Raw genomic sequence first — 72,089 nt, 5'->3', positions numbered from 1 at the left:
AAAGAAATGGGCGGTGGGGATTGGTTTTATATTCAGCCTGACTAGCTGCTCATTCCAAGTCAAGGAACACAGTTGGGCAAGTTTTCTCTTGCCACAAATTCGCACAAGAACATTGAGGTTCTGACCTGTATGATTTTTTCTTGTTTTTGTAAAAAACAGCACACTCCAAGTAATAGGTCACAGAATTACCCCTTCCTTTGTCCCAACAGTAAGTTGAGGATTTGGACATTTACAACTTTCTATACGACTGATTTTTCTTACCCATGTCAAATGGAGATGAAAGTTTCACCACTATGGCTTTGGATGCACTTCTTTATGTGTCTTCTAGGTCTTTGAAATTGGGAATCAATCTAGGTAGAATCTACCAGCTGCCAGATCTCAAATAGTTTGCATTGATCAAATGATCCCAAAATTAAGATGTCAGGCTTGAAACTTTAGTAGGATCATGGATATGCAAGAGGAAATTGTGAATAATGAATTTTATCTCTCCCTTTTGAGGAGTCCGAGCAGTTACTGAAGAATGAGTTTCTTCCTTCCGAGGAGTCCGATCTGCTACTATAGAAAGAATCTCTTCATTTCGAGGAGTGTGAGTAGTTATTGGAGAACAAAAAAGCTGACATCTAACAAGTCGGTGACAACAAAAACAGTAGAAAAAATAGAAGTAGAAGAATTGTAGAAAAGAATGGAGAAAGCTCGAATTATGCTATAAGGCCTCTAGGATCAGAACAAAGGTAAAGAGGTCACCGTTGATTTTGATAAGCAGATGCAATATAAAGAACGGGCATTGAAAAGATTTCTCGTGTGCAGGACGGAATACTAAATTACATGCTGAAATGATGGATATCTATAAATATCAAGGGTTAGTCTACTAAATCATCCCTGAAAAATGTAAGCCAGTGGGTGGGTCATCGGATAACCTACGAAAATGCCATTCTCTTCAAACTCTTAGCGATTTCCACTAGACTGTTCCGATCAAACTTCAACTTTTCCTTCCCCCATGGTCATAGATTATCCCATGCCCACCCACTGGCTTACCTTTTATGAGGATGTTTCAATGGAGTAATTCTTGAGCGTTTTAGATATCCATCATTTTCAGCATGTATTTTAGTATTCCGTCCTGCGCTAGGCACATTTCTTTAGGTGCGTATGTTCTTGAGATTGCTTCGGCTTAGCTGAATCGATGGTGACCTCCTTCCCTTTGCTCTGATCCTTGAGGCATTGTAGCAGAAATCGATCTTTTTATATTCTCTTCCCCAATTCTTGTACTTCTAATTCCTCTTCACTGCTTTCACTGTCTTCGACTTGTGAGATGTTGGCTAGTAACATATAAGCTTGCTTCTTGGGTAACTGCTCAAACTCGTCGGAAGGAAGAGAAAGAAAATCAATACTGACATCTAACAATTGGGCGACACCAAAAACAGTAGAACAAATAGAAGTAGAAGAATTGTAGAAGACAATGGAGAAAGCTCGAATTATGCTACAAGGCCTCTATGATCAGAACAAAGGTAGAGTGGTCACCGTTGATTCTGCTAAGCAGATGCAATATAAAGAAGGGGTGCTGAAAAGATTTCACGGGCGCAGGAAGAAATACTAAATTACATGCAGAAAATGATGGATATCTACAAAGCTCAAGGGTTAGTCTAGTAAATCATCCCTGAAAAATGTAAGCCAGTGGGTGGGTCATCGGATAACCTACGAAAATGCCATTCTGCTCAAACTCTTAGCAATTGCCACTAGACTCTTCCGATCAAACTTCACCTTTTCATTCCACCATGGTCGTAGATTATCCTATGCCCACCCAATGGCTTACCTTTTATGAGGTTGTTTCAGGAGAGTAATTCTCGAGCTTTATAGATATCCATCATTTTCAGCATGTATTTTAGTATTCCGTCCTGCGCTGGCTACATTTCTTTCGGTGTGCTTGTACTTGAGATTGCTTCTACTAAGCTGAATCGATGGTCACCTCCTTCCCTTTGCTTTGATGCTTGAGGCATTGCAGTAGAAATCGATCTTTCTATATTCTCTTCTCCAATTCTTCTATTTCTAATTTCTCTACACTGCTTTCGCTGTCTTCGACTTCTGAGATGTGGCTAGTAACATATGAGCTTGCTTCTCGGGTAAGTGCTCAAACTCCTCGGAAGGAAGAGACAAAAAATCAATATTCACGTTATTCACAATTTCTTCATGGATTTTAATGATCTTACAAAAGTTTCATGCCCAAGTTCTCACTTTTGGGTTCTTCGATCTGGTAATCCTTTCTAGCCCCCCCTGCAACACAAGAAGAATTGACTCGGATAAAATGTACGATCAATCAAATGAAATTGAGATATCTTTCATAAATAAATTCAGCAACTAAGAAGTTCATATCCCCAAGAGAAATCCATAAATGTATTAAAAAGTTTAGAAATAAATCTCATTCCAGCTCTTTTGCATGTATCCAACAAATAAGAATCCATATATAGTAAATGAAGAAATCATCACAGAAGGATGCATACTGCGCAGCTAGGAAAGAAAGAACCAATTTGGTTAAGAAATTTAATAGTACAAATAGCTTGCATATTAATAGCACAAACATCATGCATATAATAAAGGTGAACATTTTCGTAACACATAGATGCATTAAAAATGGATATACATAAAATAAGCCAAGATAGCAAATCGAACATGCAAATAGATCTCATGAAAAAAGTCTCGACAGAGATAACCAAATCTTGTTGCAATAACAAATCTTCCGCATGGCCAAAGATTATTACTCCCACAAAGATCGCTGGTGTTCCATAATGTTTGTACCAGCATACTATATAGATTCCGATATCGATTCGATGAAAATGTGCTGTAAAACTGGGTCCAAGAAAAAAGATCACCTTAAAGGAAACATCCCCACATAAAATTGAAAGCTTCAGAATCTAAGGTCCGCAATACAAAAAAGCATCCAAATATTATACTAAGTAAAAAAATAAAAATGAAATCTAGCAGTAGATATTTAAAAGAGGAAAGGACAAATGACGTAGAAAAGCATAAAAAAACACACACACACACACACACATTTACATATAAAAATCATAAAATAAAATCTAATTAATTAAATCAAGACTTGATGACTTTTCATCGGACAAAACCAACAACTAGAAAAAGGACAAAGAATGAGAAAAAAGAGACAAAGCCGAAATAGCTTGGAAAATGGGGAAATTAAAATTGACATGAGCAGACAAAGATATGCATATAAGGGCTTCGTAGATCTTTCAGAAGAACAAATAAGATAAATGATGAAAAATTTGTCAGAAAATAAAAAAAAGTTAAAAAAAGAGCTTGGAAGCCACAAAAGATTTATATGCGAACTTGTCTAGGCCACAGTTTCCTCCACTAAATCTTTCTCTCCTAGCTCAGCTGATTTATGTTCATTCAAGCTTTCATTCCAAGCTCAGCTCTAAACACTAGAGGTAAAAGAGCAGAAGAGCTTCTAAGGAGAGAGAAAAATAAGAGGAACATGAGCTTCCCGGAAGGTTATTTAACTATAGAAAGGGGAATGATAGTTGAAATTACCAAAATACCCTCCACCCTCAGTGGTGCTCGGATGTAGAGCACAATGTAAGTTGTCGTCCGTAAGATCTCAGTAGTCTATTGGCTCGTTGGCCTAATTATGACCGTCCTGTTTGTCTTCGACTAACGATTGTGATTAGAATTTTGAAGCTAGTGTTTATCTTACCACGTAATGAACTTACCATGTATAAAACAAAAGTCTAACATGCGCTTTGGAGCATGTAAGCCGTCCAAGCGCAATATGATGGATGGGATCTTTCCTTGTTCATTAAATAATACTGTTTGCTTATCTGGCTATTCTACCAAATATAGACCGTCTTTAGTTAATGAGGACTGCCAATTAATATCCTCATCTTTTGATATTTCATGTAAATTTTATTGGGGATTTTGTCGCCCATATTTAGGAAACAAGATATACAAGAATCTGCTCTCACACTCAACTAGCCAGCTTAGCTACTAGTAATTAAAAAAAGAGACACATGGCAAGTAACAATCATCACTACAAGAAAACTGGGTTTTACGAGTGATCTTGACTGTCGATAAAATTCTCGAAAATCGCCGGGGTAGGTTGTACTCCTGTTTAATAAACCACAGGTATCACCGGCATTTTTCTTTTCTTTAAAAAAAAAAAGAAGTTTGCCAGCGGTCCAAATGGACACTATTCAATTTATTTTTGACGGTATATCTTTTTTTTCAATAGAATTTTGAAAAAGAATTTTTTACCGGTAGTAATGACCATCGGTAAAGGTAATTTTTTAAAAGAAATAGTTTTTTTTTTAAATTAATTTTTCTAAGAAAACAAAGCCGTTTTGTTTCTCAAGTTATATCATTTAAAAGGGGATTAAAAAATCTACAAAATTGAGCCAAAACTGGTTTAAAACCTTCCCAAAGCTTAAGTGTGAATCACACCAAAAATGGGAGGAGTTTCAAATGAAAAACAACAAGTTCCGGGAACCAGATCTTGGACTGGACCTCTGGTCCATCATCTGGCAGACAACTTAGGTTCTGGTCACAACCAGATGATGGACGAAACGTCTGGTCTTCCATTTGGTCTACATTTTGTCACGACCAGACGTTTGGTGCGGCAAAAGAAACTAGTCGTTGGGAGTAGGACTAGTAGTATTTTTACTTTTCTCGCTCAAAAAAGACCATTTTACCCCCTAACGGTTATATTCTTGTTTGGCCTATATATGTGATTAACAACACTATTTAAACAGTTTCATAACTTAGGAAAATATATTTACAAGTAATTAAAGAATTTCCAAGGCTTTTGCAAAAGTTCCTCTTCTTCCTTGCTTTTAAACCTTGCAATCTCTTTAAAGAAGATCTCCATAAGCTTACTTGCAATCTATTCTATGAAGAACCATTCTAGCTTACTTGCCATCAACAATCTTGAAGATCTCCCAAGCTTACTTGCAACTTCACCATTGGAGAAGTTCTCACCAAGCTTATTTGTAAAACCATTTGGAGGAGAACTCATTGTATTGAAGAGGTTTATATGCCTTAGTAGAAGGCAATAACACATTGTATTTTGAAGAAGATAAAAAGTGGTGGAAGGGCACTGTTCTTAAATCCTTTGAAGTGTAAAAGCTTGTAAGAAGGGCCCGCATTCGGCCGTCTCAAGGAGGATAACAATAGTGGATTTCGTCAAGGATATTAACTTGAGAAGAGTGAAGCAGGTGTTGGAGTTTTAAGACTGGACAACTATAAATCCTTGTGTGGTATCTCTTCAATTACTCTTTCCTTTCTTCTCATTTACTTTGTGGTTGTTGCTTCTTTTGTTTTTATTTATCTAACCACTATTAATCAAAGATTAATTAATAAGTGTTAGCAAACTTGTAAAAAGTTGTAAAAGAGACGGTATTCAGTTAATGAGGACTGCCTACATCTTTTTTGCTATTTTATGTAAATTTTGCTGCCCATATCTAGAAAATAACATTTACAAGAATCTGCTCTAACAGTCCACTAGCTAGGTTAGCTACTAGCAAATAAAAAAAATAGACGTGGCAAGTAGCAATCATCACTACAACAAATCAAGTTTTACTGGCATTCTTGACCGCTAGTAAAGTCTAAAACCCACCAAGATAGGTTTTACAGGCATTCATTAAACTGCCAATAATGGCTCTGTCCCTAGAAATATATCTATAGCTCCATAATTATAAATCCCACAATAATTATTCCAGGACAATCACCTTAATAAAATAACAAAAGTTTCTAAATTGGAATAATGAAATAAAGAAGGAAATCTCCTAGGCTCCAATCCAAGTGCCTGATCTCAGCAAGTCTACTGCCGCTCCTCTGTATCTGAAAATTGTTAAACCACATAATGAGCTAACAGTCGAGCCGGTTTTCCAAATCCAAGCCAGCTAATAGGAAAACGAAAAGAATGCTGGTGCGGAAAAGAAGTAACATGCCATAAAATTTTATCTATGCAGAAATTGATAAGAAGCAAGAAAATCATTTCTACATAAGCTACATAAGAAAAATACATGTTTTTACAAAAACGGTTCCAACCACTCGGTTGTGCAGTTTTCCACTTTGAAAACAATGACAAAGAATATATATTATCAAACACTTGGTTTTGCATTTTTCCACTTGGAAATCAAATACTTAACAGTCTTCTCTGTGGCCATTTTCCAACCTTATTGGCAAATAGCGTAACCCAAGGCGAACACTCATTCGCAGGACTCACAGGTCCTAAAGTCCGCAATGTAATATTATCAATAGCCAGAGGACTCCCTAGTGGCCGCCCGAGATCAACCTTATGGGCAAATAAACTCGACCGGTCTACGCGATCACGTCCAGTGTACTCAACCTTACTGGCGGAATCCATTCCATACCAAGACTGTATACAAATATAGAGAGAAGCAATTTAATGTTTGCAATACCGTGCCATAAATTTTGTAGACGTTTCAAACCATGGGGGGCTCCCCCATTCAAATCCATTGAAACCATGTCATAAATAGATTGCTTTTCAATAGTGTTTCATGAATTTGAGTTTCCAAAATCATGTTACTCACAAAGCTTCTTTTTTTTTTGTATAAATAAGAAAGCATGTTAAGACTAAAGCATTTCATGGATAATGACAATTCAACCATTTAGTATGACATGCTAAAAGAAAATAATTAAGAAACCTTTCCAAAACAAGTTCCATATAATGGACTGTAATAAAAGCTTGCAACAAATCTAAGTATATGAAATATACGTAATACACTGACATAGGGTAGGATCACCTACCTTATGCACTATCTCCAGAAATTTCCTTTGCAAGGTCAAGTCCCACGAAGATCTTCCTAGAGCGTAGAGAGATGTGATGTAAAGTAAGAGGCTGAAAGGAAATAAAAACCTAGAGTTATATAGGACTGTTGAGGTGGGAAAAATACACTCATAAATGTTAGTTAAAAGAACTGTTTGCAATAGTTTCGCTTTCTGAACTTGTGGCTATGAAAGCAAGGCACATGACCATTAATGGGTTTTCGAAACAAAGGGTAGTTGGTGATGGAGAGAACTTCCAAGAACTGGTTTACTAATGCTAATGACAGCCTCAATGGGCATCAACCTAACGACTAGTAGTAGGCTTTGGAGATTAAAACAAATAAAACAAGGGCTGCTGTCAACTAAGAATGTGTTGTTGGCTGATCAAGAAATGAGCAGCCAGTTAGCTTGTGTTAAAGGACATCAAGGTAATGAGATTGGTTGATACAACTAAGAAAATATAGTGGGGCTGCGAGGTTGGTATCAAGGCAAAGAAAAACATAAAACATGATGTAGGATTTTCACTTTTGTAGCAGTGTACTAACCTGGATTGCAATGCGAGAAGAGATAGTAGATGTTGCCGTCACTTTGTCCTATTGAAGCATGAAGAGATGATGAAATTGTTAAAGGAAAGACTCTAATGGCTGGCGACGATTCAGCAATATACTTGTTGAAGTTTTGACTAAAAGCGGCTACTTTTGCAAGTGCTACGAGTTCTAAAAATTCTAAACTTTTGCAAGATGTTTGGTCATTAAAGACAAGGACAACAAGATGGTGGAAAGTGGTTTATTTACCGGGCAGTAATAGCAGTTTGCAGAGGTTCTAGGACTGGTTTGCCATGGTTTCCAGGGCTGATTATAGACTTCGAAAGTGCTGTAGAACTTGGTCTTGTAGGAGAGTTTCAATCATCCCGATGGCCTCAAACACCACCTATATTCCTTCTTTCTAAAGCCCACAAACATCCAACTTCCATGCAATGAAAGGAGGAGAGTGGAGAGAAAAGGTAGTAGCCTAGGAAAGTTCCAAATTCCCATACGTTTTGAGTAGAGTAATAGTCTCAAAATCATTCTTGGTGCTGATATGTAAAGTAAGAGTAGTAACCTACCAACTTTAAGCCAAGTAAAAGAAGGAATATGCTAATGGACTAAGTAACTTACCACTCTAGAAGAATGTATAAAAGAAAATTGGTTAAGCCAAAATACACTTGCATCCTAATTGAGGCAAGGAAAAAGGAACTTACAAACAAACAAAAAGCTCATACCATTCTCTCTCCATGAATCACCACAGACTACACATGCATTTTAAAACAAGAAAATCTCAGCCGTGTAGGCACTCCTATATATAGAAGGGATGAATTCTAATCTTCTGTCTTTACTAAAATAAGGATTTCTACTGCATAAAAAAATCCATAAAAATATACTCATATGGAACGTTCACACATAAATAGAGGTGCTTCCCTTTTTGGTTTGCAAGGTGCCAACTCAATTCAATGCATTAGGTTGGTATAATTCCTAATTAGGCTTAATAATTTAAGAGGCATGGATCCTTTACTTGGCCTCTTACATTCTCAAAATGGTTTGAATTTCTAATGTGGCAAAATTCTGTAGGGTTTCTTTCCTAATTTACCCACCTAGTAACTGATAATGACACCCCATTATATGCAAATACCCATATGCTCAACTATGATAATGACACCCGTTCCAAACAAATAGTTGTAAGCTAAAAATTGATAACGACACCCATTAGAAAACAAATAGCTAATTTGATAAGGACAACTATATATAAAAAAAATTATTACTTGGAACCGGGTATTGCAAACCATCTGTAAAATGTGGACAAAAATACTAGCAAGAAGGACGCAAGAACAAACTTCCTATTTTCAACTCTATCTATGAAGAACGTTGTTGTATATCACATGGTCTAAGCAATCAAGTTCCACATGCAACTTACTCCAGATCAGCATAGTCACAAAATATGTGTTGCTACTATAGAATGTAGGTGAATTAGCTCCTCAGTCATGTTTTAACATTTCAAGATATTCAACTTTTAATACATGCTTAAAAGGGAGCTTAGTTACGTATTTGGCTACTAACTAACATGATTTTGTGCGACCCAAATGAGGTTGTTTAAACTTGACACTTTTAAGGGCTCAATTTCAGGATGTTTGAATAGCTTTATGCTTTCACCATTTCAAATTCCAAATAGGCTACAATCTTGAAGTAAACTTAATTTACAAGTCACCAAAAAGATTTTAAACAATGCATATCCAATGATGTAGGGTAGGTGCGTACTCGATGCTTTAGTGTTGTAAGGGAATTGGTTCCCGGTTGTGAGTGTAAATCACGACATTGTCGTAGACTGTGGTAACTGAATTCTTCCTTGTAAGCCCAATGGTTTTTACCTTGGCATTCCCATCTTGTTTTGATGATTCCAATACACAAGTGATCATTTATCACTAATGTGTTTGTTTGTCTAAGTTGTAGATCTTGATAAAGTAAGATCAAGGATGCTTGGATTGAAGGCCAAGAAGCCCACATTGGACCACTAATTGGAAGGCCAAAGTCATCAAGCAAGAAGTCATGAAGACTTGAAGACATGAAGAAATTAATATTGAAGACCATTTTTTATGTAATTGATCCAAACCTAGATTAGGTTTTTAGAGGCATAATTAAGGTAATCTCACACACCCTAAATAAACAAGTGATTGTATTTGTGGAGTTCCAACACCTTGGAACCCTCATAGCAATCCCATCTTGGTTGAGAACTGGAAGCCCAAAAAACAGAATTGAAAATCTGCTCTGCATAGGCTTCTCGGAACTCCGAGAGGTTTTCTCGGAACTCCGAGAGGTTTTCTCGGAACTCCGAGAATTCTCGGAACTCCGAGAATTATTCTCGGAACTCCGAGAAATGGTCCAGTAGACTTTTTCCAATTTCTGTGTGGCTTCTCGGAACTCCGAGATTTTTTCTCGGAACTCCGAGAAGTCTCGGAACTCCGAGAATTATTCTCGGAACTCCGAGAACACTCCAACGGTCTGAAAAAGAGCCGTTTGGAATTTTGCTGGAATTACCGTAATGCCACTGAACGGTCATATTTTGTTTTTCCTATAAATATGGGTGTTCTAAACATACAAACCATCAATCCTAACACTCTTAAACTTCATTTGAATACCCAAGAGTGAATCAAGCTTCAATTGTGCCTCTCATCACCAACTCTAGGATTTGGATCATAGGCTCTCAATTGTACATCTTTTGTAACCCTTGTGAAGGGATTTTTTAGTTCTTTCTTTCATCTTTCAAGATTTGTATTCGGGCGAGTATTCGGAGAAGCGGAGCCCTTTTTTCTCCGTGGTGAGGATTGCCACCAAGGTTAAAGCAATTGTAATTGGCACCGATCTTCGCCAAGGTTAAGAAGATCAAATAGTGAAGCCATCAACGGGTTTGGTTGGTGGAGTGGAGTAGGCCTCGGGTTTGAGGACCGAACCACTTTAAATCTCGGGTGCACTCTTTCTATCTCTTTGCTCTTTCATTTGCATTGCACCATTAGATTTAACTTGTATGCTTAAAATATTGTTTTTGATCTCTTAATCGGTTTAAGTTTTTCAAATTGGTAAATTCTAGTTTTCTTAAACAACCGTATTCTCCCTCCTCATAGTTGCCATTTCTATTATAACTTGGGACCCCCTATATCGTATTTTCATTCCTCAATATGAGTGCCGAAACTCGCCCAAAGCCTTGGAGTCATGCTTCAATTAACTGCTTCCTAGGTACTTTAATCCCAAATTCAATATCAGGTCATTCAAAGAAATGGACGGTGGGGAATGGTTTTATATTCAACCTGACTAGCTGCTCATTCCAAGTCAAGGAACACAGTTGGGCAAGTTTTCTCTTGCAACAAATTCACACAAGAACATTGAGCTTCTGACTTGTATGATTTTTTCTTGTTTTTGTAAAAAACAGCACATTCCAAGTAATAGGTCACAAAATTTCCCCTTCCTTTGTACCAACAGTAAGTTGAGGATTTGGACATGTACAACTTTCTATACGACTGATTTTTCCTACCCATGTCAAATGGAGATGAATGTTTCACCACTATGGCTCTTGGATGCACTTCTTTATGTGTCTTCTAGGTTTTTGAAATTGGGAATCAATCTAGGCAGAATCTATCTGCTGCCAGATCTCAAATAGCTTGCATTGATCGAATGATCCCAAAACTAAGGAGTCAGGCTTGAAACTTTTGTAGGATTATGGATATGCATGAGGAAATTGTGAATAATGATTTTTATCTCTCCCTTTTGAGGAGTCCGAGCAGTTACCAAAGAATGAGTCTCTTCCTTCTGAGGAGTCCGATCTGCTACTAGAGAAAGAATCTCTTCATTTCGAGGAGTGTGAGTAGTTAGCGGAGAACAAAAAAGCTGTCATCTGACAAGTCGGTGACAACAAAAGCAGTAGAAAAATAGAAGTATAAGAATTGTAGAAAAGAATGGAGAAAGCTCGAATTATGCTACAAGGCCTCTAGGATCAGAACAAAGGTAAAGAGGTCACCATTGATTCTGATAAGCAGATGCAATATAAAGAACGGGCGTTGAAAAGATTTCCCGTGCGCAAGAAGGAATACAAAATTACATGCTGAAATGATGGATATCTACAAATCTCAAGGGTTAGTCTACTAATTCATCTCTGAAAAATGTAAGCCAGTGGGTGGGTCATCGGATAACCTACGAAAATGCCATTCTATTCGAACTCTTAGCGATTGCCACTAGACTGTTCCGATCAAACTTCAAATTTCCTTCCACCATGGTCATAGATTATCCCATGCCCACCCACTGGCTTACCTTTTATGAGGATGTTTCAGTAGAGTAATTCTTTAGCGTTTTAGATATCCATCATTTTCAGCATGTATTTTAGTATACCGTCCTGCGCTAGGCACATTTCTTAAGGTGCGCATGTTCTTGACATTGCTTCTGCTTACCTGAATCGATGGTGACCTCCTTCCCTTTGCTCTGATCCTTGAGGCATTGTAGCAGAAATCGATCTTTTTATATTCTCTTCTCCAATTCTTCTACTTCTAATTCCTCTTCACAGCTTTCACTGTCTTCGACTTGTGAGATGTTGGCTCGTAACATATTAGCTTGCTTCTCGGGTAACTGCTGAAACTCATCGGAAGGAAGAGACAGAAAATCAATACTGACATCTAACAATTCGGCGACTCCAAGAATAGTAGAACAAATAGAAGTAGAAGAATTGTAGAAGACAATGGAGAAAGCTCGAATTATGCTACATGGCCGCTAGGATCAGAACAAAGGTAAAGAGGTCACCGTTGATTCTGCTAAGCAGATGCAATATAAGTAAGGGGCGCTGAAAAGATTTCACGGGCGCAGGAAGGCATACTAAATTACATGCTGAAAATGATGGATATCTACAAAGCTCAAGGGTGAGTCTACTAAATCATCCCTGAAAAATGTAAGCCAGTGGGTGGGTCATCGGATAACCTACGAAAATGCCATTCTGTTCAAACTCTTAGCAATTGCCTTTAGACTGTTCCGATCAAACTTCACCTTTTCATTCCACCATGGTCGTAGATTATCCTATGCCCACCCAATGGCTTACCTTTTATGAGGATGTTTCAATAGATTAATTCTTGAGCTTTGTAGATATTCATCATTTTCAGCAAGTATTTTAGTATTTTGTCCTGCGCTGGGGACATTTCTTTCGGTGTGCATGTACTTGAGATTGCTTCTACTAAGCTGAATCGATTGCCACCTCCTTCCCTTTGCTTTGATGCTTGAGGCATTGCAGCAGAAATTGATCTTTCTATATTCTCTTCTCCAATTCTTCTACTTCTAATTCCTCTTCAGTGCTTTCGCTGTCTTCGACTTGTGAGATGTTGGCTAGTAACCACATTAGCTTGCTTCTCGGGTAAGTGCTCAAACTCCTCGGAAGGAAGAGACAGAAAATCAATATTCACGTTATTCACAATTTCTTCATGGATTTTAATGATCTTACAAAAGTTTCATGCCCAAGTTCTCACTTTTGCGTTCTTCGATCTGGTAATCCTTTCTAGCCCCCTCCTGCAAAACAAGAAGAAATTGACTCGGATAAAAAATGATCAATCGAATGAAATTGAGATATCTTTCGTAAATAAATTCAGCAACTAAGAAGTTCGTATCCCCTAGAGAAATCCATAAATGTATTAAAAAGTTTAGAAATAAATCTCATTCCAGCACTTTTGCATGTCTCCAATAAATATGAATCCATATATAGTATATGAAGAAATCATCAGTGAAGGATGCATACCATGCAGCTAGGAAAAAAAGAACCAATTTGGTTATGAAATTTAATACTACAAATAGCTTGCATATTAATAGCACAAACATCATGCATATAATAAAGGTGAACATTTTCGTAACACATAGATACATTAAAAATGGGAATACATAAAATAAGCCAAGATAGCAAATCGAACATGCAAATAGATCTCACGAAAAAAATCTCGACAGAGATAACCAAATCTTGTTGCAATAACAAATCTTCCGCATGGCCAAACATTATTACTCCCACGAAGAACGCTGGTGTCCCATAATGTTTGTACCAGACTACTATACAGATTCCGATATCGATTCGATGAAAATGTGCCGTAAAACTGGGTCCAAGAAAAAAGATCAATTTAAAGGAAACATCCTCACACAAAATTGAAAGCTTCAGAATCTCCGATCTGCAAAACAAAAAAGCATCCAAATATTATACTAAGTAAAAAAACAAAAATGCAATCTAGCAGTACATATTTAAAAGACGAAATGACAAATGACGTAGAAAAGCATAAAAACACACACACACACACACACACACACACACACCCACACCCACACACACACATATACATATAAAAATCATAAAATAAAATCCAATTAATTAAATCAAGACTTGATGACATTTCATCTGACAGAAACAATACCCAGAAAAAGGACAAAGAAAGAGAAAAAAGAGACAAAAGCGAAATAGTTGGGAAAATGGGGAAATTAAAATTGACATGAGCAGACAAAGATATGGATATAAGGGCTTCATAGATCTTTCAGAAGAACACATAAGATAAATGATGAAAGAATTGTCAGAAAATAAAAAAAGTTAAAAAAAGAGCTTGGAAACCAGAGAGGATTTATATGCAACCATGTCTAGGGCACGGTTTCCTCCAATAAATCTTTCTCTCCCAGCTCAGCTGATTTATGTTCATTCAAGCTTTCATTCCAAGCTCAGCTCTAAACACTAGAGGTCATGACCACCTATAAAAGACATTTTTTTTTCAAAAACAAAAAATTTTAATTAGTTTCCTAGCATAATTTGTAGTAGCTTTATTTTTTATATTGACACCATTTTACATTTTGCAATGCACTAGTAGCTTCTAACCAATTGTAGAATCGTTAATGACATAATAATTGTGATTGTTAGCCCAAGGGTTCCCATTAGTGGCCCTAATCATAGTTTTGATGATAACAAACCCAGATTGATCAAAATAGGTTTTTACTAATGATTTGAGGTTGTTAAGATTGTCCAGACTGTGAGTGGCACAAAGAATGACAATTCAAATTAAAATAAAACCAAAGAAAATCAAAGTCAGGTCCACAACTAACAACCCTGAAAGATGAACCTAGTTGAAGATCAAGCAAGACAAGCCAAGATTCAAGACCATAGAACATGAACCAAGTTGAAGCTCAATCATATTCAAGATGAACAAGAGAAGTGTCAATATAGGAAGATCAATTTCTATAGATGGAGTTCTTGCAAATCAACCCAAAGAGATAGACCGAAAGGACAAGCATGAACAAGGAAGACCAAGCAAGCTCATTCAATCACCAGACCCAAGCGATCATCAATCTTAGGTTGAATGGAGATAAACATCAAGTGGGGTTTGCAACGGGTTTTCAGATACTACTTTTAAAGTGCACTTTTACAAAGAAATTTCAAAAGCGCAACTTAAGCCGTTTTGTTTCTCAAGTTATATCATTTAAAAAGGGACTAAAAAATCTACAAAAATGAGCCAAAACTGGTTTAAAACTTTCCCAAAGCTTAAGTGTGAATCACACAAAAAATGGAAGGAGTTTCAAATGAAAGACAACAAGTTTTGAGAACCAGATCTTAGACTAGACCTCTGGTCCATCATCAGGCAGACAACTTAGGTTCTGGTCGCAACTAGATGATGGACCAAACGTCTGGTCTTCCATTTGGTCTACATTATGTCACGACCAGACGTTTGGTGGGGCAAAAGAAACTAGTCGTTGGGAGTAAGGACTAGTAGTATTTTTTTAATTTTCTTGCTTTAAAATGACCATTTTACCCCCCAACGGTTATATTCTTGTCTGGCCTATATATGTGATGAACAACACCATTTAAACACTTTCATAACTTAGTAAAATATATTTACGTGTAATTTAAGAATTTTCAAGGCTTTTGCAAAAGTTCCTCTTCTTCCTTGCTTTCAAACCTTGCAATCTCTTTAAAGAAGATCTCCATAAGCTTACTTGCAATGTATTCTACGAAGAACCACTAAAGCTTACTTGCCATCAACAATCTTGAAGATCTCCCAAGCTTACTTGCAACTTCACCATTGGAGAAGTTCTCACCAAGCTTATTTGTAAACCCATTTGGAGAAGAACTCATTGTATTGAAGATGTTTATATGCCTTAGTAGAAGGTAATAACACAATGTATTTTGAAAAAGATAAAAAGTGGTGGAAGGGCACCGTTCTTAAATCCTTTGAAGTATACAAGCTTGTAATAAGGGCCCGGACAACTATAAATCCTTGTGTGGTATCTCTTCTATTACTCTTTCCTTTCTTCTCATTTACTTTGTGGTTGTTGCTTCTTTTGTTTTTATTTATCTAACCAATATTAATCAAAGATTAGTTAATAAGTGTTAGCAAACTTATAAAAAGTTGTAAAAGAGACGGTATTTAGTTAATGAGGACTGCCCACATCTTTTTGCTATTTTAGGTAAATTTTGTTGCCCATATCTAGAAAATAACATTTACAAGAATCTGCTCTCACAGTCCACTAGCTAGTTTAGCTACTAGCAAATATAAAAAAAAGACATGGCAAGTAACAATCATCACTACAACAAATCTAGTTTTACTGGCGTTCTTCACTGTTGGTAAAGTGTAAAACCCACCAAGATAGGTTTTATAGGCATTCATTAAACCGCCAGTAATGGCTCTGTCCCTAGAAGTCTCAAACTGCGACTATTCTATTTATTTCCATCGGTATATATCCAATTTTATTTTTCTTAAATAAAAAAATTATCTGTTTATTTTTAAAACGAAATAATTTTATCGGCAGTCATTACTCCTGATAAATGTCAACTTTTTTTAGAATAAATCTTTTTTAAAATATATTTAAAAAAAAGAAGGTGCCCTTTATTGCTAGTCAATGGTCATCACCTCGTAAAAAGACATTTTTTTGAAATAAAAAACTATTTTTAACTAATTTCCTAGCTTTCTGAGCCTATTCTGAGGCACCAAACCAGACATGGAATATGAAACCTAAACCCGAGGGATGGTTGATTGAATCATTTATGGGGTGCGCATTCGTCAATATTTAAGATATACAATAGGTCAGACTAACAGACCTCGTCAATTGACGTATTGAACCAAGCCTTCCTTCAAATAAGGACTTGGTCCTGCCTGCTTGGCTGAGTCTTGGATTTGGTAGTGAGCAATCTAACGCCGGTGAAGAGAGATCGCCGCTATGAGAAACCCTCGCAAATTCTGTTATGTCCAAGCCCTTCCCTCCGCAATCCTCGGTTTATAGAGATGCCTACTCAATTCTAATAGTAAAAGGGGCAGATGCCGGAACATGCTTAGCTTACATGTCGGTCCAGAAGCCGATGGTTGGGTTAACCCACCTCAACCACAACATGCTAATCGCCAATTTCCAAATAATGCCCCTCCATATGATAGAAACCCGCAATGAGTGGAGGGCAATCTCGCATAGAAGTAGGTTCTGTTCACCACTGCACCCCTATAGAATCACGATTCAAAGTATATGAAAAGACCGACATACACTGGGTAGAGGGACTGAAAGCAGATATGGATGGTTTTGCTTTGTCCTGGTATGGATTTGGCAGTCTGCTACTGCGGCCGCTGCCTTCCCTCAAAGTCCATCTCGATTCCAAACCCCTCCTCAAGCATTCCAACCACCTCAAGCAGTCCTAATTCAGCCTACTTTCATCGCAACAACCCCAACCTTCCTTTAATCCAGCGACGCCCTCAAGCAGCCCGAATTGGCCTACTGCCCTACTAGATAAGGCGACAGACAAGGCCAGTAGGGCCAATTCCCTTTCGAACTATCTTTATTGATCCCAAATTGTTTATTTACCGAGAAGAGTGGAATTGAAAGATCTTCGTAGCTTGAGTAGCTAAAGGAAGTGAGAACTAACTCGACCATAGGGAGAGGGGTTGCTTTCTTCAATCTTCAATAAGTAATCAAGGATCTTAGGCATCCGGGGACCGGCTTCGCTAGACCATAACAAAGCCCCTGTGCTCCTAATGTAGAGTTAGAACTATTGCTACCGTGGAATCCGCGATCACACATGAGTACCTCGCCTTCCAAAAAAAGCGGCTGCTAATTGGCACTAATGCTAATGGGGACCATCGATCAAGAAGGACTTTGGAGACTTCGATACAAGAGATATGGAAGTTCCTCGAAGTTATATTCATCTTCCCTACTGACATTTAGTGGAAGCCCCAGAAATGCTTCATTTTGCTACCTAAGAAAGAGGAATGGTGATAAGAACTCTGGGAAGACTTCATCCACTAGAGGATCCAGTGCCACCGATAAATAGAAATCAAAGAACACGGCAGGGGGGCTCCCACTTTCAGAGGACCAGGAATTGGTCATAGTCTGCCAAGAGGGCTTAAAAGCGCCTAAGGATTTTCTGTCATAGTCCTTCATTAAGTTACATAGTTGTTTTAACACCAGGAGTCTCTTTAGGCAGTCCCGTGAAACAAGTTCCCCCTCAAGGTGTCCTAAGCTTCAGAAACCTTACCAATTTTTCCACCTGGTCGAGTCTACGAAGCTTTGCTTCTTGTAGTCGGCCCGTAATGCCCTCAACAGAAGCAAAGCAATTCTTGAGATTGTTATTATATATTCCTCCGTAATCCGCTTCCTTTCCTATTCCTAGCTATTGCGTGTTTTTCTAGTCAGAATATGACCTCTCGCTAGCGTGTTATTATGCTAAAGAAGGCTAGCTTACCGCACCCCAGACGGACGCGAGGTAGCGTTCGTGGTGGTGCTTCAGGGATCTTCTTTGCGTATGTGCTTGCTCCTGTTTTGTTTTTTATCTTATTTGTCAGCCGTTCATCATAAAAAGATGTCCATAACCCTGACTAAAGGCAAGGTTATGGACGAAATAACCTTGCCTTTAGTCATTAGCGTGAGTAGCTAAAGCTCCCCGGTTGGGGCATCCATGAGTTATGGCTGAACCCAAATCCGTGGTAGGTCATGGAAACATCTTTCTCGGGCGATCCGACCATCCATCGGCTGGGTCATCAGGAAAGGACCTCCGTACGTTTCACTTATACGAAGAAGATCAAGAGGGGCCCGAAGAGGAGTAGTCACTAAGGTTTCAGCTGGTCGAGTGACAATATAGCCCCCTCAACGTAGTAGTAGTGTACTACGTAATAGCCTATGGCCTTCCGTAAACAAGCTAACCATCAGTGGAAATGAGACGAACTTTCTTTAAATTGGATGTAATTACCCGCGAGAGTCTTCTAAAACTCTCTACCATCGAATCAGCGCAATCTCCAATAGTCGGGTGAATAGTTGCTGCATGGTGAGCTTAGTAAAGCTTCCAATTCCTGGTATGCCCGTCATACGCACGGATAAGGATACTGCTTCAATAATAAGAACTAGTAATTTTTTTGAATGATATGTAACCATTGTATATTTTGTTTAAGTTATGTGATTGTTGAAGTAAAAGACCTTAGGGCTTCAATCAACAATATCCATTGATAATAAAAGAACAAAACATCCACAATCTACAATGTGAATTAATCTACAAATAAACCATCTGTAAAATGTGGACAAAAATACTAGCAAAAAGGAAGCGAGAACAAACTGACTATCTTCAACTCTTTGTATGAAGAACATTGTTGTATATCTCAAGGTCTAAGCAATCAAGTTCCACATGCAACTTACTCCAGATCAGCATAGTCACAAAATATGTGCTGCTACTATAGACTATAGGTGAATTAGCTCCTACCTCAGTCATGTTTTAACATTTAAAGATATTCAACTTTTAATACATGCTTAAAAGGGACCTTAGTTACGTATTTGGCAACTAAGTAACATGATTTTGTGCGACCCAAATGAGGTTGTTTAAACTTGACACTTTTAAGGGCTCAATTTCATCTTGTTTGATTCGCTTTATGCTTTCACAATTTCAAATTACAAATAGGCTACAATCTTGAAGTAAACTTAATTTACAAGTCACCAAAAAGATTTTAAACAATGCATATCTAATGATGTATGGTAGGTGCGTAATCGACGCTTTCGTGTTGTAAGGGAATTGGTTCCCAGTTGTGAGTGTAAATCCCGACATTGTCATAGACTGTGGTAACTGAATTCTTCCTCCATATGAGTGCCGAAACTTGCCTAAAGCCTTGGAGTCATGCATTCAAAATTAAGTCATGCTTCAATTAACTGCTTCATAGGTACTTTAATCCCAAATTCAATATCAGGTCATTCAAAGAAATGGGCGGTGTGGAATGGTTTTATATTCAGACTGTGGTAACTGAATTCTTCCTCAATATGAGTGCCGAATATTTAAGTCATGCTTCAATATTCACGTTATTCACAATTTCTTCATGGATTTTACTGATCTTACAAAAGTTTCATGCCCAAGTTCTCACTTTTGGGTTCTTCGATCTGGTAATCCTTTCTAGCCCCCTCCTGCAAAACAAGAAGAAATTGACTCGGATAAAATACGATCAATTGAATGAAATTGAGATATCTTTCGTAAATAAATTCAGCAACCAAGAAGTTTGTATCCCCTAGAGAAATCCATAAATGTATTAAAAAGTTTAGAAATAAATCTCATTCCAGCACTTTTGCATGTGTCCAATAAATAAGAATCCATATATAGTATATGAAGAAATCATCACAGAAGGATGCATACCATGGAGCTAGGAAAAAAAGAACCAATTTGGTTAAGAAATTTAATAGTACAAATAGCTTGCTTATTAATAGCACAAACATCATGCATATAATAAAGGTGAACATTTTCGTAACACATAGATGCGTTAAAAAATGGGAATACATAAAATAAGCCAAGATAGCAAATCGAATATGCAAATAGATCTCATGAAAAAAATCTCGACAGAGATAACCAAATCTTGTTGCAATAACAAATCTTCCGCATGGCCAAACATTATTACTCCCACGAAGAACGCTGGTGTTCCGTAATGTTTGTACCAGCACTCGCCCATGTCGGGATTCGGTGAAGACTAAACGGATCAATCCACTTGACCTAACATTTTGAGCCTCCAGTTCTTTTGGATTGCTAGCGTGATCGGATAAGGCAGCGAAGATTCATTCAACTACTTCGCTCTCAGAGGCGGGCTCGTAGGGTAATTCAAAATAAAGCCGCGTGTGAATCCATCCCAACTACTAGAGTTCTTCCTTCAGCTTGACCAACTACTGGCCTGTTGTTGAGCGTTACTCCTCCATGTGAAATATGAATCTTCATTGGAGCTTTTTGGTAGTAGTCGTGACCAACAGCCGTCAGTAGTCGGCTCATTGGTTAGGCGAGAGCTTCAAGCCCGATTTCTGGTGGCACACCCCCCACACAGGCACCACCCGACGAAGGGGGGACGGGGAAAGCTCCAGGCCCAAAACCTTCGACCCTTCTTTCTAAATGGGGGTGCCTGGGGCACCTCATCTTGTCATTTCGTCGTTGCTCATTCCCATTAGGCCGTCGCGATCCCCCGAGGGTGAACTAACTCCAAAAACCCGTCCTCAGTTCGGATTGCAGGCTGCAACTCGCCTTCATGAAGCCGGAATCGCTAGTAATCGCCGGTCAGCCATATAACGGTGAATTCGTTCCCAGGCTACTTGACTCTGGCTTTATTAAAGGACTGGAAATTGAAAGACCTTGCTTTTAGCTATACTTGGTAAAAGGTCAAAGGTGAAACCGCTAACCGTAATCAAAGTTGTGATCTCAACAGCTACCCGGAAGAAAGCAACAAGACGACCGCTCAGTGATAAAGGAGGTAGGGGTGCAGAGACAGCCAGGAGGTTTGCCTAGAAGCAGCCACCCTTGAAAGAGTGCGTAATAGCTCACCGATTGAGGGCTCTTGCGCCAAAGATGAATGGGGCTAAGTGATCTGCCGAAGCTGTGGGATGTAAAAATGCATCGGGGTAGGGGAGCGTTCCGCTTAGATGGAAGCTCCCGCGTGAGCAGGTGTGGACGAAGCGGAAGCGAGAATGTCGGCTTGAGTAACACAAACATTGGTGAGAATCCAATGCCCCGAAAACCTAAGGATTCCTCCGCAAGGTTCGTCCATGGAGGGTGAGTCAGGGCCTAAGATCAAGCCGAAAGGTGTAGTTGATGGACAACAGGTGAATATTCCTGTACTACCCCTTGTTGGTCCCGAGGGACGGAGGAGGCTAGGTGAATCTCTAGTTTATTCAATAGAGGTACAATAAACAAGATTGACCCCTTGTTTGTTGGTGGAGTCCCAACAAAAACAATCCGATTGATGGTAATCCCATACCATCATTTTCTAGATCCGATTATTTCATCTATTCACTCGAGATTTTTTTTTCTATCTGTCTCTTATCAATAAAAAAAGATTTTTTTCGTTATCGTTATCTGATATGGGATTATAGAGGAGCAATAGTGAATAGGTATGAATAGAGTAAGAAAAATCGGAGTGGTGGAGAAAGAATTACACAAAGCTCGATAAGATACTGGGCACCCCCCTTTTTTGTTTATTTCATTTCGTTTGATTAATTCGAAGTTCCTTAAAGACCTCTGCCTTCTTTGAAATATCATGAACAGTTCCTGTAGTTTGAGCGCCTTCTTCAAGGAAATATAGAATAGCAGGAACATTTGAATAAGTTAAATTCTTTATCAGATCGTAAAAACCCACTTTACGAAGATCTCTTCCTTCTCTTTGGGATCGAACATCAATCGCAATGATTCGATAGATGACTCATTGGGATAGATATAGATGAACAATGCCCCCCTAGAAACGTATAGGAGGTTTTCTCCTCATACGGCTCGAGAAAGAATGATTCGAGTTTAAATTTATGCTATGCATATCATATAGTGACAAATGTATCCATAAAATCATCAATTAGACTATAAGTTGAGTCGTTTTTTTTGTTCTTCCTTCCTTTCCTTTACTGAAAACCGCGGCTGTTGGCACAGAGTTAGCCGATGCTTATTCCCCAGATACCGTCATTGCTTCTTCTCCGGGAAAAGAAGTTCACGACCCGTGGGCCTTCTACCTCCACGCGGCATTGCTCCATCAGGCTTTCGCCCATTGCGGACTCCATAATCGCGCTAACGCGCAACGGCAACACTTTGTAGTTGCCCCCCCATTAGTCAGTTCGCTTGTTGCTTGCAGCTTTCTCCCTTCTCGACCAGACGAAGGAGATATGAATTCAATTCAGGCACAAATTCGATGTTATGAAGCCCAGAACTCTTTGAAGGGACAAGAGCTTGCGGGGCAGACGGTTTGATGAGTCAGAATTTTGGGAGTGAGGCGCGGTTAAAAGATCCCTCCCTCTTACAAGCCTAAAAGAAGAAAACCTCTCCCTAACTCTAGTTTGCAATGCTTTTCTCGAGTGAAGTGAGGGCCCTCTGGAGAGAGGGACCGAAACTGAACGACTAAACCGAGAGGGCGAAGGAAGTCGGAAACAAACCTCTCCCTGCTAGAGTGCTTCCGTCCAGAGCAGTGAAGTGACATCTGAAGACGATGGCATTCGGCGATCAACAGACCGCAAAGCAAACATAGATTGAAAGAGTCCCCTCCCACCACCTGTGAACTACTATGCGGACCGAGAGCTAAGTCTAGATGGATGACGGAACTAGGAGAATGGACCCTGCCTTGGAAATGGGCCTAGAAATGGAGCTTTCTCAACTCAAAGCGTATGGGGGGATTCCAAACTCGTGATCAACCAAGCTCATGCAATCACCAGACCCAAGCGATCATCAATCTTAGGTTGAATAGAGATAAACTTCAAGTGTGGTTTGCAAAGGGTTTTCAAATACTACTTTTAAAGTGCACTTTTACAAAGAAATTTCAAAACCACAACGTAAGCCCTTCTGTTTGTCAAGTTATATCCTTTAAAAGGGGATTAAAAAATCTACAAAAATGAGCCCAAACTGGTTTAAAACCTTCCCAAAGCTTAAGTGCGAATCACACAAAAAATGGGAAGAGTTTCATATGAAAAACAACAAGTTCTGAGAACCAGATCTTAGACCAGACCTCTGGTCCATCATCTGGCAGACAACTTAGGTTCTGGTCGCAACTAGATGATGGACCAAACGTCTGGTCTTCCATTTGGTCTACATTCTGTCACGACCAGACTTTTGGTGCGGCAAAAGGAACTAGTCGTTGGGAGTAAGGACTAGTAGTATTTTTTACTTTTCTCGCTTAAAAAAGACCATTTTACCCCCCAACGGTTATATTCTTGTTTGGCCTATATATTTGATTAACAACACCATTTAAAGAGTTTCATAACTTAGGAAAATATATTTACATGTAATTTAAGAATTTCCAAGGCTTTTGCAAAAGTTCCTCTTCTTCCTTGCTTTTAAACCTTGCAATCTCTTTAAAGAAGATCTCCATAAGCGTACTTGCAATCTATTCTATGAAGAATCATTCAAGCTTACTTGCCATCAACAATCTTGAAGATCTCCCAAGCTTACTTGCAACTTCACCATTGGAGAAGTTCTCACCAAGCTTATTTGTAAACCCATTTGGAGAAGAACTCATTGTATTGAAGAGATTTATATGCCTTAGTAGAAGGCAATAACACATTATATTTTGAAGAAGATAAAAAGTCGTGGAAGGGCACCGTTCTTAAATCCTTTGAAGTGTAAAAGCTTGTAAGAAGGGCCCCCGCATTTAGCCGTCTCAAGGAGGATAACAATAGTGGATTTCCTCAAGGATATTAACTTGAGAAGAGTTGAAAATCCAAGGGTGGGCCCAATTGACAACCTAAAAAGAGATTAGGTTGATACAAATAATATTTACCTTTTGAAATTTTAACCTAAAATATTTGAACTCTCCAATGAAGGATTAAGAGATCAAGGAATAAAACAATTTAAGCAAGTGAGTTAATTCTAAAGTGCAATGCAAATATAAAGCAAGAGACAAGAAAGAGTGCACCCGAGATTTTAAAGTGGTTCGGTCCTCAAACACACAAGGCCTACTCCACTCCACCAACCAAACCCGTTGATGGCTTCACTATTTGATCTTCTTAACCACGACGAAGATCGGTGCCGATTACAATCGCTTTAACCTTGGTGGCAATCCTCACCACGGAGAGAGGGCTTCGGTTCTCCGTACACTCACCCAAATACAATGAAGGAACAATAGAAAAATACAACTTCTCTCTTCTAGGGTAGATAGCTCTCAAGCTCACACAAAATCCACTCTTTGAAATGATGTACAAATTCAAGCCTAGGTCTAATCCCTTTAGATATCTCAAATTGAGGCACAAGGGTGATTACCACTCTCTAATGTGTTTAGAACATGTTTAGGAATGAGAGAGATGTGTTCAAAGGCATAGAAAACACATATATATAGAGAAAACCCAAATATGACCGTTACAGGGGCATAGTCGTAATTCTGTGAATTTGCCCAACGGCTATAATTTTGTTCCCGAACAAGTGGTCTCGGAGTTCCGAGAATTTCTCTCGGAGTTCCGGGAATACAAACAGAATTTGGAAAAATGTTACTGGACCAAATCTCGGAACTCCGAGAATATTCTCGGAGTTCCGAGAAGCCTAAATCAGCAGATTTTTAAGATTTTTTATGCTGATAATTTTTGGGCTTCAAGGGCTTCCAAATTATACATAGATGGGATTGTTATTCCAATTAGGGTCAGTTGTTAGGTGACTCTATTATGCCTCAAGGTGGGGTACCTAATAGGGATTGGATGTACAATCTAACACAAAACTTAAGCCTTCAAATCTTCTACTTTTGAAGCACATCTTCAAGTCTTGAACTCTTGCATGGATCACCTCCATTTCTTTGGCTCTTCAAGATCTCTCCTTGAATGCTCCAAGCCTTCATCATCCTTTGGCTTCAAATGGTGTTCAAGGATGTACAAGCCTCGATCCATGCCGTTTTCCTTGATCTAAGTGTTTGAAATGCTTGAATCTTCAATACATGCACTTAACCATCAAACACGTTAGAAATACAACACATTTCAACTTGTGTTTGGAATCATCAAAATATTGAAGATTGCCAAGGTGAGAACCATTGGGCTTACAAGAGTGAAGTAGGTCTTGGAGTTTTAAGACCGGACAACTATAAATCCTTGTGTGGTATCTCTTCTATTACTGTTTCCTTTCTTCTCATTTACTTTGTGGCTGTTGCTTCTTTATTGTTTTTATTTATCTAACCACTATTAATCAAAGATTAATTAATAAGTGTTAGCAAACTTATAAACAGTAGTACAAGAGTAAAGTTTTTAGTATCCAACCAATTCACCCCCCTCTTGGTTGCCCATACTTGGGGTTCAATTGGTATCAGAGCTTTGTCTCTGGTAATAGCCTTAACTTGTCTAGAGTAAAGATCCTAACAAATGCTAACCTTTTCCCAAAATCTAAAAGGCCAATCCACTATTAGACCTCCATACTTTAACAGAACTAACTATGGGTATTGGAAAGCTAAAATGAAAATCATTTTAGCGTAAGACTATCAAATTTTGAGAGCAATTCAAAATGGTTATATACTACCTTCCACTAATCTAGATGATTGGAGTGAACAAGAAGAACAAGCTTCAAATTATAATGCCAAAGCCATGAACTCCCTAATATGTGCCTTGTCACCGAAAGAATTCAATGGAGTAGCAAACTTAACCATAGCCAAAGAAATTTGAGATCTTTTAGAAGTAACACATGAAGGAAATAGTCAAGTAAAAGAATCCAAGATGAACCATTTATTTAGAGAATATGAATTGTTTGAAATACTACCTAATGAAACCATAGCTGATATGTATACTAGATTTTCAAGTACAATCAATGGACTAAAAGGTCTAGAAAAACAATTTTCAAACGAAGACCTTGTATAAAAAATCCTTAGATCTCTACCAAAGAAAACATGGGAATTAGAAACAACGGCAATAATGGAAGCTAAAGACTTAGCTAAAATGTGCATAGAAGAACTTGAAGGATCACTCACAACTCATGAAATAATAGTTAAAACAAATAAAACTCAAATTTAAAATAAGCCGTTCAAGAAAATGAGCCGTTGGGGCTTCCGGGGCTTGACTTTTTCAACCCAGTTTTTTACGGTTTTACCCACAAACGGTCATAATTCTTCATGGGCTATTTATACCCTATCCTAGACCAACTAAATAACCTTTTGCAAGATTATTTCATATCTTTTAGAGCTTAAACTTGAAAATCCAAGGTTGTTTAAAAAATTCTCATCTATGCTTTGATTTGTGTTTTTACATTCAACAAGAGGCACTCCTTAAGGCTTTTATTTGTTATCATTTAGAGTGATTAGTGAGCTATTCATTGTATTATTTGCCTATTTAGAGGCTTGAGAGAGCTTAAACTTCTTTCATTATTCATTGTACTCGCGAAGAGTAGCTTTTCCCTTTGATGCGGTTTGTGAAGAGGGATCACTACCTTGAAGGCGTTTTGTGAAGAGGGATCACTACCTTGGAGGCGGTTTACGAAGATGAGTGATTTTCCTTTGAGGCGGTTTGCTAAGAGGAGTGATTTCCTTGGAGGCGGTTTTGCGAAGAGGGATTGTTCCTTGGAGGCGGTTTTTATAAAAAGGGGTTTGTCTCTTGAAAGAGTTGATTGTAAAGCTCGGAGATTCGGCGTGCGGAATCTCAAATAGTGAAAGAAAATCCCAAGAAAATACCAAGTACTGGTAGTGGAGTAGGTCCATTTGTGACCCAAACACTATACATGATAACGTCGTCTCCTATCTTCTTCATCCTTCTTCTTGTGGTGATTGGTAATATCTAACCTTTTTTTATGTTTACAATTGTTTAAACAAGGGTTAGATTTAAATTTGTGTTGATTTCAAAATCGTAATTGAACTTGTAATTGCTAATTGTTAAAATTTGTTTTAATATTACACTTAATTAGGGCAAAATTTTTAATAACCCAATTCACCCCTCTCTTGTGTTGCCTATTGGGATTTCAATCTCTCTATAATCCTCACTCGTGCCTTGATCTTGAGTAAACCCTTTTGAGATTGGATTAGGCTATACATGTAATCTTTATTAAGAGAGTTATTTGTGCTACAACTTGTAATCAAGCCTACAAAGAGAATCAACCTTATTTGTTCTTCTTCTTCTATTAATAATTATAAAGCGGAAGGGCACTGTAATTACGGAAGGGCACTGTAATTAAATCCCTCGAGTGATTTTAAGTAGCCTTGGATCCGAGCGTTGTGTGCGCTTCTGTGGACCCCGATCCTGAGGACGGTGAGGGAACGAGTCCCTACATCCTCTAGATCTCCACAACGTGAAGGAGAGCTCTACCAAGGAACTTTCGAAACTATTGCCACCCTCACACTATAGCATGAGTGGTGATATAAAAAGAAAGAGATACATCCTGATCAGGAGCCAGGGCTCGAAACTAAGATATATCTAGAAATAACTCAGAGTCGCCATCCATGGATACACCATGGAACCAAAACAAATGCTCTGTCTGCAAGAGATAACCAGAGATACAAAAGGTCCGTGCCTGATTACGAATGGGGAAGGTCCGAAGAGCACCCCCAATTCGTCCGAGTGTAAGCACTTGGTCTCTTATGCCATTTATTATTAACCTCGAAGAGTTTCGGGCGAAAATCATATGAAATGGGAACAATCCTCAGGAGTCGTCTACCTAAACATGCATTTCCTGAGGATAAAGTAATAAGCATGCACAAAACAAAATGAAAGATGCCACCTAAGCATAGCTAGGTTATGAGCGACATACCTAACTGGTGTCTAAGTTCTGATAGACAAACACATACAAGCTACAGCTAAAGGTATATGATCAGTACAAGAAAGTAAGAGAACATAACAAAACACACAACATAACAAATCCTAAGACTCTAAACGATTTAGCCCGAGTCCTCGGATGGTCTGGTATTCATCCAAAGAAGCCTACGTATCCCCACCTCCACGACAATCAAGGCAACGTAGTTCTTCGCGCCTATTCTAAGCTATGATGCCTAAGACACCTAGACCTCTATCTTAGACTCGATCTAAAAGACCGGACTAGTTATTAAAGCTTCTTGAACGATTATTTAAATTCCAGTGAATCGTAGATTTTAGGACACCCTATATGCCCTAACTAAATACAGGTTTAGCTCTAAGCTAATGCAGGTGGTTCCTACAACCTATGTGTAACTAGGCTGCGTTTCCTAAGGAAAACAATGGGATCACTAACACATCTTATTCTAGTCATCAATCGGCGATGTGGATTGCCAACTGACTGGACGGAGACGCTCCTATAACTCTAGGACAAACCCATAACTCTAAAACAAACACAAACAAGCACACAACAAATCAAAGACAAACCCCCTAACTCTAAAAGAAACTCTCTATCTATGAGAAGCTCCTAACTCTAAAGGAAGAGCTTTTTGAAAACACGATTTTAAAGAAAAAGGGTTGAAGTATATTTATTTACAAAGTTTGGCTGGACTTGGGACATGGATCCCGAGCTGCGCTACGTACCTCGTGGAAGAGGATCAAGCCAACGTAGTTCAAAACGAACTCTCCTAACTACCACTAAAAGCAAATAATCCAAATGATTTAATGGTTTTAATGTTTTTCAAATATTTTTGATATTTTTAAAGTTTTCAAAAGTTTTTTTGAAGTAGAGAGTTTTCACCCTTTTGGTCAAAGACCTAAGGGAATATACAAAGCAAAACCCTAGGGCCAAACTCTAGGGCTAACGAGGGAAACCCCTAAACCAGGTAAGCTAACTATCAAGGACAACAAAATGATCTAACATCTCAAAAGGCAAAGCTCTAATGAGACTGGGCTAGTCTCCAAAGAAGAAGAAACGACAACAAGACTAAGGAGAAACTCCTTACTAACAGTACTAAAGAATGAGCCAAAGACTCCCTAATATTGCTAGCAAAGGATGAATGAGTCAAAGACTCTCAAATAACGCCATCGGAAGAACCAACGAGTCAAAGACTCTCTAATGATACTGCTAAAAGGATGAACGAGTGTAGACACCCCCATTTTGCTACGCTTTAAAAAGCGAAAGATTCGGTAGTATCATCGAGTCTTGAGTCCGTATTCAGCATTAGATTAGGCATCTATGCATTTTAGGGTAGATTTCACTTCATTATGGGAGTTTTGAAGTTGATTCGTGATCCTGAAGGTCTCTAGCGGGTTCCTTTGGCCTCTGGAAGATGAAAGTTTAAGTTTCCAAACAAATGAAAAAATCTGCTATTTTTAGAATTTTTAGGGTTTCCCTCATTTTTGCCTATTTTGCACTGCAAGGATATTTTGGTCATTCCCGATGTGTCTCGTTTGACCCCCGAGTTATATTTGAGAAATCTTGAGTGATTTTAGAAATTTTGAAAAAGCTGCTATTTTTAGAAACTCATGAGGCTTCCACATTTTCATCATCTTATGGATATTTCAATCATTTCTCATATGTCCAAAACCATCTCGAGGGTACGGCTGATGGATTAGGAGTAATTTCGTAAGATTTGGGAAATCTGCTAAATTTAGATCTCTCAAGATTTTCTCTTAGTCTTGCACTTCGGAGGTATTTTAGACATTTCCAAACATATCATATTTAGTCCCTAAGTTGTGTCTAAGAAATCTTGAGTCCGTTCATAAATTTTCGAAAATCTGTTATTTTTAGAATTTCTCAAGGTTTTCCCTAGCCCGCCAAATTCTAGCACCTCGGTGTAATTTGGTCTTTTCCTGTGTAAATCTTTTGATCCCCGAAATATGTCTGAGAGATTATGAATGATTTTCTGAATTTTGAAAAAACCTGCTAAATTGAATTTCTCAGGAGTTTGGCTTAATTTGGAAATTCTAAGTGTTGATGGCATTTTGGGTATTTTCAGGGGATACCAAATGATCATGTTTAATATTGCTCACCGAAAGGACCCAATTTTAAAAGTTTCTATTTTTTAAGTTTGACCACAAAGACTTTCCATTTTTAATTTTTCCCTTTAGGGGTGAACCAATCTGAGGGTATTTTGGTCGCATTTGGATGTCTAACAGTCAAATAGGGGCATTTTGGTCCGAAAAGTTGTTTTCAAAAAAAAATGGTCCGATCATGTGTGAGGGATGCACCATAAATGTCAAATGGGTTGGGTCCATATATAGAATGTTGAATTTAGAAAGATTTTACTGATTTTTTACGGAAAAACCTAAAACCCGTGTGAAATGGCCCATTGGGCTAAAGCCCGCAAAGATGGAGCTCATGTGGGTTCACCCATATGGGTCAACCACCATGGTGGGCGGCCCATATGGTTGACCCACATGAGTTGAGCACCCAACCTTGATGATGTCACAATGGTGACATCATATTTATTAAAAGAAAAATAAAAAGAATAAAAAATGAAAAGAAGGAAAGAAGGAAAAGAGGAATGATTGCTTAAAAAGGTTTTCCTCCAAAGAAGCAATGTGGAATGAGAATAGCATGTCTTGATTGACAAGAAATTAAGATTGGAATCAAAGCCAATTTGGAAACAAGAAAGAAAGAAAGCAAGAGGGGAAAATTGGAAACAAGCCAAAAAGGGAGCTCTCACATTGAAAATTACTATTTCTCTCTTAACCCTAGCTTTTTTTTTGTATAAAAATCAAAGCAAACAATCCTAGAAAGATGGGAAAAAATCCAAATTCGTCCTTTTTCTCTCTCCTCCCAAAAATTTTTTTTCTCTTTAAGTGTGATCTCTCTCTCTCTCTCAAGTGTTCTTCACAAAAGGAATTCTTAAATTCCTTCTTCTTCTCCAAGGCATCACACAATCAAGAATTATTGGAGTGTTCTTTCTACCTTTTTTTAGCGTATAAAAGGGTTGGACAAAGCGTATATCTTGGATCACCAACCCTAGAGACAAGGATCGCGATCAACAGTAAGGATTCCTCATTTTTTTGAAGTAGAAAAAGCTTGCTATGGTTTTAATTTTGATGGATCAAATCAACGAGTTTTTCTTTGAAATTCCAGTATGTTATAATATAGATTATGAGTTTTCAAAATCCAAAATTTGATCCAAAAATTAATTTTTCTCCATTTAAAAATGGTTTTCTTTTGTTTTTATTCAATATGGATTTAAATTAGATTATCAAAGCAAGTGTTTGAAAACATGGTTCTTTTTAAAAGATGATATTTTCTGGGTTTTATATAAAATACGAAACTATTGAAAACTTAATTTCCAACTGCGGTTTAGCCGTTTTATTTTTCATTCTATTTTTCAAAGAATAACCTCGAAAAGGGTTATTTCTTGATGAATGGAGCCAAACGTATATCAAATCATGTCCAAATTTAGTGAAAGTTTGTTTCCATTAGTTTTACAAGTTTTTTAGATCACCTAAAAATTTTCATATTTTTTGGAGTTTATTTAATAGGATTATTTATTATTTTAAATTTCGGCTATTTTTAATAAATACCAAATCATTTTAAAAATTGATGAAACTTTTCATAATTAAAGCCTAATAATAAATGGAAGTTTCCATTGAAAAATATTTTTAAAAAAATATGTTTTTAACTCATTTCTAATCGCTTCCCCGTTTTACGTGCCATAATTCTTTTTCTTATTAAATTAATATATTTTCAAAAAATTTCTTTACAAACCAGTAACTTTGGTTACTGGAATGTTAGAGAAATATTTTCAATTAATTTTGCAAAGATTTGATAAGGTTTTATAATTTATTTTAATAAACGTGTTTTAACGCCTAGGAAACAAATTGATCTCTTATATTTAAAAACCAATTTTATGGAGGATTTTTAAGTTTTTAGTTTTAAAATTTTGGTAATAAATTTATAATCTATTATATATCTACTGGAAGTTGTTATTTGATTTTAGGATACCATTAGGTTTGCTTTTTAAGTAATTCTTTGGTTTTATCTTATTTTTGTGTGAATTTAAATGGGCATCAAATCGTAATAAAAATCTATGAAAGTCATACATTAGTCTAATCTCATGATTAAATTTAGACTGTAAGAGTTTAAGTTGATTTGAAATTGATATGCTATAGGTTGCTGTGTTAATCTATAATCTGATTTGAATTTTGAAAAATCCGAAATTGATATCTAATCTTAATGCTAATTCATGCAAATTTTTCAGTAAGCCACAATCATCTATGTCTTGTTACTGGAAAATTTTCAACTGATTTGGGGTTCGATTGCTTAGGGTTACTGTGTATTCCTAGCAATCTGGTCTTAATGATATTAAATCACAATTTAATAGCAAATCAATACAAAAGTTAGTAAAAATCTCCAAAAAACCTTAAATTTTCATCATAAATTCAATCCTTAACTTGTTTGAAACAGAAACCTTAGGGTTCATAGATTGCCTTTGTAAATTGGTTATGCTGTGCCAATTTAACTGCCGTGATCGCAACGTAATCGTATACTAATTGCGATTAATCCTACATAATTGGAGTGCGTAAATTATAGTATGATATTGGCTCCGAGGTCCACTGTCCACGAAAATCTTGAGAAATATGCCAGGCAATAAGATACTATAATTTACGTGCTAAAATTATACAAGGGTTGAGAACATGATTCCCTTCCATGGTTGCGATTCGAGGTCGAAACTTGCGAACCATAGAGCCTTTGGTATTCCTTAGATGTTTAGGAATCGAAAATCCTTGAAATAAAAAATCATCAACTTCAACAAATTGAACTAACTCACTCCATGTCTTTGGAACAGTTGGATTACAGCTTCCTATCGTAGGAACCTTTAGGGCCCCCTTAGGAACACTTACGTCATCTCATGTCCTAGGTTTTAGGGTGTCCTAGAGTTAGGGAGTTCAGCCTCATCACGGGCGTTTGCTACGGATAGCAATCGTGCCATAGATCTAGTTACACTAGTCACCTCACTTTTCCCCTAGGACAAACCTAGTTACCTAGGATGTAGGTTAATCTGCATTAGTCTAAGGGATAACTTGCACTTAGATATGATCATATAGCATCTTAGATGAAGTCCTAGGATAATAAAATCTTCAACTTGAATTAAATAACTTCTCTTAAAATTGTTGAAACATTCAATCCAGTCTAGATCGGTGTCTTAGATGAGTTAGGCATAAGTAGCTTAGCTTAGGTGCGTCGACTCTGATCCCAGTGAGGCTTGGGTACGTAGGCAGCTTGGATGCTTGATGGCATACCAATCACGAGTCGGCCCCTCACATAAGTGGTGGGGTTTTGTATATTAGTTTTCTTATAAATTCTTAATTAAAATATGTAGGATTTCCCTCAAATTAGAATTTTAGGAGAACTTTCACTTAGATTGAATTCAAACAAATTAAGAAAATCAAGATACACATTTAGAAATTACATTGAAATTAGATCTTAGGATGCATGTCACATAGTTCGCACATTAATATAGAGTTAAATGAGCCATTTAAAAGAAATTCAAAAGAGTTAACTTTTGGAATTGAAGACCGAGTATCGGGCAGGAATGGTGCATGTGATGGTAACTCCCCATACCTTCCATTCTCGTAACCAGGTAATGAGTCTAGATTTCTGATCAATTATGGGTCCTAGATCCCTCATCTAGGTGGCGACTCTGTCACTCTCTTTTGCGTGGAATTCGGATTGCCTTAGTGATCCCAAGTTCACGGAAAAGATGAATTAAATCACACCTTGCTAGGCTCGGAGGCTTACCCCTGCCCTTATGGGTACTGGGTTGCATGTTTGTTTGCACCCTATGGCTTGGTTGCTGCCTGCTTGGTTGGGTAATTAAAATCAATAATAAAAAGCACACGCCATTCGCGTGGGTACGAGAGACCAAAAGAGATGCGTCGCGCTTCGCGCGCTCGCAACCCTCTCGTGGGATCGGGTCCCACAACGAGTCAAAGACTTGCCCCAAAAGAAGGGGGACCTTTAACATGAGGCTGAATAAGCCTCCTAAAAGAGAAACTCACTATCGAGACAAAGCCTGTCCCCCTAAGAAGGTACGACTTTCCAGCGAGACAGAGCTTGTCTCCTCAAAGATGCAACTAAATTCTAATGAGACAGTGTGTGTCTCCTATGGGTTAATTTTCTATAAAACTAAAAAAGAGCTCCCTAAGGGATAGATTCTAAACTGACAAGGCATGTCTCCGAAGGAGAATTACCTTAATGAGACCAAGGGTGTCTCCTAATGGGGGGCCAGATAATTCTCTCATTGCCCTTGCAATGAGGAAGAGATGAACTACCATCTAATGGTGTCTAAACGACTAAGTATGTCTACTAAACTAAGAGGGGATAGCTACTCGGACTAAGCTAGTCCCCCAAGGATGGGCTAGGGCTAACGCCTTCATCGCTATGAATTTTGATACTCACGCTCACATTAACAAGAGCACAACTTAACTTAGAAGCTACACCGGACCTGACTCATTATGCAATGCCTTACAATAACATGCCGCAATAGCTCCAAATAATGATTAACGAGCAGAGAGACCAAAGCAGTAATCATGCGAATCAATTGGTTAAATTCTGCACCATTCAGCGCATTGGTTTGATGTTACTTCCTGCATAATTCTCTCTCTATATATCAACACACATCCAATTATCATTGCAAAAGTTACTTCTCTCCAGATAATATTTATGTATATATGGGCAGACAATCACTATTCAAATGTTGGATATTAATCGAAAATCATTGAATTAGAACAAGATAAAACATCATATGATAACCATTTAGCATGAGAGAGCAGTCATGTAACCCAAACAACCATGAAAACACTATTGCCACGGCCAAGTAAAACTACCTCAGTACACTGATTACGCATGCCTAATGAAATCTTCGAACACCCCCTTTTTTTAACACTAATTTCCCATCTAATATAAGCTCGAACTACAAAATACAGGAGCTCGCAATAATGGTTGCCACACAACATGCATCAACCCGAAACCTTCTGGGATCAACATAATAAAGCCTTGAAAAGGTAATACTGAAATTTGATTTTGAATAACACATATATCATATTGAAATAAAGGCATTTGGATGTTAAGAGACAAAATGATAGGATCATAGTGTACCTCGTGCAATGATTTATATTCTCAAATTGAAAGGGCTGGGAAGGTACAGAGTATTAACACATCTAAGCTATATACTCCTTCCAAGGTACCACATTTATAAAACTATCATGATGATGCTAAGAGTCCCAAATAACTCTTGCAAACCAATTGAAACCATAGAATTATTCGAACATCATGGGGCTGATATCATGTGCTTAATCTGTGCAAAACAGGAGCCGACTTATGGGGTAAGAACATGGCTGCTATGGGGTAAAACAGGGCTAAATTGCTGGTCAAACTGCACCCAAAACAGGGAGTGAATTATTGTGCAGAAAATGAGTAAAATTTGTATCAAAACTGGGCAGATTTGAGCGTTAAATCTGTACAGAAAATGAGTGAGACTTGCACAAAAATCGGGCAGAGTTGAGGACTAAATTGCAATAAGCACAAATGAACTGACAAGATCAACCGAAGGTTTTAACATTGTTTCCTTAAGAATTCTTATCATAAAAGAAAACAAGAGTTCTAACTCCTCCACTCTATAATCCAAACATCTGTAAGCTGCGTCAGCATCATAGAAAACCGAGCAAGGCATTCAAGGAAAATTTATCCATCTATGACGGTTGTGCTTCTCATAAACATTTTTCCGGGTAGATCAGTGACACGAAAAATCAATACCAAAAATAATATTTGATGAGATCAACTATCTTGACATGATTCAAAGACCACCACCATTAAAAAAAAATGAGATCGAAAACCATATCCATGAACTAAGCATCATCCAATCAGAGAGAGAGAACTAGAACCGAAAACAATCCCCCATAGCTTAAAATATGATAGGGAGAGCTGGGGAGCTTACCTGGTATTGATGTCTTTCTCCTGTCTTTCCTTGGCTATAGACCATGAAAACCCTAAAACTAATCTCTAACTTCTCTGTCTTCTTCTCAGAACACTAAATGAAAGCCTCTTTCCATGCCTAAATCAATGCTCTCTTTACCTCTTCTCTACTTCCAAATCTCAAATCCAACCCTTGTTTCAATTTTCAAAGAAGTAATGGAGTTGGAAATGATAGAGAGCGATGATCTCGCGGGATTCCGACGGGTTTGATAAAAATGGAAGAGGTACGGTTTTGCAGGTTCAATGGCTGCACAAGGGAGATGAAGTGGGTTGTGAGGATGGGGTTGAAACAGAGGTGAGGGTCGGTGGTTGTGATGGAGATGGGTAACCGATGGGGTGGGTTTTAATGGGAAAACGAAATGGGTTTTGGGAAAACGAAATGGGTTTTGGGACCGATTGAAATTTTATTTTTTATTTTTTTTTGAAATGGGTTGAAGATGGTGGTGGAAGGAGAAGAAGAGGTTGTGGGATTTAAATGGAGGTTGGCTGGCCGGAGTTGGGTGAGATGCCCGGAGAAAATGGCTGTGAAGGTGGAGAAAGTGGTTGGTGGTGGTGGAAATGGGTTTTGGGGTGAAGAAATGGTCGGTGGTGTTGGTAGAGGTTGGAGTTGCAGAGGAGATGGAAGAAGGTCGGCCGGAGCTCCGGTGATGGAAAAGTTGCAGAAATGGGTTGCAGAGGGGGAGGAGGATGGTGGATATGAAATGGGTTTTTTGGGGTTTCGAATTTTGCAGAGGAGAAAAGGGAAAAAACGAAAGGAGAAGGTGGAGATGGATTGATGGTGGTAATCAGATTCCGGCAAGCTCGCCGGAATCAATGGAGATGGGTTTTAAGGGTTAAAAAAAAATTAAAAATGATGATGGGAGGTTGTGGATGGAAGAAGAAGAAGAAGAAGAAGATGAGGAGGAGGAGGGAGATGGCCGGCCGGAGATGATGGCTGAGAAGATGGTCGGCGGATATGGGAGCTTTTCTCTCTTCTCTGCTTCGAACCATAGAAAAAAAGAAAATCCCCCCTCAAACCCTAATTCGCTAGGTGCCTATATAGGGCATTGATAAACTCGACCACTTTTCTCCCGGGACAGCCCCCCTCTATGCATATTTATGACTACTCTTCACTCAACAGGGGGGGGCCAGGAAAGAAATGGTCTAAAAAAAAATGATATATCCTGCCTCCTTCCTCTCCTTTGGACAGCCCCTATCTATGCGTTTTGTACATTTCCTAACCTACAGGGGGGGCCAAGCAGAAAACAGGGGGAAATATTTTTGAGAAAAAATCTTCTCCTCCCTTTTGATCCTAGCCCTTCAAATCAGCTCTTTGTTTAAGGGCTGGGATCAAAGGAAGCCTAACCACCTAGGAAGCTTCCAAAGATTCTCCTCTAACTAATTTTGTTACACACTAATCAGTACCCCCTATATCTCCCTGGACAGCCCATTACGAAAAATTTGAACTGGTTTTTCAGGTTCCAGTGCACCCCTACTTCTGGCTAAGTCACCACCCTTATTCCTAGATTACACTACTCTACAAACGTCGTCCGTTTGCTAGGCAAACTGCGACGAATTCTGACGAAATTTTACGGGAACTTTAGTGGGATCCTAACCTAGCTTGGGAACAAATTTGGGACACTAAAACACTAGTTTGACAGGGTCTCTATCCTGACCGGGCTTATTAGGGTTCGGTCAAAATGGGGTGTCTACATATGCCCATCTTTGGTAGAGCGTGTGTAACGCGCGAATGCCAAAGCTGAACAGACGACACATTTTGGCTGACCCGAAAGCAAAGCAAATTTTTGGGTTTTGGGTTCTAAAATTGTACACACAAAGGTAAGACTACAAAATAACACTATGAGACTAAAAGATTGCAAGCAAAAGGGAGATAACCTCTCACCGACCCTTAACTCGGCAATCACGATATCTCAATGAGATAGCCTCTCTCTAATACTCATGAGTCAACTATCTAAACCAAAACGCAAGGACTCTATTAGAGCAAGAAAACACAAAACACAATGAAATCTCGGAGAGTGTAAACCATTATTTACGCAAATATAAATCAATCACTCAAACAAGTGTCAAACAATCACTCAAAGAGTCTATAACACTCTGAGAGTCCAAAATAATCACTCAAAGAGTCTGTAACACTCTGAGAGTCTAAAATAAATCACTCAAAGAGTCTGTAACACTCTAAGAGTCTTAAAACAATCACTCAAAGAGTCTGTAACACTCTGAGAGTCTCAAAACAATCACTCAAAGAGTCTGTAACACTCTAAGAGTCTCAAAGCAATCACTCAAAGAGTCTGTAACACTCTGAGAGTCTAAAACAAAACACTCAAAGAGTCTGTAACACTCTGAGAGTCTTAAAACAATCACTCAAAGAGTCTGTAACACTCTGAGAGTCTAAAACAAATCGCTCAAAGAGTCTGTAACACTCTGAGAGTCTAAAACAAATCACTCAAAGAGTCTGTAACACTCTAAGAGTCTCAAAACAATCACTCAAAGAGTCTGTAACACTCTGAGAGTCTCAAAACAATCACTCAAAGAGTCTGTAACACTCTGAGAGTCTCAAAGTAATCACTCAAAGGGTATGTAACACTCTGAGAGTCTAAAACAAAACACTCAAAGAGTCTGTAACACTCTGAGAGTCTCAAAACAATCACTCAAAGAGTTTGTAACACTCTGAGAGTCTAAAACAAATCGCTCAAAGAGTCTGTAACACTCTGAGAGTCTAAAATAAATCACTCAAAGAATCTGTAACACTCTGAGAGTCTCAAAGCAATCACTCAAAGAGTCTGTAACACTCTGAGAGTCTCAAAGCAATCACTCAAAGAGTTTGTAACACTCTGAGAGTCTAAAACAAATTGCTCAAAGAGTCTGTAACACTCTGAGAGCTTCAAACACACATAAAAACTTTTATACTCAAAGAGCCTCAACTACCCGAAGAGTCTGTAACACTCAAAGGGTCTCAACTACTCAAAGAGTCTAAAACACAATGCAAAAACCTTTATACTCAAAGAGCCTCAACCAGCCGAAGAGTCTGTAACACTCAAAGGGCCTTAACTACTCAAAGAGTCTCAAATCAACACAAAAATATTTATACTCAAAGAGTCTCAACTACCCGAAGAGTCTGTAACACTCAAAGGGCCTTAACTACTCAAAGAGTCTCAAATCGACAAAGGAATTGCTAAATTATCTCACAAGAACCCAGATTTATATGCCCATGATGCAACCCGATTGGACCCAACCCGATTGGAAATTGGGGTTGGGTCGGGTCGGGTTGACCCGATTTGATATGGTACCAATTGTTGACCACCTCAACTTAAGCTGGGTTGTTTAGGATTTTGAGAACCAATTGTGAGTCACCAATAATCAGTTTTTAACTCACAATTGATTCTGAAAATCCAAACCAAACAAGGAGTAACAATTAACAAAGGGAAATGTTATCCGCACTACTATATTTTGATGATCAGAATCCTCACTTTATTAAGGTACGGTATGGCTCGCACCATAGATTATCCAAACTGTCCAGTGTAGACTGTTGAGACTATTTAAATGTTGAAAAAGAAAAACACATATACAGAACTTCTTCAGATGGAACCCAAATTCGGGTTTCGGGTTGGGTTGCCCGACAGCCCAACTCGACGCGACCCGATTTCCAATTCGGGTTGATTTTTCCGAACCCAACCCACCCGATTTGCGAAAAGCTTAACCTGACCCAACCCAAATTCGGGTTGAACCCGACCCGCGTGAGAACATCGAATTAACAACGATGGTGTCAAATTATATATAGTGCTAATGTCCTCACTGCCATATTGTATAATGTCATTACTGACCGTATTTTGAAGATCACACTCCTCATTTTATTAAAATGTACACTATGGCCCGTACCATAGGATGATCCAAACCGTCCATTAGATGTGCCACTGCCTACATAGGTTGTGCCCCAAAAATAATTTTCATAGGTTGATCCGAACCCTCCAATCTATAGAGGGTTATAGGTTGATCCAATCCGTCCATGTGATGGAACACAACATCAATCGGTTGTGCCCGTAAAATATAGTGCTAATGTCCTCACTACCATATTGTATAATGGCACTACCCACCGTATTTTGATGATCGCACTCCTCACTTTATTAAAATGTACGCTATGGCCCGTACCATAGGATGATCCAAACCGTCCATAGATGGGCCACTGCCTACATAGGTTGTGCCCAAAAAATAATTTGCATAGGTTGATCTAAACCGTCCATGTGATGGAAGACAACATCAATCTGTTGTGCTCGTAAAATCATTTCCATTGGTTGATCCTAGCCCTCTAATCGGTATAGGCTGATCCTAGCCCTCCAATCAATAGATGTTTTCATAATTGTTGTTCCTCTTCAGGTGCCTGGAATCCGTCAATATTTTGGAAGTGTTCTGCATGAGTAATATAAAGTAGTTCTTTTGTCATTGTCATATGTCTTTACCTCTTCTTGGTAGTTTTTTTTCCGTAATTGTTATAGACTGGAACCTTGTGTCGGTACTTTTCGTATGTAGATTACGATTTTACCCTCCCATAAGGGTTAATGGTAAAAGGGTAATGCTGACGTGTAAAGGTTTGAGGACCGGGGGGTATTTGAAACTCATACGCATGGGAATGTGAGGGCATATTAGGCATTTCTCTAACATTGACGTGAGGGAGGAAGGGGATGGGTGCCACCTAAGCAGCCAACAGTAAACCCCCCTCCCTCCTTATTATATTAGACTAGCAAAAAACCCCATGCGATGCACGGGCCGATAAAGAATTGTACAAAGCACATCATAGGTTGATCTAAACCGTCCATATGATGGAAGACAACATAAATAGGTTGTGCCCGTAAAATAATTTCCATAGGCTGATCCTAGCCCTCCAATCTTTAGAGGCTTTGTACTAGTATATATATATAGGAAAGTTTTTTTTGGTAGTTTTTTTTTACTAGTATATATATATATATATATATATATATATATATATATATATACATTTTCTGTGGTGATCCAAACCATTCATTTGCAAGGCCCTACCCTATGGAGCTGATTTTTGGTACACACCCTATCTATATGAGGAAAGTGTTGGTGAGCTTAAGCGCCCCAATCACATGGGTCCCACATTTTCTGTGGTGATCCAAACCATTCATTTGCAAAGGCCCTATCCTATGGAGCTGATTTTTGGTACACACCCTATCTATGATAGGGCCTTGCAAATGAATGGTTTGGATCACCACAGAAAATGTGGGACCCATGTGATTGGGGCGCTTAAGCTCACCAACACTTTCCTCATATATATATATATATATATATATATATATATATATATATATATATATATATATATATATATATGAGAAAACGGTTCCTACACACATGTGTAGATAAGTTATCTACACACTAGCTTAAAATACAGTGGGGGCCACATTATTTGGGTGATCCAAACCATTCTTTTTTAAGGCCCTCACATAGATAGGGTGTGCACAAAAAATCAGATCCATAGGATCATCCTAACCATTCGAACTGTGGAGGCAAAAAATGGACTAATTTGTGAAGGTTTAAAGACATCCATTTTACCTCCACAAATCATAGGGTTGGGATGATCATATGGATCTTATTTTTTGTAGACACCCTATCTATGTGAGGGCCTTTAAAATGGATGGCTTGGATCACCCAAACAATGTGGGCCCCCACTGTATTTTAAGCTAGTGTGTAGAGAACTCTCTACACATGTGTAGGAACCGTTTTCTCTATATATATATATATATATATATATATATATATATATATATATATATATATATATATATATATTCAGTATTTTTACGTCTTCTTTCAAATAAGGTATTTGCTAGGCACTTTCGCGGAAAGCCCTTTCTCCGTGGACTTTTGTATGTGAGAACAGCTACACAAGGTGACTTTTTGACATATTTTGTCTAATTCATTTAATTCATCTTAGGTGGCTGTTTCATCATGCAAAAGCCAGCCTTGAAATGGCTTTATGTGAAATTGGCTAGAAAGTCTCCTCAAATAAATACCGAAACTAAGAAATTCTGAATACCTATTTAAAGGTGTACGATTTGGTCGTATAGATACACGTGGGTGTCATTATCAAAAGGATCTTTGGTTAATGGCAACGAACACTCAACTTTTGATCTTCGATGGGCTTCACACATGGAGTATTTTCTCTTCTTGAATTGTGGTCAGCCCCTTCACCTACTGATGTAGAGTCATATAATATAGGATGAGGGATAAGAGGCGCCTTTATTAATTTCTTAGTGATTTTAAGAGAAAATTTAAATTTTTTCTGACACAATGTGGGAGGGTATTGTAAAATGAGGAGAATGGTCTATTATAAACCATAAACCATAGATAATAAAAAATTTGGGTCCAATCCTAGAAATTCCAGGTGTCGACCTAAATGACCCAACATGGGGTATTTTGATCCTTTTGCATGGTTATGTTTAAACATTAACTAAAACGATCCCTATAGATCTTGAGCATCAAATGAAAGAAATTTTTTATTTTAATGAGTTGGGTTAGAAATACCTTTCATCATTGCCGCACCTCCAAGCATGGAATCCGACGAAACTATCATTTTTTCGCGAGCAAAGTGAGGAGAGTTGACCGAAATGAGCACTAAATACTTTTAAGAGATCTCCTCCAAATCACTGGTATGGCTATCGAAATCGTGAGCATTGGCATGTAAGAAGTGTTCGAGATCTATTTCTGTTGCATGAGCGATAGGTACGGCTAGCTCAATTGACTGATGACCGGAGTTTGCTGGATCTGAAAGAGAAGTCCTTATCTTTAGACCAAATAACCGACCCGGCATTAATTGGGCTAGGTAGTTAATGCCGGGTTGGGTATAGTGTCACGGGCGTAGAGTTAGATCTTTTTGAGAGGCACGAGCGAAACGACTCTTCTCTTCTTTTCCCTCACCACTAGGTTTATTGGAAACCTCTCCTTATGTGTGCTTTCTCAAGAAAGAGATGGGGCACTTTATGTCGAGAGGAAGAGTAACCAAGAGTTTATATTTATAGGCTAAGAAGCTCCCAATAAACTTCTAAATTAAGTGAAATTTGTTTGTATCCTTTGGCATGAGATTGTCAACAGTTATTTGAGCCAACTTGCCTTCCAAAATGTTTCTAAACTTAATGGATTAGCCAATTCATGGAAATGTTGCTTAAATGCAAGGCCACACTAGTTTTAGCAACTCTAAAACATAGAAGGGATTTGCCAGTCCATCGTAAAAGGCATTTCGCAGATCGTCTGTCGCATCTTAGACCAACCACCTCTCGAATGATGACAAAATCTGCTGATAAGTTAGCCTTTGTGGCTGGTTTGACATACGACAAACCATCTGCGAAATGCCTTTTGCGATGGGCCCTATCAAATCCCATCATAGAAACACTAGTTTCCATAATGAGTTTAGGAAACTCCAAAACTAGGAAATGTCTAAGAGTCTTCCACTTGACTTGCATCGGCTTTAAACCTTTCGCAACAATTACAAATTACAATAACTTTACATTACGTACAATAAGTGTACTAACAACGGATCATGTAATCACTGGACTATTAAACTATCCAATGACCTATCAATGGTTACAGAGTTAGCAAACCTACCAATATAAATGATACTTTTATGTAGGGGGTCATCTTGGGTCGGGGTTAACACGATTTTTTCCCAGGTTGGGTTGGATATTTCTGGAGTTGGGTTGGGTTCGGGTTGAAAAAAAGCAACCCGAGCAACTTTCGGGTTGAGTAAGAGTCATGAAATTTTCATTGTGAAAAGCACTGATATTTAAATTTCGTCGACTTTCTTGCATTGCTTAACTCCTCGGGTTTCCCACACCCATCTATTCTTTAAATTTTCTCATTAATAACATCACTTTTTGGGTGTAGCAACAATTTGTATTGATTATTTATTTATTACCTCGTAGGAGAAGTTATCACTTATCAGGCATTTTCTCTCTTTTCAATAACACCTTTTACTTTTCGTCATAGACTACCACTCATCTTCTTCTTCTCTATACAACCCTAGCTAGGTTTCAAGTTTCAACATCTATTTCATTTCTTCTTCTTTCTTGAGTAAGGTTTGAAACAAACTATCCAAAGTTTCACGGCCGGATTATTGAACGATAATCCCTTCATATCTTCTTCATCCCTTTAGGTTTGGTCGACGACGAGATTATTGAACTCTTAGTCTTTTTAGGTTTCAACATCTATTTCACCGGTCGACGCAGCTTTATGGTGGGACTATTGAAGTGGGGCGACAATGGTAGGTTATTGAAGACAGATTATATAACCACTTTCTTCTTTTTTTATTTCTTCTGCCCATTTCTTCTTTTAATGGGTAAATCAACATGGATTTAAGGCTATGACTCGTGTATTGCAGCTGAATGAGGAACCTAAAAGTTTAGAGAACCATTGTATATCCTCAGGAATTGGGGTTGAACGGTTCAGATCAATCAAAAGCAGTAAGACCCACTTTGCAATAGTGGGTGCCGCATTTTCCCCGCCCCCCTTCTCTCTCTCCAGTAAACCCTAGTTTCTTCATAACATTTCTCTGCTGCTACCTTAATGGCTGTTAGGAGGGTAGGCCTTTCAGCCCTACATTTGCGGTGGTACTGTGCACCACCATCAGGGCCTTCCATTTCCAAACTCTTTGTTGGAGGTGCTTTCTTTTCTTCCCTCTAAATCTTTCTGTTTTTTTTCTCTCTCTTTCTCTATACGATTTAATTTCTACTATTTGTTTCTGTTTTGGGATTTTAAAGGCCTTTCATGGGGTGTGGATGAGAAGTCCTTGAAGGACGCTTTCTCTTCCTTTGGACAAGTCACCGAAGGTAATCAACAAAAACTCTTTACTTCATCATCTTATATCTTTCTCATCTGATGCTAATTGCTTCATTCATTATGATTGAATTTCATTTCCTTCTTCAATTAACTGTTATCTTTCCCTCTTGAGAAAGATTGTATACGAATTGTTTGGTTTGCTCAAACATGGAATGGTGTAGGGTTTCCTGATTTGTTTACGGTCCATTTAGGTGTGCAACCAATTGCATTTTGGGTGCAATTTGGTTGTAAAATTGCAGCCTATTTTGCCAACAATGATAGAAGTTTGGAAGGTTTCAAGTAGAAATATTGAATTATAAACAAGAGAGCTTTGATGGATAGAAAAGGAGTTGCAAAGGACACATTCCTTCCGCTAAAACATTGGTTCCCACACAATTCAAGGAGACGAGGGCGACATTTTGACTACTGAAAACAAATAGAATCCAACCGATACTTGTCAAAAAATTTGCATTATTCCCTTAGATAGGGAAAACATGGTACACTAAAAATGAAGAAAGGACCAAAAGTGAATGCAAAAGGTTTTCCCTCTAGTTCACTATGTATTTTCCTCTCACTATCAATAGGGGGAGGTAACAACTTGCTTGGATAAGCCTCTAAACAAAGTTACAAAGCAATAGAAACAAGCATAAAGTAACTAAAAGGGAAAAGAGAAGAGTTTTTGTCATAGGGATACTATGAAGTTCTCTTGCTCAATGCTCCAAGTATTAAAGGAGAGTAACACTAGAAGGGGACTTTTGTACAATAAGAGGTGTTACAGCGATTCTGATTGAGTAATGAGAGGTACGAGGTGACTGCCGATCAGTTTCATAGAGATCACTTCTACCCTGTCGGGGTCTAGTGACGACATTTCCTTAATATGATTGATTTGTGATTGGAGCTGTTCACCATCATCTTGGAGATTTGTAGAGATTATCATCTTAGCTTCATCACCATCTGAGCTTGTGATATTGACGATCGGACGACAGAGACATGCCATGGTTTTCACTAGAGATACCTCGTCCATTGGCAAGTGCGTTATTTGATTGACTATTCGTGGATGGATGCAATGCAACTATGACTATTTTGCAAGGATGTTCTTTAGCATATGGCAGGCTTCTACTCGACGGAGCCGAGTTCTTCAACATAGGGGAAATTGTTGTGATCCAGCCATCATCTTAACCGTCCGATTTAGTTTTCTTATTTGGTTATTGGACGTGTGCTATCTTTCTTTTAGGTATTATTATTATTTTTTTGATTTATTAGCATTTTGTTTAATCCAGACGTGAGAGATGTTCACATGGCCTATGATCCATCTTACCTCCTTTTCCATGGTCCACTTATCCTTTTTAAACCCATCTTTTATAGCTTTTATCCATGACCAACTTATTTGTTATTTCCTATTAGCTAAACCCCTGAAAACCTATGTAAAGCCCTTTCAATGCCTTTTCTTTTAACCTATCTGATCACATAAAGGGTTCTACTACTTAAATAACCGAACCCCTTCATATAAATACCCTGAACACTCCCCTAAAAAGAGTCATTTGATTACTGCTTGCTGTTTATTTTTTGTGAGAATGTATGGTGTTGTTTTATTGAAGTTAGAATCTATCTATGCTCCTAAAGTTCTCTGAAAATGACTCTTGAGCCCTAGGCTTGCAACCACATATCCATCCTCTCGCACAATAGCAGTGCTAGATCCAACTTCTCAATATGATTTGTTGCGAATGCAAAGAACCTTTCCCTCCCACAATTTGACCACAATCCATCAGTGAAATTCTCTAGACTTGACAGAGTGGTTGAATTGACTCACTTGTCAAAAGAACCTCTATCCATTTTCGTTGCAGAGACAACTTCAATCATTGTCATAGGCTTCGTGTGATGCAAAAAATTGATTGAATAATCAGTGTCTTCAATTACAATGATAGATTTAGAGGTGGTCTCCATCAGTGGCTTCCGTTGCATCTTCTTTACCCAAGGTAATTTGCAATGGCTACGATCATGCTTGAAATCTCCGTGGCGGGCGGGAGGAAAAGATAGAGATGGATGACTGAGCTGGTTGGTCATATAAGAGGGAACTGAAGTGAACTAAGATTAATCATGACGCGCCTCCCCATCATCTAGAGGGAAGTAGTCACCAATAATCAATGCCTACCGATTGGCCGCACTCTTTGGAAAGGAGTGGGCCTCTAAGTCTGCATTTTCTCTCCAAATTATGGAAGGAAATTGGAAAATTAGCCATTATATCACTCTCGTCTAAAATTTTTGCAAGCCTCCAAGTGCATCATTCCCATGCTATATCCACTTGTTTGCATTTGAGGAATCACCCTCAATAATGAAAGAACCCCAAGAATGTTTCCATAAGTTATTTTATTCCTTTTTAGAGCCATCACTTTCGCTTCATTTGTATCCCTGGCCCTTATTGGTTGAAAAAAGACTACTACCCCCTCTCCCCTGCTTTTCATTCTCCTTGATGATAATAACCTTAGGGTTTGGGGGGTCAGAGTCCGGGGAAGTCCATGTATTAATCTATAATATACACAACTAGTAATGAAGTAACCCCGCATTCTTCAAACTTCTCGATTGTTATCCCTTGGTGAAGGCTTCATTGCCGAAGTCCACATGGTTATTGAATTCAGATGTTTTAATTTGGGATCTTTACACCTTTTCTTTTTCATTTGTAGATTTTTCTATTTCATTCTTTCAATATGGTCCACACCCGTATTTAGAAACTTGAACTCTGATGAGAGCTCAACCAATGTATAACCCACTCTAGTCGGGCGAGTCAAAGGAGTTTTTGATTAACTCGGTAGGGCTAAGCACATACTTGGATGAGAACTTGGCCATATTAAAACCGAGTCAACTTGAGCGAGTTGATGACTGAATAAAGGAGCATGGTTTTAAACATCGACCGACGTGTGTCAGTTTCTATTGACATATGTTGATTTAGGTGATGGGCAATGCAAAATCCACAAGAAATTGAATTCTTACAAGGCGTCAGTCAAACTTTTGACCGACTCCATTGCGTTTCGGTCATGTCAACTAAAACGTTACCATGCTAGTGTGTGTGTGTTCGATTTTGGTCGAAGCGACCAAAGTCGAGCCGAGAACCCTATTTTTGGAGGCTTTCTTGGCAAGTCCTTAATTGTTTTAATGTTAAATTCATTCATTATTGTGCAAATACATCAACAACCACATGTATTGATACATTTGCAAACTGATTTGGGGTTTGAAAATTGGGGGAAAAACAGATCGAGGAAATTATTAAGGAACATAAAGAGCATAATGCATACTGTTTTCTTGTTATATTATGTAATTTGTAATATTGTTATTGAAAAACAAACAATATAGGGGTTTGAAAATTGGGGGAAAAACAGATCGAGGAAATTATTAAGGAACTTAAAAAGCATAATGCATACTGTTTTCTTGTTATATAATGCAATTTATAATATTGTTATTGAAAAACAAACAATATATTTAAAAAAATTAACAAAATCAAGGCATGTGTAGATTCGGCCATGCCTTGTTATACCCAAAATTTATGTTTCACAATAATGACCACTTGAGGATGAGTGGTCACTATTGTACTCTTTTATGTTATTGTGTCTAACCTTTTTCATTACCTTGAGTTGTATTTGTTGTATTGTGTGTATGGACATGATATCTTTTCTTTATGCAATTAACGAATGTAGTGATTTTTTTGTACATTTTGTGAGCATATATTTATTTGGTTGTGCAAGATTTTGTGTTTACAATGAACCTTATTATTTTAGGCATACCTTTATTATTCCAGGAAGGCACACATGTCCCTAGATGTTTGATCTCTCTCTCTCTCTCTCTCTCTCTCTTGAAATGGCGAAATTTTCATTAGGGAAAAAAGGACACCCTAAAGATCGAGATGGTCAATACACAAAATATAAAAATAGATACAAAGGAGAACAGCTCCTCAAGGGGGAAGAAAATCATAGATTTCTTGTGAATCCTTGCAGACACTTGCTCTAGCAAGCCTGGCAGTCTTAGTGTTGGCTGATCTTCTAATTGTAGAAAATTCCAGATCCTGTCACCCTGTGAAGCCATTTGATAACATTCAGGGAGTTTCCTACTATCAAGCGATCCATTGAGCTACTCTCAATAAGCCGCAATCCATGAAGCATCGCTCTATTCTCAGCCTCATTCGAGTCCGCTGTTCGTATGGGACTAGAGTATGCTAGAGAGGTCACCCCCGATCATCTCTAAGAAGACCCCCTTTCCCAGCTGGACTGGGCTTTCCAATGCTTGACCTGTCGAAGTTCAATTTCAGAATCCCCCTCTAAACTATTAAGGTGCTATGTCTGAAAGAGTAATCGGGAATCCATTGCCCTGGCCTCACCCCATGCTTGCAATGACCTTTTCCCAGAGATGATCCCCTTCCTCCCCAAATCGCCACAACCACTTCCCTAGTAGTGCATTATTAACTAACTTTCAAGGTTTTAAATCTCGGTTTCGGTCATCAGCGAAACCGAAACGTTTCGGTTTCGGTACGAAATTTCGGACAAAATCTTGTAAAAATTTCGGTGAAATTTCAGAAATTTCGGAAACGTTTTACCGAAATTTCTAAAATTTCACAAAATTTCGGGTGAAATTTTGTACTTCACCGAAACGTTTCACTGAAATTTCCGAAACGTTTCACTTAAATTTCCTAAATTTCACCGAAGCGAAACGTTTCGGCCAAAATTTTCGAAAGGCTTCGGCGAAGTTTGTTACTTTTCTGACTCAATGTGAATTTCGTTCCGTTTTCCATCGAAACCGAAATATTTCGTTTCGGCCGAAATTTAAAACTCTGCTCACTTTAACATTCTCATCTCCAGACCTCTCGCCTGCATAGGCCTCTTGACGTCCTCCCACCTGACCGAATGAAAATTTCTTTTTTCATCCACTCCACCCCACAATAACCCTCTTTGTATCTGTTCTATTCTTTTAATAACACTCATAGGGCACTTGATGATAGATAATTGGTAGATTGGGTTGTTTTCCTGCACCAATAATAAGTGTTATCCTTCCACCTAGAGAGACCAGGTTCCGCTTCCACATATCTAGTCTCTTGTCCACTCTTGTCCACTATTGGGTCCCATTCCCTCTTCCTTGGGCTACCTATGCATAAAGGATTCCTAAGTTTTTTGATGGGAAGCTGTCCACCATGCAACCAAGGAGGCCGGTCATTCCTTCAGTGTAGTAGTCTGGAATATTAATGCCAAGGAGTCTAGATTTGCTCATATTGGATCTCTGACATGTCACCATCTCGTAACATCTTAGAATGGCTTTTAGGTTTAACACCTTATCTATCTCTGGCGCACTGAAAAAAAAGGTGTCGTCTGCGAACTGGAGATGAGACATTTCCACTTGATTCAATCCCACTTTCAAGCCTTCAATCATCCCTAGGATCAATGTTCTGAAAATCGGAATCGTATCGTAAATCGTAAAAGGCGTCGAATTGTAAATCGTAAGATTTTCTCAGATTTATATATAAAAATTAGAAAAAATAATAAAAAATAGGAAAAATTATAAATAAGAATAAAAAGAGTAATTATCAATTTTCCATTCAAAACCATTAAAATAAATAACATGAAATGCTTGATAACCACTTAACCGATTGTCTTAATTAAAATTAATTAAACATTCATTACCAAAATGGCAAAATCCATTCATTCTCTCTATAATAATCTCAAAAAGACAAAAACAACTTTAACAGTCCACACATGAACCACAAAACGAAACATGAAACATGTCATGATTCTATAAAATATAGATTGTGGATGTCGTCGATCCCATTCACATCCTCATCATCATCTTCGTCATCAACATCGGTAATTCCTCCCTCAACATTAACACCCTCATCTCCATCATCTGTGTCGGGAGCAAAGCCAAATTCTTCTTCTTCATCTTGCAATTGGCACTTGTCCTTCCTTTTGTTGAGGTTTCTAACTCCTGTTACATTTACATTAATGAATATCAATAAATCATGTCTTTACTACTAAGAAAAGAAATTACAAATAGCTTACGTCTTCTCTTTTGTTGAGGCGCATGACTGAGCTAGCGCCTGTCTAATCTCCTACAACTTCCTCCACAAAACATTCACCCATATCCAGCCAAGTCGTGTCTTCGGGAAGAACAGGTCCATCTCTTTCCGTTATCCACTCATCGTCCGAGTCCATGTCAGATAACGAAATAGGATCAAATCCTTTTTTGTCCCTCCTATTTGAATTGCGAACTCGAAGTTGAAGATTGTATTTTACAAATACAAGTGCATTCAACCTCTTTTGTTCGAGTCAGTTTCTTCTTTTTGAATGTATCTAAAATAAAAAAAGTTAATGATAAAAATTAAAGGGATACAAATAAAAAGATATGAATACAAAAATTAAACTTACTAACATTTACCTGCTCAAATGTGCTCCAGTTGCGCTCGCAACCGCTAGTACTACATATTAGGCTTTCAATTCGAATTGCAAATTTTTGCAACTCGGGACATTCATCTCCAAAGGTGTCTACCATAAACCTATTTTTCCAAAAAACAATTATGATAATTTCTAAATGCATAAGATAAAAATTCAATTAAAATTTTTACTTAAAGAATTTACCTGCTAGCTTTTCTTTCCTCATTAACTTTGCCATTTCCCGTCCAAAGAGAACCTCTGCTTTCTTGTACTTATCAAGTTGGTTACTAATTAACACCCTCTTTTGAACTTGGAATCATTTTTTCTATGCAACCCAATAGCCTCACATTAATTTCAATGTCCACGTCATTTGAGTCCTCATACTGAAACCGCGGATTTAAAAAGTAACCTGCTTCGTGCAAGGGCCTATGAAGTTGCCTATCCCAACGTTCATCAATGATATGCCAAATTTGCTCATATTTCTTCTTTATGTGGCCCAAATTCTTTGCACTTGCCTCTTTAGCTTGGTCCATAGCCTCATAAATGTACCCCATGGCAGGCCTCTCATCTGAATCCGCTAAGCGTAGGACTTTCACCAAAGGGGATGTGCATTTCAAACAATAATACACACTAGGCCAAAATGTGGAATCGCCCAACACAATTTCGCGTATCTTGATCCCATTGGTTTTTTTGGAATATGGGCTTTTTTGCCAATCATCTGAGGCAAACATCTGCATCAAGCCTGCCTTTCTTTCTCTTAGACTCTTCAATGTCAGGAAGCACGTTGCAAAACGTGTCACAGTTGGCCTTGTCAATTCCCATTTCATATGCTTACGCATAAGATGCAAAACCCAACTATGATTGTAAATGTACACTGTGATCATCTTGGCTTTTGCTATGGTCTCTGCATGAATTGGTAATTTTTCAATGTCTTCAAGCATCAAATCTATGCAATGAGCGGCACAAGGAGACCAAAATAATTTTTTCCTCTTCTCCATCAACAATTGCCCTGCTTTCACATATGCAGCCGCACTATTCGTGATAACTTGCACCACGTTTTTCTCTCCCACTTCTTCCACAACCGAGTCAAGTAGAGCAAATAAGTTATTTACATTTTTTGAGATATCAAAAGTATCTACTAATCTCAAAAAAACGGTCCCCTTTGGACTATTCACTAAGAAATTGTAATTGATCTATTCACCCCATCCGTCCAACCATCTGACATAAGCGTGCAACTCGTCTTCTTCTACTCTTTCTTATATTCTTCCATCATAGACTCGATGTTCTCCACTTCTTTTTTGAGGAATGTATTCCTCATCTCATGGTAACTTGGGACTTTTAATCCATGTCGAAAATGGCTTATGGATTCAACCATGGCGTCAAAAAATGGGCATTTAACAAGGTTGAATGACAAAGCATTCGAGTAAAAGAACCTGCTATGTTTTGGAAAACTCTATCCCTATCCCCCCTTTTCCAAACTTGATTGATAGTTGCTTGCTTGCCGGTTTTTTTATCCCCTTCACCACAAAATCATTCATTTTTCTCTTCCCTCGAGCAACGCGTGCATCATCTATTTCTTCCCTATCTTGATAATAGAAGTCCGGCCGCCCCGCATCATACTTTGCATCATCTTTTTTCTCCTTCTCATCTTCATTTTCCTTCAATAGTAACTTAAATTTATCTGCAACATCATCCGAATTTTGTGTACAAGCAGCTACATTATGTTTTGTACGTCCCAAATGATGCTTCATTCTAAAAACACCTCCAGAATACTCTTTCCCACAATAATTACATCTTAATCTCGTCTTGTTACTGGGAATGATCATAGTGCAGTGTTTCCATGTCACATCTACTTCTCTAACTTTAACCATCTTTATGCTACACTTCAAACTTCTCAAAGCTTCAAACTTCTCAAAGCAACCCAAACTTTTAAATTCAATGCCTGGAATGGAGAACAGATTGTGAGTACATAATATTAACAGATTATTTGACCCAAAATTAAATGTAAATTTGCGTCTAATAATCAGGTTTGCACTCGAAATCAGTTCTCAAAATCCAAAACAAACAGAGCATGACTTGGTCCGTTGGACTCCAAATCAGTTCTCAAAATTGAGACCAAAAAGAGCCTAAAAGGGGTCAGTACTATTTGTTTTGGATTTTAAGAACTGATTGGAGTCCAATCGGTTCTCAAAAGCCAAAACAAACAGGGCCTAATCAGTTTTAGACTCAATCGGTTCTCAAAAGCCAAAACAAACAGAGCCTTCAGTTTTGGACTCTAAATAAGTTCTCAAAATCCAAAACAAATAGAGCAAAGGGTCAGCTCTATCTGTTTTGGATTTTAAGAACTGATTGGAGTCGAATCAGTTCTCAAAATCCAAAACAAACAGAGCCTAATACTCAGTTTGGACTAAATCAGTTCTCAAAAAAAAAAAAAAAACAGAGCCGTAGAGATGGAGAAGGTTGGAGGAGAAAAAAAAACAGAAAATAAAAGCCAAAAAGATGAAATAGAGAGAGCTTACCTAAAACCGAAGTGGGTTTGGGAGCTTCTTCTTTTCCTTCTTTTCCTCGTCTCGTATTCCACTCTTTCTTCTTCTTCTCTGCCTTGAACGAATGGAGGAGGAGATTCAAACCCTAAGATCTTAGTGGGTTTGTGCGTTTTGGGTGCTTTTGTAACCCTAAAGTCGATGGTAAGAAGAGAAGTCGAGAGAATGAAAAAAATAAACTTGTAAAAACCCTTTTACCATAAGTTGTGGGGCCAATTTTATTAAAAAACAGATTCTGGAATTCAATCGTACAATTCACTTCCATCATACGATTCAAGATCAAATCGTACGATTCACATTTGAATCGCACGATTCAATCCAAAATCGATTCAAGCTTGCGATTTAAATCGTTTGGGGTACAATTCGAATCGAGAATCGTACGATTTTCCTAACACTGTCTAGGACCTTCCCTTTTTCCATCATTTTCCTGAGGGTCTCTCCTGCTATAACATATAGGAATGGTGACGGTGGATCTCCCTGCCTCAGGCCCTTGGACGATTTAAAGGAAACTTTTGGAGACCCGTTCACCAAGATGGAGAACCACACTGAAGAGATACATTTCACTGTCCACCCACACCATCTGTTTCCAAAGTCCATTCTTTTCAATAAGTAATCTAGACTGTCTTGTTCCACCCGATCGTAAGCTTTCTCCATGTCCAACTTGCAGATGATGCCCTTCTCTCCTAGCTCCGCTTGATTACCTCATTTGCTATCAATACGCCATCTAGTATCTACCTTGGACAAATGCTGACTTATTATTTGAAATCATCTTAGGTAGAACTCTTTTTAGACGTTCAATCAAGACTTTAGCCAAGACTTTGTATAAGCTTCTGACTAGGCTTATTGGGCGGAAGTCCCCAAAGCATATTGCACCCTTTCCCTTAGAAATGAGCACTATGAAAGTTGCACTGGTTCGTCTGTATAGCTCCAACAGTCATAAAATTCCTAGAAGAATTTGAGGCTATTCATTTTTACATAGTCCCAACTCCCAACAATCTTGGGAGAACACAATACGAAAACATCCAGGCCCTCGTTCTCACCTCTTCCTCGTTGATGGGTTTTCTCCAAGAGTGTTTTGTCTCTCTCTCTCTCTCTCTCTCTCTCTCTCTCTCTCTCTCTCTCTCATCGAATGGCACTCCATCCGGTTTTCGGCGAATGATGTTTTCTGACGAGTTCAGCCTCGAGCAGAACTCCACAATCTCTTCTGCAATAACTCCCTTTTCCTCCTTAAGGGCCCCATCCACCATCAGCCACTCTATGCGATTCACTCGCCTCTTTGTGCTAGCAATCCCATGGAAGTATTTTGTATTTTTGTCTCCCTCTTTGAGCCACAAGGCTTCAGACCTCTGCCACCAAAATATTGCCTCCTGGTTTATCATACGGTTGAATTGCTTTTTCAATGATCCCATCTCCTCCACCTCCTCTTGGCTGGCCACCCCCCTTTCCTGGCAATTTCTTGAATTCGGGTTAATAGTCTGGATTTCCTCTCCTCTCCCTCACACCCATTCCCCTGATTCCACTCCTTTAACTTTATTTTTAAATATCTTAGTTTCTTGCCTATTATAAGAGCAGGTTGGTTGAAGTGGAAGCATGCTTCAAGAGTCCTGTGCGACCGTAAAATACCTACCAAGTTGAAGGGAAAGTTTTTTATGACAGCTGTGAGGCCATCCATGCTGTACGGCTCAGAATGTTGGGCCGCCAAGAAGCAGCAAGTGCATAAGATGAGTATAGCGGAGATGCGAATGCTTGGATGGATGTGCGGCCGCACAAGGTTCGATCGAATTAAAAATGAAGACATCCGTAAAAAGGTGGGGGTGAGAAGATGAGAGAGCACCGCTTAAGATGGTTTGGGCATATCCAATGTAGGCCTTTGGATGCTCCAGTGAGAAGAAGTGACTCGTGCCAAGTTGATGGAGTAAAAAGATGTAGGGGCAGACTGAAAACAACATGGGTAGAAACAGTGAGGAAAGACTCAAGGGCTAGGAACATAACTGAGAACATGACCTTTGATAGGAGAGAATGGAAGAAAATGATCCATGTAGACTGTTAACTAACCAACTTCTCCAAAAGCTTAAGCTGTTGGAGAAAGGCGTTATTTATCTTTTATACTTTAACACTCCTCCGCACGTGTGGCCCACTTGGCAAACACGTGGCACATGTGGTCCCACTTTGGGCTCTGATACCATGTTAGCTTACCAACTTCTCCAAAAGCTTAAGTTGTTGGAGAAAGGCGTTATTTATATTTTATACTTTAACATAGACGAACTCAACTAGTGTCAGGATTAGACTTAGTCAATTTGAGCTGGGTAGATCCTTTCACCTTCTTCATGAAAATTTTCTAAAGGATTCATTAGCCGACCCCAACTAGCTTGGGACAAAGGCTTAGTTGAGTTGAGATTAGTTGAGTTTCTTGCCTATTATAACATCCGGCGAAGCTGAGATTGAGACTTCATCCCACCACACACCTCCGCCATCTTGGGAATCTCCAGCCGTGCTAACTCAAAGTGGCATGGTATGTAACCCTAGGACTGCAATCTAAGATCAAGAAGGATAGGACAATGATCAGATATTGTGTTAGGCAAGGCCTTTTTAGATACATTTGGAAATGGCGCCAACCATTGAGGACAAATAAGGAATCTATCAATCCGACTCTGATTGTTGTTTCTCGACCAAGTGAATTGCGCCCTGTTAACCGGCAGATCCATTAGCTCATTTCGACCTATGAAGTCCGCAAAGAGCATCATGTAAGGGTTCGCTCTAGTGTAACATTATCATTCCTCCACCAGTCTAGTAACATTGAAATCGCCCCCTATACACCATGGAAAGCCCCATCTTGCCTTTGTCTTGTTCAGCTCTCTCCAAAGCAAACTTCGATCTGCCCTTATGATTGGCCCGTATACACCCGTGAAGATCCACATGGACTGATCATATATCTTTCTCAACACAACAGACACAGAGAATCTCCCAATGAGATTATCTCTCATTGCAACTACAGTTGAGTCCCAAGCCACTAAGGCTCCCCTGGCATTGTCTGTTGTTGAATTGATAGCCATGAAGTCCCATCGCTTTCAACATTCATAGGTTCCATTTTTGTTTCTTGAATACAGAAAATATTACCCAAGCCTCTTATGTTCCATGCCATGATTTTCATTGGACCTCTTATGTTCCATGCCATAATCTTCATTGGGTACCTATTTGGTATATTTGCTCACCCTGGGACTGACTCCCACCCAATTTACCTCTGTCCCGCCCTCTCACTCTACTATCCTGTAGACTTTCATAGTTGACTGAAGTTTGCAGCCCAACTAACTCATTGATTATCCTTTTTTGAGGCCTCTGATCTCGCATTATCAGCTTGCTCTTGTGACCATCGATCCCTAATTTCAGATAAATGTAACGTTCTGTGCAGTTTCGACTCCAGACCCTCAAATGCTAGCCCCAACGCCCTGCTAGTTGCCATTATATAATTAACCAATATTTCATTAAGATCCCCATCTGGAATCTCCCAATCAATTGGATTAGTATCATCCTCCGATTACTGAATTGTAACCAACTCTCTGCACTCATTCACAGTCTTCCCACCGGTTGCTATTTTTCTTTTACTGCAACACGGTGCTTCCTGACCCAATTCATCACCTTCTTTTGCATATTTCTGATGCTGAATCACTCTCCTGCAAATTTGGCTCATCTTTGGAAGGGTTTGGATCATGGAGTGCTCTTTCCGAGGGAGAAGACTCTTCACCATTGAGTTGAGAACCTGCCCCTGCAACCTGCCAAGCACCACAGATAGGGGAGAAGCAATGAGTTTGATCCAGGAATAAAAGTCGCATACCTTCTATTGAAGACCATTGACCGAGGGAATGTGTATCCTCAGCCTACTCAATTGAATGAGATACCTCCTCTAACCCCTGTAGATTGCCATGATTAGGAACTTTCACTGTGTTTATCTGTTCAAACAGGCTGTAACTCTTCGAATCTGATACTGTTATGTGTGAAGCCTCCTGCCTGAATATATGTTGGAGCTCCACCTCCGCATCTGCTGGAATTCAGGCTTGGATCTGCTCCCTGGAAGGAGCTCACCCTCGAGCTGGTGAGAACGACATGAATTTAGGGACAATTTCCTCTCGGTCCTTGATGGGCAATGGACTAGTTCTTGGCCCCAGGTTGGGCCTGGCCCAGACCTCGACTAGGCGTCGCACAAAGCCTGCTATCCAATCAGAGGCAACCTTCAATAGCAGATGCTACCAAGGAAGTGGGACCCATCTCAGTCGGAAATGTGATTAGCGCTTCAGTCTCTTCTCTAAAACCACTGTTAAAGCACTGTCCTCCAGATGTTGTACCCTGGTCTGGCCTCCTCTCCATACGGCTCCGTACTGGTACATCACTTGTCATGGTAAGAACCGCCACCTGGCTGCAAGGTACACCCATCTGGCCGCCTAAAGCCTTTTGGTTTATTACAGGTAGCCCATTTGTCCAGAGGTCTAAACCACTCGTCTGGTTTGGATTAGGAGAACTTGGGTCTTCCGCCGACCTAATCTGACTTGTTGTAAGACATCGCCCAATGGTAGCTTGCTCTGTTTCGATGCACAATAAGGTTTGAAATTCAAAAGTAACCTCACCAGCTTCCCTTACATCGTACGCCTGCTCCATTGGAGCTGGAATGTGATCTCCGCCTGGAGTCTCCGGGTTTCTTCCTTGGTGAGGGTGTTCCTCTCTTCCCCGCCTCGCTGGAACTCTCGACTCCCGAACCAGAACAAGTTAAGACTGAAGCCACCGCCCGCCCCGGCTAACCCAGCTGCTGTACCACCCGGCGCACTACCCCCACTCCCCCTTTTTCGGCTAGCCTCCACCCAGTACACATCACCATCTAAGATCACTTGGATCGGAAGCTGGTCCAGACCCGCGGCTGCCGATAATATCAGAACCGATCCCTTGTCGTAGCCCAACCCTGCCACGCTAGCATCCGTCAGTAATACCCTGTCGACTATGGCCCCGATCCTTCCAAAGTTACTATCACACCTTGCGTGCGGAGGAACCCCACTTACCTCCCACCAGGTTGCTTGGAGGAGATAGGCGAATTCGATGTACCAATGTGCTATTTCTTCAAGTGGGGACCCCTTGGAGGAAATCCGGTTTATCCTCAACCGCTCCGGATTCGCTTCAGTACCTCTTTGTTTTTCAACTGATAAACATACAGAAACCCTTTGTTTTTTTGTAGCCACCTCTCCGTACCTCCCAGCCTGCTTTTAACTCCTCCCATAAGCCTTTCTTTGTATCTGGGATGGATTAACCTGCCTTGGTTCCCACCTTCCTGCATTACTTGAGGGATTGACCACTTTTAGCCCCCCCTCCTCTTTTCTGTTGATGATCTTGGTCATGCGTCGAATGCCCTTCCTGATGGTCTTGAACTTGCCTTGGAAGATTTGTTCTTACCGGATTAAGAGCCCCAGCTTGCTCTAGTCTGTTGTTGAATCCTCCTTGAGGGATATTCTGGTCCTGGGATGACCCGAGTTTTTTACACCAACATTCTAAACGCCTTTTAACATTTACCAGCCAGACCACATCTAGAGCAAACCCAGTCCCCCAATCGACCTCGATCATATCTTCTTCCCCTTCTACCTCAGGCCAACCTCCCATCTTCTCTCATCCCTTGCCGTCTTGTCTTCCCTTGGCCCTTCATGAGCTACAGCATTTCCTCCAGATCCCTCTTGAGCTTCTGCTCCTACCATGCCCTAACAGTCTCTAATAAAATGGATATGAGATGTGCCTTGCGATGATCCTAAAGGAAACAGAAAAACAGAAAGTACCTTGATGTTTGATCTTGTTAAGTCATTATGGATGGTTGTCTTGCTTTATGTGTTTATTTGTGCTTGTTCTAGCATTTTATGAAGTTTTATCTTAAATTTCCGTGATTTCCATAGACTTCCATAAATTTTCCATCATTTCCATGAACTTCTATAATTTCTATGATTTTTTACAAGATTTCCATGGACTTTAGTAAACTTCCATGAAGTACTTCCTCTTTCGTGGAGATTGGAGTTGAACAAGACCGAAATTTGATTCTTGTGAGGGAGATTTTAATTAGTGGTAGGCATCCTACGCCTTCCAAGTTGGATCTATTCTAGGACTGTCATTAGAGGCCCTGGGTATACCCATAAACTAGATATGGAAGCAAGGCCACTGGAATGTCCGGAAAAGCTTAGATAGAAGGATTTCATTGAAAAATGCCTTTGTCTCTCCTGACGTGCATGCCTTCTTTGGCAATTTTTTTAGGCTGAGTAATAATTAGTCATCAACCCCAATTAAGAGATTCAAGCCGTTTATCGGCATCTTAAATATATAGTGAATTTAGATTTCGAGTTGATGGCTCAATCACCTTTAATACAACCTCCAATCCAGCTCCCAATTCTTTGAACTCTGCAATTTGCTGTCCAGTACATCAGGACCCAAACGTAGGAAGTCACAATTGGATGCATGATTACCCTAAACTGCCAATGGACAAATAGGGCTCAACCCAAACAAGAACTTTACATTGGACGGAACAATTGGAGACAGCATCATGATATTATGCTGATTGCCCTATGATTGGGCGAGAGAGCTTCGATACTTGTAGGCCGATTTGTATATTGTAGCCAACATATTTATGAAGGTAAAAGAGTTGAGGCATTGAAAATCCTAGAATTTACAAGAGTATAGATGATGGGGTACAATATCTTATTTACACTCTTTATTTTCCAGGTTTGTTTGCCTTCCCCCCATTCTATGTGCTACTATAATTTAGATAAGGTCACTCCTTAGCATGACTCTCTTTTTCATCTGACATGATATGGAGCGCCCTGTTTATATTGCAATTGAGCATGCTCTTTAGGACATCGATTGTTAGATAACTTGTCAGCTCATGTGTAAATGTTTTTGGACTGATAGGTACAATAACTAAATTTCCTTTAGATAACTTGTCAGCTCATGTGTAAATGTTTTTCGATTGATTGGTACAATAACTAAATTTCCTTTTGTATTCTAAGTAAAGGTTGCTTCCTTTTTCCCATTTCATTGATTTTTTTTTGAATGGCATTTTCCCATTTCATTGATTTTCTGGCTTAATTCTTATTTTTCGCCAAATATTCAGGGTTGTGTATGATTAACTGTATTTAATTTCCAGACCCAGTTTCCTATTCAATATCTAAATTTTCTGCAAGTATCTTGTATTTAAAATTATTATTTTTTTCACAAAATTTTTATCTTTTTAACGATAAATTTTGGGAAATGATTTCAGCGCTCCATTGTTTTGATAAACATGCGCTCCACTTGTTTGTCGTGTAATATTTAAAGGTCTTTAAGAGCTTTTTGAAAACCGTAATATTCCTCTGACAGCCCTTTAAATACTACACGATAAAAATTGGAGCGCCTGTTTATCAAAACATTGGAGTGCAGAAATCATTTCCCTAATTTTTTTTTAATCATTTTATATAATTTTGTAAAATAGAAAACTGAACATTTCTGCTATGTGTATAATGATGAACTCATATTTAACAGGGCACTGTTACTGTATACTATTATGTGGTGTAAAAAAAAGTTAGTTACTTCATTATGAGTTTTTATATGGTGCCCGAGTGCCAAGTCCTGTGAAGGCGGGAACGCCCTTGATATTTGATCCAACAGCAGCCATCTTTTTAAGATGCTGCTGTTGGATCAAATATCAAGTGCAGTACTTTTATCGTACCACCTTCATGGGACTTGATGCTCGGAGACCATATAAATTCTCACTTCATTACCATGGTAATTTATAGTAGTGAGGTATATTATCAAATATATTGCATATTTCATCGAGTTTAGGTCTCATTGAATTATTTATTGAATCGAATTTACCCATTGTTCACTTTCTTTTGTTTAGCTTCAATTTAAAGTATGTCATCCTACATTGTTGTAATGAAGTGCTCATTTGCCTTCCAGTGAGGATCATGTATGACAAAGACTCTGGTCGGTCAAGAGGCTTCGGGTTCGTACATTTTTCAGATGAAAACGATGCTATATGTGCCAGAGATGCCATGGATGGAAAGGTAAGCTGGCAAATTTATAGTTGATGCAGTTGAAAGTTAGAAGTGCAACTTAGGTTGGGTCCGGTTTAGCTTTTGCTGAAAATGAATTGGAGCCCACCCAAGCTCAACTTGATTTCATGGTAAAAGCTCAATCCGAATCCCCAAAAATCGACCCTAGTTGCTACTGTGGTTGAAAGTGCCCAGTTGAAGTTCTGTTCTTTAGCCAGTTGGTTTCCTTTGCAGGCATTGTTAGGTCGACCTTTAAGAATAAGCTTTGCTATGGACAAGGTTCGTGGTGGTCCTCTGGTTGTCCCTCGCCTATTTACCGGAGGAGAGGACACTAATCAGAAATCTTAAACTATTCTTTGGATAGAATCTTCATTTCCTTTACAAAAGTTATGAAAGCATAAAGATGGTTCCTGGAGACACCAACATTTTTTACCAGCAAGAACTTAGGATAGGGAATGTCAAATAATTCTTTCAAACATGCAATGGTGCCTCACCTAGCTGCGATCATCTAGCTTGAAACAGGCGGACCGTCCTAACTAGGCTGCACCTTCAAACATGCTTTCAACTGGAGGTGTTCGGCACCTGATTTCTGATTTCGCCGATGGTGAGCTTCTTCCTAGCTTCTTTTTTACGGTCGACCCAGATTTTTTGTTTCATGGATCCTTCATCTTTTTCTAGATTGTGTAATTGTTATGTTTTTCTATGGCTTCTAAGAGCTTTGTTTCACTTGGTGTACATATTCGGTATCAAAACATGTCAGTGGAATTAGATGTTGGAATAAATTAGTTTTCTAACCTATTAGTGGTTGATTGTCTGTCCACTTATCAGTCCAAAAGCTCAATGTTCCTCGCCTTACTATCCATCTGCTATTTTGGATCCAGTAATCCCACACCTTTAGAATATCCTTCCAATGCCTTGAGGTAGTGGTGCGTATTTGAACCAAGTTTAAATGTTCACCTCTAGTATACATGGATTTCAACGAATTGCTCTGCAATGAATTCCCTTTATGAAGTTGATACAATGCTTTCAATCTAAATACGCTACAGTAGTCATCTAGAGATTTGATACCAAGACGACCTTCATTTAAAGGTTTACAATTTGTATACGAACACAAGAATGAAGAATGAAGAATGAAGAATGAAGATTAACGATATTTCCAAGTCAGACCAGCCACGTCGTGAATGGAGACAAGTGGCTGGTCTGACTTGCGACAGACCAGCTGCGAAATGCCTTTTGCAATTACTTGTCTCCATTCACGAGGTGGCTGGTCTGACTTGCGACAGACCAGCCGCGAAACGCCTTTTGCAATGGACCCTAGCAAATCCCCTATAAAAATAGGCTTAGCTATCATTTCATAATAATATTTTGCTAATAGTATTTTTACTCTCGGATTTTATATTGACACTCACTCTTCTCCTTTTCTCTATGGGCATACTTGTTGCTATTGAACTTGGGGTGCAGCCCTTGATCTAGACATTGTATCCTTGGGGCGAAATTCTGGCAGCCATCTGCATAAGTGGGGAATTAAGTCTTCAAGAGAAAGGCTTGATTCGTTTACCTTGCCTATTTCTCATTTCTGTCCTTCGCTCTCTTTTCTTGTATTTATTACTTTGATTATTTGCATCTCCACCGTTTCATCATTCATCATGCTAATTTGTCCCTGGACTAACACCTACAAGATGAAAGAGTCAATGAGATAGACACAAGATTTACATGGTTCGGAGCAACTCCTACATGCACACTCCATGTACACTTGCACGGCTTCCACTATCTCGATCCTTCTTTAAGACTGGATCAAAAGCTGAGTACAATCTTGCTTCACCTTTCTCACGGGCCGAAGCATTAGGCCTAAGCTTTCAACAAAGCCTGCTTCTCCTTTCTCGAGGTCCGAAACGTTAAGCCCTCTTTTACAATTTCAAGAAGAAAACACAACAAAAACTCCCAAGCCCTCTTGAATGGGCTTTATATTACAATGAATTGTCACAATCTCTTCTAATGATTTCAAACAAAGCCTATGGAGATCTTCTTCAAGAGTAGTAAATGCACAAGTTAGAGCTCTTTGAAGAAGGTAGTTGAAGACTTGAAGAAATTTGAAAATTAGGGCTCAAAGATGAATATTCAAAATGCTCAAAAGGTGTTATATGATGAATTAAATGAGGTATTTAGTGCCCATAGTGAAATATGACCGTTTGGGGGTAATTTGGGCATAAAAAGATAAAAACGGTCAAAAAGTGAACTAGCCGTTAGAGCATAACGGCTCTTTTTGAGACATTTGGTCAATCCCGTCTAAATCACAACACTAGCAAAGCCATTAGCAACCAAGGTTTTAAATTTCGGTTTCGGTCCTCACCAAAACCGAAATTGAAATTTCGAACGAAATCTATCGAAACCAAATAAAGAACTATATTATTCCATAGCAAATTTCAACGAAATCCCTGAAATTTCGCTAATTTCGGCTGAAATTTTGAGATAATATTAAATAATAAATAAAACCAAGATTTTTTCGTGATATACGAAATTTCGATCGAAATTTTGTACCGTTTCGACTGTACTCAATTTCGGTTTCGATCGATATTTAAAACCTTGTTAGCAACATATAATCAATTTGAGTTTGTGGATCATCAAAACATAGATAGAGCTGAACCCTTGGGCCTACATAAACAATTAAAGCTTTTAAAAGGTAAAGGCAGGTTTTGCCTGGCAAGATTGCTGCCTAACATCTTGCAATCTTCTAACCAGGTGACATACTCAATTTGGAATCGCAAACAATACCTACAAAGTTAATCATGGGTCTTAGGCCCTAACCTAGGTGGTGACTTTAGTTTTTTGCTTTTTTTGTGAAGTTCTGATTTTTATCCCAAATTCACAAGAAAAGCAAAATAAATTCAAATTACAACACATAAGAAAAGAGCAAACGCTACAAAAACACACTACCCTCGTGGGTGTGAAGGGACAATCTCCCGACAGGCTCCAAAAATCATAAAAGAAAATCCAATTAATTAAATCGAACTTTGCCGAATTTTTAATGTGTCTGAAACAACAGAACCAAAAAGGACAAAGAAAGAAAAGAAGAGAGATGGAAGAAAATTAGATGGGGAAAATGGAGAAATTAAAATTGACTCGAGGAGAGACAAAGATATGGATACATAACTTCATAGATAATGCGGAAGAATATAAAAGAGAAACGATGGAAAGAACTACCATAAAACGAAAAAAGTAAAAAAACAAAAGAGCTTGGAAGCCACAGAGGATTTGTATGCGACCTTGTCTAGGCTACCGTTTCCTCCATTAAGGTTCTCTCTCCAAGCTCAGCTGATTTATATCCATTAAAGCTTTCTCTCGAAGATCAACTCTAAACAATGGAGGTAAATGAGCAGAAGGGCTTCTAAGGAGAGAGAAAAATAAGAGAAAGATGAGCTTCCCGAAATCCTAGCTTCTTGGAGGGTTATTTAGCTATAGCAGAGGGAGTGTTAGTTGAAATGACCAAAATACCTTCCACTCTCTTCCTAATTGTTTTTGAATTACATCAACAGCAAAAAAAGCCGATCAACTTAACTTGGAAAACATTTATTTGCGGAGATGTTTTATGGACATTTTGTGTTAGTAGCGCTTGGATGTCGGACACAATGTAAGATATCAAGAAGATCTCAATGGTCTATGGGCTCATAGGACGAATCGTGACCATCCACTTTGTCTGTGACTAACACCTATGGTTAGAAATAGTAAGCTAGTGTTTCAGTTCTCAAATATGGAATTTACCTTGTATCAAACAAAAGTCTAACGTGCACTTTGGAGCATGTACGTCGTCCAAGCGCATTATGACGGAAAGGATCTTTTCTTGTTTATTAAATCCCTATGTCGTGCTTACCTAGAGTTTCTACCAAATATAGACGGTATTTAGTTAATGAGGACTGCCCACATCTTGTGCTATTTTATGTAAATTTTGTTGCCCATATCTAGAAAATAACATTTACAAGAATCTGAATCTGTTCACACAGTCCACTAGCTAGGTTAGCTACTAGCAAAAAAAAAAAAAGACGTGGCAAGTAGCAATCATCACTACAACAAAACTAGTTTTACTGGCGTTCTTCACCGCTGGTAAAAGTCTAAAACCCACCAAGATAGGTTTTACCGGCATTCATTAAACCGCCAGTAATGGCTCTGTCCCTAGAAGTCTCAAACTGCGACTATTCTATTTACTTCCGTCGGTATATATCCAATTTTATTTTTCTTAAATAAAAAAATTATCTTTTTTTTTAAAATGAAATAATTTTATCAGCAGTCATTACTCTTGATAAATGTCAATTTTCTTTAGATAAAATATTTTTTAAAATTATATTAAAAAAAAATGAAGGTGCCCTTTATTGCTAGTCAATGGACATGACCTCGTAAAAGGACCTTTTTTTGAAATAAAAAACTATTTTTAATTAATTTCCTAGCTTAATTTGTTTTAGGCATACTTTTTATATTGATACCGGGTTACATTTTGTAATGCACCTGCTCCTGCATAGGGATTTAGGAGTCTCAGTCCGTCCCTGTATTACCCGAAAGGAAGTCTTATTGGACCCCTTCGGGAATTCATTCTTCTTGGCGGCCCCCGCCTCAACCCTATTAGAATCTGAGCCTATTCTGAGGCACCAAACCAGACATGGAATATGAAACCTAAACTCGAGGGATGGTCGATTGAATCATTTATGGGGTGCGCATTCGTCAATCTTTAAGATATACAATCGGTCGGACTAAGAGACCTCATCGATTGACATATTGAACTGAGCCTTCCTTCAAATAAGGACTTGGCCTTGCCTGCCTGCCTGAGACTTGGACTTGGTAGTGAGCCATCTAACACCGGTGAAGAGAGATCGCCGCTATTGGAAATCCCCTCAAATTCTGTTATGTCCAAGCCCGTCCCTCCCCAATCCTCGGTTTATAGAGATGCCTACTCAATTCTAATAGTAAAAAGGGCAGATGTCGGAACATGCTTAGCTTACTTGTCGGTCCAGAAGCCGATGGTTGGGCTAAACCCACCTCAACCACAACATGCTAATCGCCAATTTTCGAATAATGCCCATCCTTATGATAAAAACCTGCAATAAGTGGAGGGCAATCTCGCATAGAAGTAGGTTCTGTTCACCACTGCACCCCTACCAAATCACGATTCAAAGTATATGAAAAGACAGACAAACACAGGGTAGAGGGACTGAAAGCAGATATGGATGGTTTTGCTTTGTCCTGGTATGGATTTGGCAGTCTGCTACTGCGGCCGCTGCCTTCCCTCAAAGTCCATTTCGATTCCAAACCCCTCCTCAAGCATTCCAACCACCTCAAGCGGTCCTAATTCAGCCTACTTTCATCGCAACAACCCCAACCTTCCTTTAATCCAACGACGCCCTCAAGCGGCCCGAATTGGCCTACTGCCCTACTGGATAAGGAGATAAACAAGGCCAGTAGGGCAGTAGGGCCAATTCCCTTTCGAACTATCTTTATTGATCCCAAATTGTTTATTTGCTTTCCTGGGTCCTCACCGAGAAGAGTGGAATTGAAAGATCTTCGTAGCTTGAGTAGCTAAAGGAAGTGAGAACTAACTTGACCATAGGGAGAGGGGTTGCTTTCTTCAATCTTCAATAAGTAATCAAGGATCTTAGGCATCCGGGGACCGGCTTCGAGAGACCATAACATAGCCCCCGTGCTCCTAATGTAGAGTTAGAGCTACTGCTACCGTGGAATCCGCGATCACACATGAGTACCTCGCCTTCCAAAAAAAGCAGCTGCTAATTTCCACTAATGCTAATGGGGACCATCGATCAAGGACTTTGGAGACTTCGATACAAGAGATACGGAAGTTCCTCGAAGTTATATTCATCTTCCCTACTGGCATTTAGTGGAAGCCCCAGAAATGCTTCATTTTGCTTCCTAAGAAAGAGGAATGATGATAAGAACTCTGGGAAGACTTCATCCACTAAAGGATACAGTGCCATCGATAAATAGAAATCCAGCAACATGACAGGGGGAATCCCACTTTCAGAGGACCAGGAATTGGTCACAGTCTGCCAAGTGGGCTTAAAAGCGCCTAAGGATTTTCTGTCATAGTCCTTCATTAAGTTACATAGTTGTTTTAACACCAGGAGTCTCTTTAGGTAGTCTCGTGAAACAAGTTCCACCTCAAGGGGTCCTAAGTTTCAGAAACCTTACCAGTTTTTCCACCTTGTTGAGTCTACGAAGCTTTGCTTCTTGTAGTCGGCCCGTAATGACCTCAACAGAAGCAAAGCAATTCTTGAGATTGTAATTATATATTCCACACTAATCCACCTCCTTTCCTATTCCTAGCAATTGCGTGTTTTTCTAGTCAGAATATGACCTCTCGCCAGCGTGTTATTATGCTAAAGAAGGCTAGCTTACCGCACCGCAGGCGGACGCGCGTTAGCGTTCGTGGTGGTGCTTCAGGGATCTTCTTTGCGTATGTGCTTTTTCCTATTTTGTTTTTTATCTTATTTGTCAGCCGTTCATCGTAAAAAGATGTCCATAAACTTGACTAAAGACAAGGTTATGGACGAAATAACCTTGCCTTTAGTCATTAGGACAAGTAGCTAAAGCTCCCCGGTTGGGGCATTCATGAGATATGGCTGAACCCAAATCCGTGGCAGGTCGTGGAAACATCTTTCTCCTGCTAGAGGTTGCTCAATATCCGTCGAGCCCGCCCGGGCGATCCAGCCATCCATCGGCTGGGTCATCAGGCAGGGACCTCAGTACCTTTCCCTTATACGAAGAAGATCAAGAGGGGCCCGAAGAGTGTAGTCACTAAGGTTTCAGCTGGTCGAGTGACAACATAGCCCCCTTAACGTAGTCGTAGTGTATAGCGTAATAGCCTATGGCCTCCGGTAAACAAGCTAACCAACAATGGAAATGAGAAGAACTTTCTTTAAATAGGATGTAATTACCCACGAGAGTCTTCTAAAACTCTCTACCATCTGATCAGCGCAATCTCCAATAGTAGGCTGAATAGTTGCTGCATGGTGAGCTTAATAAAGCTTCCAATTCCTGCTATGGCCGGCATACGCATGGATAAGGATACTGCTTCAATAATATGAACTAGTAATTTTTTTGAATGACATGTAACCATTGTATATTTTGTTTAAGTTATGTGATTGTTGAAGTAAAAGACCTTAGTGCTTCAATCAACAACACCACTGATAATAAAAGAACAAAACATCTACAATCTACAATGTGAAATAATCTACAAATAAGCCATATGTAAAATGTGGACAAAAATACTAGCGAAAAGGAAGCAAGAACAAACTGCCTATCTTCAACTCTATCTATGAAGAACATTGTTGTATATCTCAAGGTCTAAGCAATCAAGTTCCACATGTGAATTTTTTTTCGATAAAATATTTTTTAAAATTATATTTAAAAAAAAATGAAGGTGCCCTTTATTCCTAGTCAATGGACATGACCTCGTAAAAGGACCTTTTTTTGAAATAAAAAACTATTTTTAATTAATTTCCTAGCTTAATTTGTTTTAGGCATACTTTTTATATTGATACCGGTTTACATTTTGTAATGCACCTGCTCCTGCATAGGGATATAGGAGTCTCAGTCCGTCCCTGTATTGCCCGAAAGGAAGTCTTATTGGACCCCTTCGGGAATTCATTCTTCTTGGCGGCCCCCGCCTCAACCCTATTAGAATCTGAGCCTATTCTGAGGCACCAAACCAGACATGGAATATGAAACCTAAACCCGAGGGATGGTCGATTGAATCATTTATGGGGTGCGCATTCGTCAATCTTTAAGATATACAATAGGTCGGACTAAGAGACCTCGTCGATTGACGTATTGAACCGAGCCTTCCTTCAAATAAGGACTTGGCCGTGCCTCCCTGCCTGAGACTTGGACTTGGTAGTGAGCCATCTAACGTTGGTGAAGAGAGATTGCCGCTATGAGAAACCCCCGCAAATTCTGTTATGTCCAAGCCGTCCCTCCCCAATCCTCGGTTTATAGAGATGCCTACTCAATTCTAATAGTAAAAGGGGCAGATGCCGGAACATGCTTAGCTTACTTGTCGGTCCAGAAGCCGATGGTGGGGCTAAACCCACCTCAACCACAACATGCTAATCGCCACTTTCCGAATAATGCCCCTCCTTATGATAGAAACCCGCAATGAGTGGAGGGCAATCTCTCATAGAAGCAGGTTCTGTTCACCACTGCATCCCTACCGAATCACATTTCAAAGTATATGAAAAGACCCACATACACCGGGTAGAGGGACTGAAAGCAGATATGGATGGTTTTGCTTTGTCCTGGTATGGATTTGGCAGTCTGCTACTGCGGCCGCTGCCTTCCCTCAAAGTCCATTTTGATTCCAAACCCCTCCTCAAGCATTCCAACCACCTCAAGCGGTCCTAATTCAGCCTACTCTCATTGCAACAACCCCAACCTTCCTTTAATCCAGCGACGCCCTCAAGCGGCCCGAATTGTCCTACTGCCCTACTGGATAAGGCGACAGACAAGGCCAGTAGGGCAGTAGGGCCAATTCCCTTTCGAACTATCTTTATTGATCCCAAATTTTTTATTTGCTTTCCCGGGTCCTCACCGAGAAGAGTGGAATTGAAAGATCTTCGTAGCTTGAGTAGCTAAAGGGTGTGAGAACTAACTCGGCCATAGGGAGAGGGGTTGCTTTCTTCAATCTTCAATAAGAAAAGAGACACATGGCAAGTAACAATCATCACTACTAGAAAACTGGGTTTTACGAGTGATCTTGACTGTCGATAAAATTCTCAAAAATCGCCGGGGTAGGTTGTACTACTGTTTAATAAACCCCAGGTATCACCGGCATTTTTCTTTTCTTTCAGTAAAAAACTAAGTTTGCCAGCAGTCCAAATGGACACTATTCAATTTATTTTCGACGGTATATCTTTTTTTCAATAGAATTTTAAAAAAGAATTTTTTACCGGTAGTAATGATCATCGGTAAAGGTAAATTTTTAAAAGAAATAGTTTTTATTTTAAATTAATTTTTCTAAGAGAACGAGGTTCCTCTATCAGAGGTCATGACCACCTATAAAAGACATTTTTTTTTCAAAAACGAAAACTTTTAATTAGTTTCCTAGCATAATTTGTCTTAGATTTATTTTTTTATATTCACACCATTTTACATTTTGCAATGCACTAGTAGCTTCTAACCAATTATAGAATCAATAATGACATAATAATTGTGGTTGTTAGCCCAAGGGTTCCCATTAGTGGCCCTAATCATAGTTTTGATGATAACAAACCCAGATTGATCAAAATAGGTTGCTACTAATGATTTGAGGTTGTTTAGATTGTCCAGACTGTTAGTGGCACAAAGAAGGACGATTCAAATTAAAATAAAACCAAAGAAAATCAATGTCAGGTCCACAACTAACAACCCTGAAAGATGAACCTAGTTGAAGATCAAGCAAGACAAGCCAAGACTCAAGACCATAGAACATGAACCAAGTTGAAGCTCAATCATATTCAAGATGAACAAGAGAGGTGTCAATATAGGAAGATCAATTTCTATAGATGGAGATCTTGCAAATCAACCCAAAGAGATAGACTGAAAGGACAAGCATGAACAAGGAAGTCCAAGCAAGCTCATTCAATCACCAGACCCAAGCGATCATCAATCTTAGGTTGAATGGAGATAAAATTCAAGTGTGGTTTGCAAAGGGCTTTCAAATACTACTTTTAAAGTGCACTTTTACAAAGAAATTTCAAAACCACAACTTAAGCCGTTTTGTTTCTCAAGTTATATCATTTAAAAGGGGATTAAAAAATCTACAAAATTGAGCCAAAACTGGTTTAAAACCTTCCCAAAGCTTAAGTGTGAATCACACAAAAAATGGAAGGAGTTTCAAATGAAAAACAACAAGTTCCAAGAACCAGATCTTAGACTGGACCTCTGGTACATCATCTGGCAGACAACTTAGGTTCTGGTCGCAACCAGATGATGGACCAAACGTCTGGTCTTCCATTTGGTCTACATTCTGTCACGACCAGACGTTTGGTGCGGCAAAAGAAACTAGTCGTTGGGAGTAAGGACTAGTAGTAATTTTTACTTTTCTCGCTTAAAAAAAACCATTTTACCCCCCAACGGTTATATTCTTGTTTGGCCTATATATGTGATTAACAACACCATTTAAACAGTTTCATAACTTAGGAAAATATATTTAC

At 38.9% G+C, this 72,089-nt stretch overlaps 1 protein-coding gene across 1 annotated transcript; it reads left to right on the top strand.

Annotated features, from left to right (window-relative positions):
* The first annotated feature begins 44,014 nt into the window (after positions 1 to 44,014).
* LOC143852921 (glycine-rich RNA-binding protein 4, mitochondrial-like) lies at positions 44,015 to 62,695 on the top strand. Its single transcript, XM_077362575.1, has 5 exons — positions 44,015 to 44,350; positions 44,468 to 44,746; positions 44,847 to 44,915; positions 61,805 to 61,911; positions 62,134 to 62,695. The coding sequence occupies exons 2-5, from the start codon at positions 44,653 to 44,655 to the stop codon at positions 62,245 to 62,247; spliced, it is 384 nt and encodes a 127-aa protein (XP_077218690.1). The 5' UTR covers positions 44,015 to 44,350; positions 44,468 to 44,652; the 3' UTR covers positions 62,248 to 62,695.
* Positions 62,696 to 72,089: the final 9,394 nt, after the last annotated feature.

Source organism: Tasmannia lanceolata, unplaced genomic scaffold (genome assembly GCF_043159265.1).
Source record: "Tasmannia lanceolata isolate RefF3 unplaced genomic scaffold, GAP_Taslan_0.1 ptg000019l, whole genome shotgun sequence".
Classification (NCBI taxonomy): Eukaryota; Viridiplantae; Streptophyta; class Magnoliopsida; order Canellales; family Winteraceae; genus Tasmannia; species Tasmannia lanceolata.
This window is presented reverse-complemented; position numbering and strand designations above follow the sequence as displayed.

Coding starts and splice junctions, on each gene's coding strand:
- LOC143852921 (XM_077362575.1), top strand. CDS start 44,653: ATGGCTGTTAGGAGGGTAGGCCTTTCAGCCCTACATTTGCGGTGGTAC. Junction 44,747..44,846: donor TTCCAAACTCTTTGTTGGAG/GTGCTTTCTTTT, acceptor GGGATTTTAAAG/GCCTTTCATGGGGTGTGGAT. Junction 44,916..61,804: donor CTTTGGACAAGTCACCGAAG/GTAATCAACAAA, acceptor TTTGCCTTCCAG/TGAGGATCATGTATGACAAA.